The sequence below is a fragment of the Aphis gossypii genome, chromosome 3 (assembly GCF_020184175.1).
Source record: "Aphis gossypii isolate Hap1 chromosome 3, ASM2018417v2, whole genome shotgun sequence".
NCBI classification, from domain to species: domain Eukaryota; kingdom Metazoa; phylum Arthropoda; class Insecta; order Hemiptera; family Aphididae; genus Aphis; species Aphis gossypii.
This window is the reverse complement of record NC_065532.1, coordinates 35,231,070-35,289,359: the sequence shown is the minus strand read 5'-3', so window position 1 is coordinate 35,289,359 and position 58,290 is coordinate 35,231,070. Positions and strand designations below refer to the sequence as shown.

At 23.3% G+C, this 58,290-nt stretch overlaps 2 protein-coding genes across 2 annotated transcripts; both read right to left on the bottom strand.

The window, feature by feature from the left end:
- Nucleotides 1-4,947: 4,947 nt before the first annotated feature.
- On the bottom strand, nucleotides 4,948-11,210 carry LOC126548844 (elongation of very long chain fatty acids protein 4-like). The gene is made up of 8 exons (XM_050204540.1): nucleotides 11,018-11,210; nucleotides 10,650-10,794; nucleotides 10,135-10,325; nucleotides 8,588-8,680; nucleotides 6,581-6,637; nucleotides 6,393-6,498; nucleotides 5,549-5,685; nucleotides 4,948-5,460 (listed from the first exon to the last, which is right to left on the bottom strand). The coding sequence occupies exons 2-8, from the start codon at nucleotides 10,735-10,737 to the stop codon at nucleotides 5,221-5,223; spliced, it is 912 nt and encodes a 303-aa protein (XP_050060497.1). The 5' UTR covers nucleotides 10,738-10,794; nucleotides 11,018-11,210; the 3' UTR covers nucleotides 4,948-5,220.
- Nucleotides 11,211-14,603: 3,393 nt separating this feature from the next.
- LOC114124156 (elongation of very long chain fatty acids protein 4-like) lies at nucleotides 14,604-35,479 on the bottom strand. Its single transcript, XM_050204541.1, has 8 exons — nucleotides 35,174-35,479; nucleotides 19,531-19,638; nucleotides 19,128-19,318; nucleotides 18,659-18,748; nucleotides 17,844-17,900; nucleotides 16,881-16,986; nucleotides 15,018-15,154; nucleotides 14,604-14,930 (listed from the first exon to the last, which is right to left on the bottom strand). The coding sequence occupies exons 2-8, from the start codon at nucleotides 19,619-19,621 to the stop codon at nucleotides 14,754-14,756; spliced, it is 849 nt and encodes a 282-aa protein (XP_050060498.1). The 5' UTR covers nucleotides 19,622-19,638; nucleotides 35,174-35,479; the 3' UTR covers nucleotides 14,604-14,753.
- Nucleotides 35,480-58,290: the final 22,811 nt, after the last annotated feature.

Sequence of the window (58,290 nt, the reverse complement as noted above, 5' to 3'; positions counted from 1 at the left end):
CTCAAGATAATTATTAGAAGTATATATTTCCGACAATAATATGAGTATTTCAACTTCAGTTAAATGATTAGTTACCTAGTAAAAAGTAAGTAGTAAAAATAATGACAAATAAAACTTAATTATTTACATAATTTTTTAATTATTATGTTTTAAAAGCTATTTTAAAAAATAAAAATGTATGATTCAAAATATGATATGAAATGCGTTTATGTCTCTAAGTGTGATTTTAGTTTTTATTTATAGAAATGTTAAAAAATTAAGACTTAAGATTAAAATTTGTATATATTAATTAATAGGTACTTAAAAATGAATTTATTTGGATTAAAAATTATCTATTCTTTAAAAATATTAAGCTACTTTGAATCAATTGAATTATGCAATTCATCAAACATATATTAAATTGCTTATTCGTGACTGATCTTTTAAAACTACTCTGTCGTTTTATTAATGTGACTATTGGCGATGATGAGTATTACTATTTACTCATGAAGTAGTTAAAATTTTAGCACAGTAGTCGAATTTAATAATTATTAAATTATTAAACATTTGTAACAAAAATCAAACTATCACACTATGCGCAAATGCAATTAAATAATGGCGGCGGAAAAAACAATAATTATATAAAACGTATGCTTCAATAAAACCTAATTAACATTTACTAATTGATATTTATAATGGAAGTTTAATGAAAATGACACGAAATTATCGATTAAGCTTCTTGAAATAAACTATGTGTATACAACCATCTATACTGAGAAAAATCTACATTCTGATTCTAAAACTATTTGTTTTCGGTTTTGTAGTGTAGAACTTAAATGATTCTCATTTTTCACAAATCAAGGAAATTTCACAATCATCAACAATAATAACTTGGGAAAAGACACAATTAACTAATATATTATTGTGATGACAGAATGAAGTCATCTATTTCTGAACTTAATTGAAGGTAATCAGGGCCGGATTAAGGTTTTTGCCACCTACAGACTAAAATTAATTTACCACCTAATTTACATAAATAAAATTTGATATTTCGTTTCGACCATTCAAATTTGCCGCCTTAGGCTTTAGTGTATACAGCCTAAGCGATAACACGGTTCTGAAGGTAACATTATATATTGATTTGTAAACATTTAGAGTCCTCCATGTTTTATTCTTCTAAATTATTAGTATAGACTTGAGGAAATGTGTTAAAAAATAATTTTTTTTATGTTATCTTTTCTTTTTACTCATTATTAGAGCTTGGATTTTAAAGCATATGCTTCTTTTTTGTATATGAGATAGAAATTAAAAAAAATTGAATTAATAAGAAAAACCATGAATTCGTTATAACTTATAAGTATCGGATTATTATTGTTTTCGTTATAGGCTTGTTTATTAAATCGATATTGACCGTCTCAAAATTTAAGATTTAGTGTTTTAATTTAAAACCTCTTGTATGAAGTATGCACGACCGATCACTTCAGTGGATGTAGAGAGTTCGTTTTCTACGTATAAAAATATTCCGTCATATAATATAGTCAGTTTCACTACTAAAAATCTGGGGAAATATATGGTAAATAATTCTTTTTTAAATTTAAATTCCTTTTTTTAAAATTGTTTTATTCATTTTTATTACTAGTTCGTATTAATTTTTGATCAAGTTTTATTTTTACTTTTTTTTAAAAATAAATATGCTTTTTTTTTGCTTTTTTAAAATAATCGTATGCTTTTTAAGTTGCTTATTATGTTTTAAAATCCAAACCTTATTCATTAGTTTCTACTTATTTACAAGTAGTGTTCGCGCCGCATATTCTCCAATAAGTGTGATTATTATGTTTCTTTATAAATATAGTTATATTCTCTAATTCAAAATATATGTGTATCATTCTTACGGGGCCGTCGGCCAATAATACGTTGCACAACGGCATGAGATTCGGAATACAGTCGGTCGGCACTCTGTCTGGTCGATCGTCGCGAATAAAACGCTGCAACGGGCACGTTTGACGTCGGGAGGCGTACAGGTGAGCTACTAACCTCCCGCCGACTGTAAAGGGCCGAATCTATGTACTGTGTCATAAATGTTTATTACACCAGTAATGGCATAAGGGCTCATGGGCGAGCAAGGACAAAGCGTTCGGCGACCCGCGCGCTCTGCGCCGGAGGAGCCCGGGTCTGCACGCTGGCTACGGTGCCACACGTTACAAAACGGCCGGTCCCGCGTTCTATGATAAACCGGGGACGCGCCCACGCGCTTTAGCCAATCACAGGCCAGAGTACGCGTATCTCGCGCGCTTTAGCCAATCACAGGCCAGAGTACGCGTATCTCACGCGCTTTAGCCAATCACAGGCCAGGGATTGCGTATCTTCAGACGTCAACGAATCACAGGCCACGGAGGGCGTAGTTACGACCACAATCGAAGACAAGCTCGGGTGGCTTCGGCAGCTTCGGCGATTACACCGCGCCGCCGTCTATAAATACCAGTGCGGAGCACAAAATCATTCAGTATTCAGACTACCTCAACCGTAGCAAGACCTACCCAGGCAGACTTGCGCGGTTGTTGGGAACTCTGAACGCACACGGCACCTGGGCTGTAGCAAGACCCACCCGGGCAGACTTGCGCAGCTAGGGGACCATTGCCTACGTGACGACTGCAGTAAGACCCACCAAGGGCAGACTTGCGCAGTCGGACCGTAGGCAATAACACAGCCAAGATACAAAGGCGAACCCCCGGCAACTACTAAGTGATACAGTCCACTCAACCTAGGCGCGGTACACAACAAGTAATGTAAATAGATAGATGTTGATTCACTGGCTACAGTACTTCTCGAAATTATAAATGCGATTAAATATCTAATTAAATAATTCTATAGAACAATACTAAATTATTGTATTTTTAGTTATAACTTATGATTATAACAAATTATAAAACTATTATTACAAGTTAAATTTAATTTATCTACTTATTTATCTGTTGATATAGGTATCTAAAACAGTTTTATTTATTTTGACACGCAGCATGACCACTTTTAATTGAGTCGCATCAACATTTTTTTTCTAATTAATATTTAATAATACTAGGTATTAGATATTATTATTAATTAGATTTTATAGTATATTTTTGTTTCTGTAAGAAATAATATTTTACTAATTAATATACAATATATATCTTTATAGCAATGCTATTGTAACAATTTATAAGTTTTGACAAACAGAGTTAAACTTAAATCAAACCAACGATAGGTATTGTATACAGTATACACTATACAGTAGTTACATGACATGGTTACGTAGCTAGGTAAAAATGACACAATTTTACCATAGGGAAAAAAGAAAATGTTTTTTTTAAGCCTTGAATACTATTAAAATTAAGTACCTACAAATATCATTTTTAATTTAGGAAATAGTTTTTAGATATTTTCTTGAAGTATATTTCTTAAAAAAATGATAAAAATCGTATATTTCACGTAGCTTTATAAGACCAATTGGAATTGTAAAAAAAATATACTTCAAATTGTTCGAACTTTATTGTTTATAAAAGTTTAAGAATTTGTTATTTTTAAATGGGTAAATATTGGTTTTAAATTAATTTTTTTTTGTAATAAGTTAACTGATATCTATTGTAGATCCTAGGTACCCATCTAACATTCAAGAATTAAAAATTACAAACTATTATAGGATATTTTGTTTTCGTTATTGAAATTTTTAATAGAGGCTAAAATCGAAGTACCATTGCATATTTAGTGAGTAGGTACAATAAGAAACTGTAGAATGCTAAGTAAGAATGCTTTTTAAATTTATTAGGAATAATAAAATTGTCTTGCAAATAATTTATTAGCATTCTTATACTTCGATACTAGTAAAAACCTGAATGCAATATAGTAATATAGAACATAGGGTTTTTCACATTCTAAAATCATACTGATTACTGATTATTATTATTATAATTTTTTTAAATTTCTGCTAGTATAAAACTATAATATAGCTAAAAAATAAAATATATAAACACAATATATATATATTTATAAAATAGAATAGGTTCATACATGATATTAAATAAAATAAAAATTATTAAGATACGAATATATAATTATGAATCTCTGGTATTTATCTTGCATATTAAAATTAAATTATAACAATATTATGAAGAAGACGTATAATAAGGGTATAAATAATTATAAACTTCTTTTACTTAATAAAAATATTTGAGGAGAAAGGAAACAAAATAAATAAATAATGTTTCGATGTTTAAAGAAAAATAGGTATGGTTTTGGTTAGAATAAGTAACTTGAAAATATTATGATGGTTTATCAGAATTGGAATTTAAAATAAATTTAGGAAAGTTATATTAGATTTTGAGAGAAAGATTGACACGGTTCAAGTCAAGTTTGACTGTTAGAAAGCTTAAGTTTTTTATAAGCCGGGCAAGCTTTAAAATTGACTGTGATTGCTATGACATATTTCACACATTATTTTCAACTAAATCATTTTATTTAAGTCATGGCACATTATAGTATATTATAGTAAAAATATTATATATATTTAAAAATTAAATGATGCGAATATCTCATCATAATTATTAAATATATGATATCACATTAAAGAATAAGATATAAAATACTATATTGTTTTTTATATAAATACTAAGTAAAGTTAACTTTGTTAATATCTATACTATAATTTAAAAATTCAATAAATTCAATAAAATATTTTTAAGTTTATCAGTATTTTTAAGGGAACACTAAACCAACATCAATGGTCAACTCTGATAGTCTGATATTGTGATATATAGGTAATAGTAAAATAATTGTGAAGTATTAAATATTGTCAAATTATTTGTATTTAATTGTGAAAACATTTATTTAAAATTATTATATTTATATAAGTATTGATGAGGTCAATGATGATATATAGATATTAAATATTTTAAAATATAGTAAATTATTAAAATAAAACAAAAATCCATAATATCATAGAGGATATTCTCTTTAATTTGTATTATAGTTGGCAAGTATTATGAGAGAAAAAGTTAATACATAATGACGAGATGGCTTATAAATAGAATTACATTTTTTTTGTCACGTGGCTGTATTTGACTTATTATTGGTATACATATTTTAAGGATCAAACTTACTTTAGGTAAGTTGTACAATTTTGACCTAGTATAAATATAATTAATTACAAATAAGTATATGTAAAATGTATATAAAATAACGATTTATATAATATGACAGAATCCACGCTTATGATGATTTAATTTTGTCTACAGTATCTATTTCATCTATTTGATCTTCTTTGTTGTTTTTGTTGTCTATGCTTACTATGTTTATTTTATTTTCCTTATAAGCAGACTTGTAAAAATCCATGAACAAATAAATAAATGCAAAGATATCGATAATCACGGTGAATGCTAAAGCTTTTGGCATGGTGCAGTCATATTTATATAGATATACTATATAACCTACAGCGATGAATAGTTGAGCCTAGACAAAACAATTTAAAATTAAATGACTTGTTGTGATTTTTTTAGTGTTTGATATTAATAAGATAGTTATATTTTTGAGTACTCACAATTTGTAATCGAGTCACATAAACTTTCCACCACAGATATTTTTGCATATATGGTCCAAGAGCAGCAAGAAAATAATATCCATACATAGCGATATGAACACTTGAGTTAAGCCACGCACCATAAGCCGCTTGTTCGCCTGCAGACATAATTATTTATTTTATTATTATATACATCCTATGTATCTTGCTCATACGGTGTAGAAATGCGAGGTATGTTAACAATTATTTCAAATATTAAATCAATAATAACAATTAAGTAAAATTAAATTTGATATTTTGTTAGTATTATATTTTACACTGCAAATTATAATTATAGTTACCTCTTACCTACTATTCCTAACATTTTAATGATGTTTAAATTAGTGCTCTAATTTTCAGTTTCTAATATGATCACATACATGTACATAGGTACCATTTTATTATACAGTGCGTATCTATAATTGCAGTGTAGAATTGTTAAATTCTTCGTATACATTATATATGTATATAAATATACAAATGTTTCTTTTAAACACCTTTTTTTTTTCTTAAAAAAAAGTATAAATGTTTTAGAAATTATATATTTTTTTAAAATTTTAAATCATTAGAAAAAAATTTTTTCTAATAAAAGTTAAATATTTTACTATTTTTTTTAAATATTTGAACTATTAAAATATATATATATATATCTTATAATATATTATGATGTTTGTGGGAAAAAAATAAATTGTATATTATTTTTGTCAAATTAATATTATGATTAGTTATTGATTGGTATAGGTAGATACGTTAAAACTGAATAAAGAAAATCCGATATAGATATAAAAGCCATTAGAAATAAAATAATTATTACAAATCTATTTACTTTTAAAAAATCGTAGATGCACCCAACACGAGATTACCATTTTAGTATGATGGTAAACATGCAAAAAAGATACATGGGATTGTTTTTTTCTCAAAACGAAAAACACCTGTAATCAATATTGTATAATAACAAACAGTAATATAATATTGTGTTATTATTTTAAGTATTAATATACTCAGACAACTTACTGTATCTAATAAATCAATGATCTTGGATATGAAGTAAAACCACGAAACGGTGTGTAGCTGTAGAAATGAAAAATTATTATAAATTAATTATTTTATATAATTTGAACATTCAGTAGTGGCGACACAATTTTTAACGTATTACGGCAAACTGGAGCAAATAATATTTTTCTATCGAGCTAGTCTAAAGGTTCTAGAGCAGGGGTGTTCAAACTTTTTTAGTTATGATCTATTAAAATATACTTCACCTCTGTGGATCGACTTCTATAGAAAATTTTTTTTATTATTGAATAATTATAATCATTAAGAAACATATAGGGCGCGTGGCCCCAAAAATAAATTTTAACATTATCGACGTTGAAAGACTTTGAAATTGCCGGCGATCGACTGTTTGCCCTCCAATGTTCTAGAGTAAGAAATTTTATACTACCTGACAGTAAACCCAATTCATTATAAAATAATTTTGTGTGTACCTATTTATTATTAATTGTGCAATTTTTATGGTAAAATAAAGCCAAACAAACACAATATGCGGTATATTAAATACGTTTAAGAATAAACTATGCTTCATAATGCATAGCTTATTCGCTCTGATAACTAATTTAATATATTACATTATACATTCAAAAATAATTTTTACACCAAGTATAATATTATAGTATTTTCGTGTACTTTTAAAGTGATTCAACTCATTATATTTACGCTATTATGCTTAATAAACAATATCGTTTATTGTATTTTTGATAATTATTGAAGTTCTATATATTAGTATATAATATATATAATACATTTTTTCGCTTGACACTGCAATTTGTGCCACTTCCACAAAACTATACTCATAAACCGGGACCGTTAATACAAATCGGATCTATGATAGATAGTGTTGGTGGATGTATAAACTATTACTATAATACTATATAAACTATTATAAAATAGACAATAGAAATATGTTATGAGTTACATTGTCCAGCGAGTTTTTCTTGTTATAACCAGAAACTCGTCGTATACGGTTAAAAAAATTTTCATTGTGAATGGCAAGCGGAAAAATATCCCCTTCCCACCCATACATAAAACAAAATAACAGTTTTTTGTCTAACCTAAATTCACTACGTGGCATGATTAGAATTTTTCATACTACTGACGCATAATATTAGTTATATAGGCCACTTTTCGCATTCATTAAGTTAAGTTTTTGTAATTTCATTAATTCTCCTTCAAATAAATATGTTTGAAAATTAATTTAACTTCGACCTAAAAAAACTAAAATGGATTTTATAAATAAAATGGGTATGTTATAATTTATTTTTTATTTTTTACAGTTATATTTAATTTGTCAGTAGTTTTTCCTACAACGTAATGATGAAATAAAGCTATAACTTGTTATAAATACTATAGTGGACTCGATTTAAATCTTATTAGGAAATATATTTATTGTACTCTACAAATAATAAATTACAATAAATTAGAACATCACCTAGGATGGGTAGTCTAAATCGTCATTGTAAATTTTGCTCTTTATACTACGATTTTAAGCCAAGTGATTGTCCAAAGAATCCGTGACCGAATATTTAATTTTTTTTTTAGTTTCTTGAAAATTTAAAAGCAATATTCTAGTAAAAAATATTTACTAAGCAATGCATCATTGTAATGCAAATACCTACATTTATCGTTCTTCTCGGAATCGAACAATCACTACTCTTATTGAGATATTCCTTATAAATAGGTAATATAGTAACTGATATACTTGCTGAGTTCGAGCCAGTAGTGTGAACATATTGTTTGTATACATAAAGGATTTCAATCACATAACTTATTATAGTGGGAAAATGGTATAAAAATAATACATTTTTTAAGTATTTAATAAATTAGTATTAACTACTTATGTAGTAGTGTTAGACTCTTCTGAAAATATTTTGTAAGACACTGAACATAGGTAAAGGTTTTTTTCTTATGCCGTTTTCCCCAGTATATATAATTGAAAAATTATAACTAATAAAATAATATACTCACACATTTTATTAAATATTTCTCGTGTTGAGTTTCATTAGTGATATGGCATAGGTGAGTAAATATATACTTTGGTATACCGGGAATCAAAAGAATCTAAAAAAAGAAAAATAATTATGTTTAAATATAAACTTAATTTTTTTACGATTTTGTCTTGACAGCTAGTGTTATTTATTTTAACATCCAAACTCCAAATATTGTCACTTTCATTTTTCAATTTTATTACTTATGAGCGAGAGAAGGGATACATTTTGTTAACATTTTGATAACTATACATACACATAATAACTTATTATAGAACATATCTCATAAAAACAGTCGTTATATAAACCTATAGATTAACCATTAACCTAATACATTTTCTTTAAAAATTGCTTCCGATATTTTAGGTTTGGTTAAACGATAGATACTAATAAATGTATAAAAAATAAAACTATATTTTAAAATGTTATTATCTATGAATTTTAGTATGAGGTGTTGTACCTGTTAATTAAAAACCTACTTATATATGAATAATACAATTTAATAATAAGTATTATTTTTTAATCTTAAAGTGAATTTATATTATAGTTATTACTTATTACTTTATGTTTTATAATAAAATAATAATTTAAGTTTATAAATAATATGTTTTAAGTTTTCATCAAGATATGCTCTATTATTATGAATATTTAGTAAATAACTTTCGCTCAGTTAATTTTCATAAAACAACATTTTTGATGTGGCATATTTTTTGTGAGTACAAACCATGTAGGTTGTAACTTAATATGTTTGTAGTTATAGACGACGCCCTATATTTTTTATCTCCTGATCTGCACGAAGTACTAGAAGGATGTTTAAAATAGCGTTCAGAATATTTAATTACTTAAAATATTTAATTACGTTGTGAGCATATTGTAACAATATAATGACTATGCACACACATGAAAAATGTATTAAAAAACTTTATTAATAATTGTATTACTATAATTTCTTTATTATGGAATTAATAAAAATAAGTTAAAAACCATAAGCCCACAATCGAGTAAATTAGGTTCCTATAGTAAAATTGTTCGTAATAGGTTTTTGTTAATTATTAATATAATTTAATGTTGATAAAATATATCCTTGGTGTTTTTAAAATTTTTAAGAAATAGGTAATTAATAGAAATTTTAAATTTAATTAAATTAATTTAAAATTTATTAGAAGTTGTTTTTAAGAATTTGTAGTTAATATAGTTGTAAATTTATGATATACTGTATCGTCAACGTCAGAAAAATGATTACAGTAATAATTGTATAATACTGTGTTCTCCAAATTTCATTTTCTAATAAAAAAGTTCATAAAAGAAAAGTTTTTAGAATTGTAGTACGATTTGTACAACAATATATTTCGACACTTATGTTCATCGAAAATATCATGGAGTAAGTATTTATTTGTCAAACTAAATAATTTTACATATAGTATTTTAGTATAACATGCATGCTTTTAACAAGTTTTAACAACCTTGAAAGGTTCTTAAAAACTGTAATTTTTTTTTAGTATTTTTAATATATAAATATCAACTCACCCATAAACAAAGCAGACCGTTGTAGGAAAATTGTACAAAGTTGAAAACCAAAATAACATTAATAATATTATATGGTTGTCGATTTTCCATAATTTTAGGACCAATTTTTGTCACGAACAATAAGTACACAATGATTATTCCAAGCACTGGCCATGGCTTGCTTACGAATAACCATGAATCGATTTCTTCATCTAGATAATAATACACTTTTTAATATTAAAATTTAATATTTTTAATATTTTTTTATTATTTTTTTAATTTATTTTATATTAAATAAATTATTTGTAAACATGTATATTTTATAAATTATACAACACATTTGAACACAGAGAACACATATAATATGATATATCATAATATAATATGTTTAAACTTGAATACTATTTATTATGTTTTAATGTTGATTTATTTAAGTATAATAAATAATAATATGGAGCAAATCGTTTATCTAATTAATCACCTGTATTGTAAATTTTTATAAGTTTAAAAAATAGACTAGACAAATTATTGCTTACCATATTTAACTTCACTTTGTATAAACTCTTGGAGAGAATCTTTTGTTTGAATTATGTAATTTATTATGGATGTGTACATATTCGTCATTTTTGTTTTATTTTTGCTTTAAAAGAAATAGTTTTTCATCAACGTGAAATGTAAGTTCTTGGAAAAAAATACATAGATTAATGTTTTAAAATATAATGGTATCTAAATATTATAAATAATTTAAAATTTGTCATAACGAGTAATTCCAAATTTTATAGAAAATATCTCGATAAAAAAATAAACGTTTAAGTTACAAGATAAAATGACTGACTTTTTTTTATAAACGTTTACATTAATTATAAAAAACAATGCAAAAATATATTTAATTTAAAATAGTTACCTTATTTCTAGTTAAAACAAGATGAATATTTTTTCAGGTTCTTAATAAAGGATAAAATAATTAGTGAATCCAATTTTGTGTTTATTGTACTATTATATAAATTGATTTTGAACAAATATGTTTCTGTTAACAAAAAACGACCGAGTTGTTTACTTCATGGTTATGTGTACACATCGTTAAAATTAAGACAAAACACTGTTTTCGTTATTAGAACTTCATATTCTTCTCGTGAACTATTGTATATTTATAATTAAATTAATGTACAGTCACGAGCACGTATTGATTTAATTTGTACAACGAATTTTACGAACTATATAATACCAGTTTTCAATTGGTTATTCACTTTTGGTTTTAAATGGGTAAACCTTAGAACTAAACAAACGCTTAAATATAGTTATTTGTAAGTTTTAATGTCAAGAAATGTATGGAAAACAAGGAAGTTCGGCTTTTACTAGATGCCCAATAGGTATTCGATATTTAATTGTGAGTTCCGCTCTCTACGTCGAAAAAAATACAGCACTGTTCGTACAAAAGATTTAAACGTCGTAACATGCTATACACGTTATAAAATAACTTACTTACCATAATTAAATTCAAAATAAACTAATAGAATTTTACCAAAAATCAAAAACATACATCAAATGGTATATTATATACATATAATATAGCTTAACTTGACAATTTAATTTTGCTGTTGTTTTGGCATTAAAAAACATAAGCGATTCCTAACCAATAATTCGGTTCAACTTCTATGTATCATGCGTATACAGCTGATCAAAATTTGAAAAAAAATGGTAAGGACATTTTAAGAATTTAATATTATAAAAATATTATTTCGTTTAAATCTGGAATTATTATTTTTCGAATTATAATTTTTTTGAATTACTGCTGACAAATTGAATTCGAATAAGACAAATTATTGTAAAATCTAAAGCCTCCTCAAAATACCATTCTATTCGATGTATAAAATATTTAAATATACTATTGTTATAATGTTTTTTTTTTAAATCATTATTGTAATACTATTTATTTTTACTATTAATAACATCTTGACGATTACAATAATTAAATAATATTATTAACAAATATTGTGTTTAAAATAATTGAAATAAAAAATTCTACACATGGGAATAAGCATATTTTGTTAATTAGTCACTAACTAGTTTACCAGTAAAATATATAATAACATTAATAACATATTATGTCGCATCAATTGTGATAAATCATTTTTAAATCGACAAATTTTATCATTGGTATTTTCGTTATACAATAATAATTAATTTAATTGATTTATGTTTAGTAACAAAGAAAAGACCTGAATCAAAAATTTAAAAACGTATAGTTTAATTTCACTTTTAAATAAGTTGCCATAGTTTGTAAAATAAAAGATTACTTCTTACGGAATGAATATAATGGGTCGTTAATATTTCATTCGAGCATTATAAAAGTACTTTTGACATTTTTTGATATTACTAATTATTCTCGAAATGATTTATTTAATTGGTCATAACATCTAAGTTGTATTTTAGAAAGTCAATGCTATTTTTTTTTTTTTTAAATTATAATTCAATACTTTTACGATACATTGTCTCACTGATTCATATTATATTTATATTATTTGATTTCATATTATCGAAAATCGATGGTAACAATTTAAACATTGTAAAAATATTATGTAAATTAAATTACACTATTGTATCAATATGTTATAACTTCAAACCAATATTCAATGGCATAAACATGAATTATTATAATGGAAATTGATCTACCGATATTTTATAATATATATTCTTTATTAAAAATATGTTTCATTACATTAAGAGATGATTATAAGTTGAATAAGTCATTATTTACTTCTATAATCTACTTTTTCAAAATTTTATATATAAATACATCTTAATACACTTCATATTGGATTTACACAATTTTTATAATTATCAAAAATAATACAGTTAAAATATTCTAATCTTTAATAAAGAACATAAAATAAAATGATAAATTCTTTATAACTTTCCGGTATGTATACGGCTTTTTACTAATTTAGATTTATTTATTTTTTTTTTTTTGAACAACTTAAAAAAATAATTTGATTAGATTTACAATAGGTTTTTATACTTAATATTCATTAGTAAAACAAAATGATCTATTGAAAATCAGAAGCGTTAATTGTCACACAATCTGTATAGTGTGTATGTACCCATTGTACCCACAATAAATACATTTGTATCTAATTGAAAAAAAAAAAAAATAATGCTGGATTAGTATTTAAGTATAAGTAATTATTTATTTTTGAAATTTTTATTTTACAAAAATATATTATTATAAATATATAAATAGTCTCACAATAATAAAATATTCTAAAACTAATACTGAATATCGAATAAAATAAGTAAGCTAATTAATAATATTACAGATTATACCATTAATACTAATTTAATAAATAAACGATTTAATTATGTACTTAATCATACGTAACGATATCAATGTAAATAAGTATAAAGTTTATTATATAAATAATATTTGAGATGTACTTTAAAAAATATGTACTTTCTTGAGTTATTGAAATATTTATATTTCAATAATTTATAATTGTACAATATTTCATTATAATATTGTAATCAGTATAAAACGTTTTTAATACGTTTTGGCGAGAAATAGCAGTCTTATATTGAAATAGCTATCATCAATTTTTTTTAAATATATTGGTAATTTATTCAATGATAAAAATATAAAATACTAGTAAAATATTTTATAAATATAATCATGACTTACACAATGTTCCGTGGGGCTTGAACTTTTAAATAATAAGTATTATGGAAATTACATTAGATTAAAGCTAACATATTTAGCACATTATAAAATACTCAATTTTTCTATGTAGCTGTGTCATAATTTATGACGTTTTTAAATAGCAAATTAATATAATTTTAAGAATTTTATTAATTATCACAATTTGGTTCATAATATGTTTTATAAGAATAGAGATTTTATTGATGTTATTTTTAATACGCAATTACCTATAATTTTACTATCGAATAATGATGTCATATTAATAATAAATAACATACTTAAAATTGTTTGGATAATTAAGTTAACAAGTAAAACTTATTAAATATATTGTGCTTATAAAAAACACTACGTTTATAATAAATACATTTTTTCAAATATAAAATAAGTTATAACATTGGTAGTCATTACTTAAGTATATAGGAAAACAGAATATTGTAATACATAACTGATAACATGTTAAAATTACATTATATATACATGTGGTATTGACAATGCTCTATCCTCAGTTGTTATTAAAATATGTTTTACCATAGTCGTAAGCACAAAATATCCTTAAAATTCTAATTACATAAAATGTGTCTGTAGATGTTACATAATTAATATAGAAATATTAATATAATATTATACATTAATAATTAAGAAGATATTGCCTTTATGAGTAAAAAAAAGTTTCATTTAAACGGAAATCAAACTTAATCAATATTGTTTCGTTATCGTTATTAAATATTAACATAACAAATACCTACACTTCGCGATGTAATTCTTTGGACTAAAAGTGAATTTATAAAAACATATATAATGTATAAAACACTTTTTTTATTATACTTATTCTAAGAAAAACAAAACAATTGTAATGATATTAATAGTATAAAAAAAAAATATAGAAAATTATTACATTAACGCGAACAATGAAAATCATGAAAAGGTAGGCATTTTTCTTGTTTGTTTAATTTGAGTGTAATTTTGCTTTGCGGTTTTGTTCGTACGTTCTTTTATAGAACATTAAGAACAAATACAAAAATAGCGAGACATCAGCTATCACGTATAGCATAAACAATCTCGGAAAATTGCAGTTAAATGTGTACAGGCCAGCATTATATGCCATTATTGATAGGAATTGAATCTAAAATAAAGTCATAATAGTTATCGATTAAAATCATTGAATTTTTGAGAACACAAAAATATTTTAAAATCAAATAATTGAACTTACGATTTGCATACGAGTCAAGTATTTTTTCCACCACAAGTATTTTTGCATATGTGGACCCAAAGCTGACAAAAAGTAGTAGCTGTACATAACTGTATGAATAAATGAGTTTATGATTCCACCAAATATCAGTTGTTCTCCTAAAAATATGATTTACTTATTAATTTCCTTATCATTAAATCTGTGTTTTGATTTAATGACGAATGTATTGATTTATGCTGTTTAATACAAGCTGAAACTTGATTTAATTAAATATGAAATGTATTAATATGATACATGACTATTTGTAACAATATATATATATATATTAAGACATAAAATAAAAGCTTTTAAAATTTTTTTTTTGTATTTATAATTGAAACTTTATGGAAAAATTATATTTTTTATTTTTTTCTCAATTTTTTCCAGTTGTACTAACATATATTGTACATATTTGATATCTTTTAGTGGAATATATTTCAAAGTATTTCAATAAACAAGAATTACATTTTAATCGCCAAGTTAATAATTATACGTATTTATCACTTTGATAAACGTAGTAACTAGTAGAGTAGTTAGGGATAGGCCAGTAAAATATTAGTCCACTATTCTATTTATGTAAATTTAAAATATTTATAACAATTAATTAATTAATTAATTAATTTTGATGTTTGATTTTTATATAACAAAATTTTCAAAAAATATTCCATGTTGGAATATGAAGCCATTAAATACTGAAATCCAAAAATAGTAAGAAATTTAAAAAAAAATTATAATAGAAAGTAAGAAAAATAACTTTTTAAAAAATATGTAAAAAAAAAATATTTTAATAATGTTTATTTTTTTTACCTCTATTTTATGCTATAACAATCAATTTATTAAAATTTTGATTTTGAAAATTTTAAATACACATAAATTATAAATAACATATTTAAAAATATTGAAATTGTCTATACCATATTAGAAGTATATATTTTGTAGAAATTTTTTTTTAAAAAAATTACCATTACTATTGCTTACTTTATTTTGTTGATAATTATTAATCAGATAAGTTTTTTAAAAATATTAAAAAATCAAAATCAAAATTTTAGTTTTAGGTAATCCGGATTTTACACAAAATGAATTTAATATTTATTTTATTAGGAACTTAATATTATTATCAGATACTTTTAAAAAATTATTAATAAGTGATTTTAACTTGTATGATGCATACATTAACATTTAATAAACACTAATTATACAGTATACACCATATAGTAGACAGGCAAATATAAGTCAAGAAAAATATTCATGAGAGTTGAACAGAAAATTCCATATACGTATAGTGATTAATAAAGTAGTTAAGTAAGAATTATTTTTTAAACTTATATTTTGCCTTCCTTCAAATTCCAGCGATCTCAGATAAAATTAACATTTGGGCTACAAATAAACAAATTTTTATCACATCATATTAATTCAAAATATATTAAAATATATTTACTGAAAAAGTAATTATATTTTATTAAAACTTGGCTTATTTTATTTAATATGACGTGACGTATATTTTTTATAAAAAAAAAAAAAAAATAATAAAGCTTACAATTATTTTATAAAACAAATTATTGAGGAATATGTTTATATATATATATATGTATTAAGATAAATGTGGTAGACTTTTTTATGTATTTTTTTTATTGATTATCAACGTTTCAACAGAGAAAAAGTAAGCATAATTATTAGTGTTTATTATTAAAGTTTATTTTTGTTATACAAAATATGGAATAATTAACGATTGTTGAGGTAGGTGATGTTATTGACTGATTAAATTCTGATTTCAAGTTAATTTTTTGTGTTAAATATTTTATTTCTATAGTAAAAAAACAAATAATTCATTAAAAAAATGTTTACCTTTTATGAATCGTAGATAAGCCCAACATGTGATTACCATATTTACATGATGATAAACATGTAAGAAAGATACTTGCGATTGTTTTTTCCTCAAGACGAAAAACACCTATAATGAAATAAACAACCATATAAATTATTCCATATTAGTAATAATAATTGTTATGGAAAATGTATAGAATTTCTGTAGATAAATAAGGATGGTTTCACAATTGTATTGTACTTATACTTTTACAAGGTAAGACGTTTTATAATTTATGCTAAAATTATTAATAAATGATTGAATTTAATATTATAATAATGTATTAAGTCTTATGATGCATTTTACTATAATTCATAATTCTTGCACATTTTTAGTTTCTCATTTATTTCACAATCTGTTACAAAAATGTAAACAAGTGTAAAGTAAATGCGATACATTAATTATTTACAGTATTGTACACCTATAGATACTCCAGATATTGAATGAACTTCCAAATGATTATTGAAATTTAGTTTTTGAATATTGTACGATATCAATAATCGTTATAAATGTTTTGCTTGATTGTTGTTCTTACATAGAAATGTGAATTGTTTGATATTATTATTAAATCAATGAAATATGACGCTGCATTCATTCAGGCGGAAATTAGTTTCAAGAATGGTGCGTTAATAACTAAATTAGTTTGATCATATCAATCATGTACGAGTTAATTTCCGTTTTATTTTAGATTCTGTAACTAAGGGATAAAAATATGTCAAATTTGATGAATGAAATGCTATATGAATGATTTGATACATATTACATAATATAATTGAAGTTCAGTTAAGGAATCATTAGTTTTGGAATTGAGTCGTTCAATATTCTATTGTATTCAACAACATGGTAATTAATACGTTGCTTAACCATATTTAGAGAAGTAATATATTATTTTTGGTTTATTAATTGTTTAATTTTTTTTTAAGAAAAAAAAAACAAATACTTACTGTATCTAATAAATCAATTACTTTGGATAGGAAAAAGTACCACGAACCTTTGTTTAACTGAAACAAATTCAAAATTAAACGTTTATGTATTAAACTATAAAACCATGTAAAGGGGGTCTATAAAACACTTATTAAATAGAATAACATTCTGTATAATATAGATATTTTATGTACTTCTTATGAATAATGAGCTTACATAATTAAATTTATTATTATTACTCTTATTGGATTAAGTATGAGTTAATTAAATATATAGATAATATTTTGAAGTAATTAGCTATTAATTGTATTGAATTGTTATAAAAATAATTAATAAAAGCATTTTATTGTTGAATCAACTTCTGAAATTGTGTATCTTAAATATGTAAAATATGAAAAGTAAAATGTTAAAAACTTTTAAATTTTATCTAGAAAAAATTTAACTTTAAATTTTAAATCATTTTCCTAAAAAATAATGTTCTTTGAGTTGTGTCATTTTTATATATAAATGATACATAGTAATATTAAGTATCATGGGCGTCCCCAGACATTTTTTTAGGGGGGCGGGGCAAAATTTTGTTTTATCTGAATACATAGGTAGATCTATTTTTAGAAGCTTATTTTTCATTGGGAATTTTACCAATTCTTGTGGAAATAACATTATTCCAGGGGGCGGGACAAGTGCCCCGTCTTGGCCCCCCTTTGGGGACGCCCATGTTAAGTATTTAAATTTAAAATTTTATTTTTAAATATTAAGAAAAACAATTGTTCATTTATTTAAAAACAAATGTATAGAATGTATAAATATTTAACTTAATTAGTTTAATTCTGCTTACCTCGTGTATAAGAAACTGATTGAGATTTCGAGGGAGTGGATGGCATAAATGATTCATATGGTAGTCAACTGCTCCAGGCGTGATAAAAAACTAAAATAAAAAAAAAAATATATACCTAATTATATTTTATTTTAATATAGAAGATTAGTTTATAATATATTTTAAATCGTAATTCATCTTCATAAAAACTACAATAAAAGAGTTACAGATTTTCTAATAAATTTATATATTTGTATAAACGTATATTACGATATTTTAAATTTCTGTGAAAAATGAAATATTCTCATAACTGGTTTTGGTTTTGATAATCTTTATCGATGTTTTTCATGACATATATTACGGAATATATGTGAACTTTTTAATGGGGACTTTAAAAATATATTTATAATCATTAAAATTGATTGTATGTGTAATATAATGAATACCAACATAGTTAATAATATAGCAAATTAAATAAAAATTAACTCACCCAGGCTACAAGCCAACCATTATAAAGCGTTTGTATAGCATTATACAAAAGCATTATATATTTTATGTTAAACGGTTTCCGATTTTCCATCATATTTGGACCGAATTTTAATACAAACAATAAGTACACCGATAATATCGAGAGTACTGGCCATGGTGTACTCATAAACGGCCACGAGTCGACCACTTCGTCTGTAATAATATTATATCAATATTAATCATACAATTTTAGTTGTGTGCAGTTATATTTATTAATAATTGTGCTGCTCATAAATGATAAACTTACTGAACACATCAGTATCTTCGTAACATAGTTTATACCCAAGGGTATGACAAAATACGACAATATTGATGGTTGGAAATTATACTTATAGTTTAATATTAATTAATGTTAAAATACTTGCCAAAAACTAATTCTTTTTCAAATAATTTTAATAATTGATCTTGTGTTTCAGACATGAAATGATTCAATTTTGCTTGTGTCAAGTTCGCCATGGTACCTGATTCGTTTTCTTAAAATTATAGGAAAAAAATATCTATTTAAATAGTTCAAATAATAATAATAATAATTATTAGATTTTAATACAATATGAAAATAATCATTAGATTTAGTAGGTAAATGTGCAGTATAATAATATATTAATCTATACCATTTATATTCTATCTAAAATCTTTATACATTTTGGACGATTTTATATACAAATGTACTATAGTTTTGAAATTTCAAATGACTTACCATTTTGTTTGATTTAAACTTATACTATCTTAAACTGAAATGTAATTGGTTGTATAATCTATTGGTATTCTAAATATATATAGTTAAATTTTATGCTGTTAAAATATGTAATGAAATATTTTCGTTATTTAGATCTAATTATCAACTTTTCAGGTTTTATATTTTTAAATGGGAATTAAAAATGAAATATAAATTGTAAATATATTAGTAGTTTTCTATTTGCCATATTTTTCATTAAAAACTGTTCTATTTTTTATAATCATCAAAAATAGGAAAATAATGGTATTATAATAATTTTGTTATTGTCCGTAAATATTTTTGTTTTTAAATGCCAGGTTATACCAACTTGTGTTATTTAATTTTACAGAAACGTCGTTAGGTAACATATTTGGTTTTCTAATTGATGTTTCATATTTTGTAAAAATTGAAATATCAAACACTTATATAACAACAATTACACATTGTGATAATTTTAATGTGATATAAAAAATTTTTTCAAATTTAAAGAGACTTTGGGTTGAATTTTGATAATTTTGATCGAGAAAAACATTTTTAATCCACATATTTAAAAAATTAAAGAAAATCCAAATTTTTAGATGTCTATAATAAACTTAAAATTAGTCTAAATATTTTCAGTACTTTATTCTTTATAGAAAATGATAATTTAAGCAATAATGAAATGTGTTAAATTTTTATGGTTAATATTTTTGAAGTAGAATCAAAAAATAAAAATTTTTTGTGATAAAATTGTTTTTTTTTTTTACATTTGACAATAATTTGATAACATTTTTAATTTAAAAGCTCTTAAGAAATTTAAAATCCTGATTTTTTTTTTAAATTTAAGCACGAAAATTTTATGAAGAATCTTATATTTAATTTTTAATCCTTATAGGTATTAAATAGATATGCATTAAATTAATAAAAAATAATATATTAATTATTTTAAAGTAGTACAAACAAATATATGTTATGTAACACGTGTTTTTGATAAAATTTATATTATAAATTTCATATTTAACATATTCATCAATGTCTTAATCAATATACTTATTTTTACTACATTTAATTTATTTTGAACATCTTTATTTAGTTAAGCTCTTAATAGGTACTCGTATATCTCATAGAATAAAATAAAAAAAAAATATTAACATAAACTATAAATTGATTTAAGCTATTATTACTTTCAATTTTTTAAAATAGATATTAAAATAAACTCAGCTCTGTTTAGTGTTTAGAATCTACGAGTATTTTTAGTGTTTTCAATATAAAACAACGTACCTATCATAATTCATAACAACGCACTAAAATTACTTTGTTCCAAGGTTTTTTTTATATTGTTGTATATATTGTAATATTTAAGATTATAAATTTGGCATGTGATTTAAATACTTTTATTTTGTTATTCTTCATTTCCGTGTGGGAGTTTATTATTTATTGAATAATATAATTAATTTCTCGATTTATTTATAGATGAGTTTAAAATGTAAATAAGTGAACATTAATAATTATTTTCAATCATATTAAGCCGCGCATTATGATTTATTGCTGTTGAACATGTATCTTTTTCTATACCTAATCCTAAATGACAATACACTTATATTATACGGTATTAGTTTCTATAATAACTACGTTCGTTAGTAAACGTATCGAATAGTAGTGATCAAATTACTAGTTATTTAAATTCGCAAATATAAAAGTTGTAATTTTCTGACTTTTAAACTGTGTCACATGACTAATATTGTTATGCTACCTACCAGCTGAGACCAGACGATTTGTAAAAATTATATAATAGGTGACTCAACGACCAGATAAAAAGCAACAGCATCACACATAGTCATACACACATAAAATAATGTAACACAAAAAAATCAGGTTCAGTTTGCGGAGTTGTAATTTTCACAATTGAATATCGTACATTATTGTGTGGTCGCGGAGATATATATATATATATATATATATATATACTCTGTTTACTACCACTATTAACTTTTTAAATTCGTGTCAAGGCGATTTCGTACATAATATTCATTATGTATTTTATTATATAGATATCGAGAATATTCTTACTAAATAATTTCCGTCCGTCCTCTGTAGATGATCGTTCTGAATTACGGCGATTTTCGGAATACTATCGTACGAGTTTCGCGGGCGGACTCGAGTACAACATGAACCGAATGTGCTGCACTCGCAACGACGATCGTATTATGGAATTCTCCAGCCGACAACCGTTCATGTTATAACTATTAAAGACGATGTCTTCAGTAATTATTGGCTGACAGATAGTGTTTACGAAACGCGCCGGTAATTATGCTAATTGCATGAAATATGAAGTTTGACCGATAAACAAATAACGAATTTTGTGTGATTTCCGATCGAGAAAGTTTTACGTCAGTCGGACGGCAGGCGCGTATAATGGTATATCTCTATTGATGACCTCTCTATTAGGTGACGACGTTGCAGTGTCACACAAATGTTTTTCCCCAACTAAAGTAAATTAATTTTATGACTCGAAGTGTCTAAATAATTAATAACAATATTTCTGATCAGGTCGAAAAATATTGTTCATATAAAATATCATTTTAAATTCAAGGTAACGTATATTAATAATGGAAATTTCAGGTAAATGCGTGAAAAGTGAAAATAATCGTACGAATCGTACGATATTTAACGGTTTTTGTCATTTTTTATAATTCAAATGCATTTATATCATATCAAACGTGGTTTATAAATTTTCGATAAGTTTATTATCACCGAAAAAATTATTTTGAATAAGCAGTATGTGACGTAATTTAAAAAATGGTCTTACAGATTAAAGTAATTTATTGAGTAAGATCTTACAACTTCACTTATTAGTATTTATACATTTTTTACTAAAATCCAATAACGATAAATCGTTATTATATAAATTATTTAATTTTTTATTTTTTATTAGTTATTATAAATCGATAAATAGTTTATAGACAACAAATATTATAGTGATTATTTTATAAGTTATTTTTACAATCAAATTGTAAGATATACATATGAGTACATACATTATAATAAATGAATTATTAATGTACATTCTTAATTTTTTTTTAATTCTCATACGTACCATAAAAATTATATAGTTCCAGTATTACTGAAAATAACTGGAAATGTATTAATCGATGCACATAATGTACATTTTGAAGTAATACCTGAGTAAGATTTTTAAAATAAAAAAAAAAAAGTCAAATACTTTATAATTGATCTTGACTTCGTTCAAATATAAATACATTACTGGATAATTGTACATATAATTATATCTATACTTATTAAATACAGTTGCGTGATTCATTGAGTATGCTTATTGCTCATCTCCATTTTTCCTTTAATAATGAATTAATTCTAAATTTTGTTTTTGAAAGTTTTAAATGTTTTTTTTTTTTTTTTTAATTATTAATGTTTTATACTACTTTAGAAATATTATCTGGTGATTCTGGTGATATAAACTTTTGTTTTTCAAATGAAATATTCCCTTTATTACTGTACATTATTTTGTGGATAATTTTTTTAAAAGTTTATTTACCTACCCAAAATTTGAGTGAGTAGTATTTCAATTCATATAATGTTTATATTAAAGATAATAGTCCTTAAAAATGGGTTTTTGTAAAAATATAAAATGCATGTATTATTAATTAATTTTTATTATATTTGGATTAATTTTATAATTAATAAATTATTACAATTTCAAAATTATCATGGCAGTAACTTTATTTTCCAAACTCATTACTATGAATCTATTATTTTTAAGACATAAAATTAAATAACTTAAAAATTTACTCTTTGGAATCTTGATGAATTTTTAGAAACATTATCAAATAGGTTAATTGTATAAATAGAGATTATAATTTAAAAAATAGAAATTTGTATACTCGCAGAAAATGTCTTAAATAATATAAACAAACTTAATAAATTTGAATGTAGTCTTTGAGTTATTTAAAAATCCAGTAACCAGATTTTGAATAACTGTGTTGTTGAAGGAGAAATATTTATTGAGTATACTTGTGAATTATTCTGTATATAATCGGAGAAGGAAACATTTTACCAATATAATTAGTAATTACTTAATGCATATTTATCAGACTTCTAAATATCATGCGCATTACTATAATCATATATTTTGATCAATAATTGTCCGTAGATAACCCTATAAAATATTCTTATTAAGCTGTATTGAGCTATATTGAATAGGTATCTACCTGTTATATTGGTAATGGTCTATAGACTACCTATTACATAAACCCTGTAATGTTTTAAATATGATAATATAATGTCTAAAAATATTTAATTCAACTATTAATAGTTAATTTTTAAAAGTACATTTCAAATCTTAATATCAAACTGTAGAGTAATAAGGAAATTGCGTGTTTTATTGAACAACGTGTATAATTATTAAATTATTTTAGCACGTTTAAAAGTTGCTAAAAACATCGTGATATTTACAAGAGTGTTGACGTGTACTTATATGAATTTTGTTGACCATGATTATTTTTTGTCACAATACTAAATTTTTAATTTAATTATATTAAATTTATTTCTTCTAATTCACATATACCTGATAAATTATTTTTACATTTTTTTATGAACAAATTCTATTCTGATAAGTTAATAAAATCCGTATAAAAACAAGTATAATTATAATGATTTTACATTTTGTTTTTATGATTTAATGTTTTTGGAAAAATTTAAAAATACAAAATTTAAATTGTATTTTTATTGTTTTGATCTTAAAATTAGACAAAAAAAAAAAATTAAACAAAAATTGAAGTCTAAAAATATTTTTCTGTCTTTAGTTTTCATATTTTATAATGTATTACTATTATACTCAAAACTCAAATACTCAAAACATATTCATCATACAACGTTTATTATGTACCTTCACAATGCAATTCAATAAAACAATATGTCAGGCTGTATTTTTGTTATAAAACCTCTTCCCGCTATTTCTCACTGTTTGTATTTGTTTACAAATATCAAAATTACAGTAATCGATATTGCATATAAACTCGTTTGTTTATTATCTGATGGGATTTTATTATTTTTTACTCGTATAAGATATTATGTAAAATAGTAAAACGTTTACATGTATAGGTATTATATATTATTAAAAGTAGGTTTTGTGTGTTTTCTAATATATATATTTTTTTCGTATTAAATTGAAAATTAGACACAATGAATGGCATTGACTTTCTATCAGTGTCTAGTATTGGTGTTATTTCAAAAATGCACACCCATCAAGCCTTAGGCCTATCTCACTCATGTAAAACGAGTTTGTGGACATTTCCGAAGGTCATTCTGCAATAAAATACGTCTCATTTACACCTCACTTTTCCTAATGATTTTAGTATTCAATTTTCACATTAAAATGCAATTATAATTAGCTTATTATTAAACGATAAGCGAACTCATCATATTCTAATAGTATTATAAAAAGAGATGGGTTATGATTTTAAGCATTAGATGTCCACAATCACTCGCCGACGTGTCGGTGCTTCAAGACCTATTAATAATATTATGAATATAAAAAACACGTATAGAAGGCTTTTAAAGACTGCTTTGCCTATTTTAATGGGATAGAAAACTATACTATATTGATGATCACATTCTGGCCATTAGTCATAAATGTTAAACAATTTTCCATTGGCACACTAACTGTAATTGTATTATAATATACACATTTAGATATTGATAATAATTGTTAGCACTTTAGTATATTTCACTTACCTATAGCCATATAGTGCAAATATTCCTACAATCGATTGAGCCTTATCATGTAATATGGTTATAATTTATAATTTATTATTTGGGCAGATCTTGAAGTTCTCAGAAATCAGATTTTAAAATGATGTTTTATTTTTATTATTGATATAATGTAAGTATACAAAATGTAATATAATTGTTCTCATATTATTATACAGGTAGGATCTAGCATATTTTTTTACATGGGATAAAGTACAAAATTCACAACTCAGCCCCTCTCTTTTATGCCATTTTTATACTTATGTAACACTATACCAATTATTCTCTCTCTAAAAAAGAACGTAGGTACTTGATTAAGGAAATTGTGTATTAAATACAAACTTAAAAATAATAACTGTTGCATGACTGTACCTTTTACAATACATTTTTTTTTTAACAAAACCCAAAATAATTTTACGAAATTCTAAAAAAAAAAAAAGAAATTTAAATGTTTTTTTTTTTTTACATTACTTAATGGTATTTTGAGCAACATGCCAACATCACAATATTTTCCATTTAAAAATTAAAATGTGGATACAAACTACATTAATAACTAGTTAGTTGTTAAATTTGAAAAAGAATTCATTTTAATACATATCAGTATTGTTAATCGGTTTTTAGCATCATGTATCGTCTAGTTATCGTAATTTATATAGATTGTAGGTATGCTATAAGCAATACTATGTATTCCAATAAATAGGAACAGAATTTTTTTTTATTACTGATACATACAAATAATTCATATAGAAAAAAAGATATATATAGCTAAAATCAAATTAAAACTGTAATTTGTTTTATAGTATTTATTTTTTTAAGAACTGTTAATATATACTCTTATAATTAAGAAATTTGTTGTCCCCAGAGCCTGACTTCCGGGACATCCCGGTTCGTCCTCTAGATTCGGCTGTAATATTATACATTTCTTAGTGAAACTGTAATTTAAAAAAATCTGGTAAAAATATATTGAAATGTTTTATAACTTATACAAGTGAATAGATTTACGTTTCAAGGAATTAACAATAACTAAATGTAGTAAAAATTATTAGCCACAACACATAGGTAAGTCACTCTTAAATATATCATTTTATTTATAAATTTGTTTTAAATGTGAAATATTTTGGTAGGTAAAATGAAAAATATTTTGATTATAATTAAAAATGTAAAATTATTAACTTAATATAGTTACGTTTTCTATTTTATATAATTATATATAATATTTATTGATAATAAATATATATATATATATATATTATATATATATTCCTTAATTTAATATTCTGAAATGCTTTTGTTTTTATTACAGTCGGTGTAAATGTTTTAAAAGTTCATAAATATTTTCAAGTTTGTTCATTTGATCATTTAAAGAAAAAATAACTTATTGGATTAAATATATTATGTATTTAGTTACTAGTTTAACAATTTTACAAAATACAATGCTTTATAAATTATAAATTTAACATATTGTAGTTTTATCTTATTGACAGAATTGTATAGTGGTAATTATTAGTTTTATTTATAGCAATTTATTTTACTAATATTCGTACTATGTATTTTAATTTTTATCTTAAAATTATATTTATGCAATTCATGTTTATATTAAATATTTCTATCAATGTGACAACGTCTAATATATTGTTTGTGGAAAAACTAGTATGTAGTTATCACTAATATACATACTATTGAATATTGAACATACATAATAAAAGAGAAACATTTATTAAGATAGAAATTCAAATTTATAATGGGATGCTTTCTAATTGGTCATTAATATTAATTATTATATTGTAGGTAGTAGGTGCATAGTATAGTTAAAATGATTAGGTATTATTATATAATATGAGTTCTTACACAGATTCGCATTTACTCATATTATAAAACAAATAATAGATACTGTGATTTGTAATTAATTGTATCTTTCAATTATAGTAATGGCAAACATGTATTGATTAAATCAATTTAAATAACGCAAAAACAAAACAAAATACCTATATTTTTTTTTTTTTTTTTAATTTTTTTTTGTTTCCATAATTTAAATACAATCTTATTTTATTGTTTAGTATTTAACAGTATTAAAATACTAATTAATCACAATAATATGTAGTGTTAAATTTTGTTACTAAACACTGAAATTACATTTATGTAGAAATAAGAAATTATAATTATATCTTATATTACGAAAAGGTTAGCAGGTCATACTAAGTCAAGGCTCTCTACAATAGGTAATTTTACAAGTATAGCAATCCGGTTCATTCCGTATGCATTTTTATACAATATATATTTTACGCAATTTATGCTTTATCTTATAATTTCTGATTAAGATTCTAAGAAAATTTAAAATTAATTTTTGAATTTATTTAAACATTTTTTTTTCTAAGTTATATAATGAAACAAACAATTGAATCTTCTAAACTCTAAATTAATTAAAACTACTAAAATTTAAAAATAGCCGGTCGATTTTAGTGATAGGTGTGTAAAGTTATACACACTTGTCTTTATAAAAATTATCGTATTCTTAAAAAAATAAAAAATATTTTCATTACTTTTTGTAAACAGTTTTAGAAGCTTAAACATTGTTTGAAGTGTAGCATTTTCATGAATTAAAAAAAAATCTTCTTAGATTTTATTATGGTTTCTTTATTTATTAAGGAAATTATTAGTACCTTTCAATAATCATTTAAAAATTTATGGTTTGGGGTTTTTACAGAGCTCCTTTTATAGTCATTTGTTTATTACAGTTTATTACAATGATTTACTTAATGACCCACGTAAGGATATTGAGAGCATAATATCTAGTTATGAAAATATCTATCCACCCACCCAATTTTCATTATCGTATTTTTAACTTTATTTACATAATATTTCTTTTAATAATTTTAAATTTCTGATTAGTTTTTTATTGGTATATATAGTTGATATGGTAGTGATTAAACCTAATCCCTATGATACGACGTGGCAGTGAAATTTAACTTAATTTAAATATATTTAAATTATTCTAAATCGCGAGCTGTTATAATAACTTTAATAGTTGTACGAATTACATTCAAAATAAGAATTTCGATTAAAAAAAAAAAGAAATAATTGTAAATTGTAATTATTGTAATCATTCCTAATTGTAATCAAAAATTACATCTTTCGTGTTATAGCAATTACATTTTTAAATAAATCAGGAAATCACTATAGTCAACAGGTATTAGTCATTATAATTTAAATAAACTTCTACGTGATACTTATATTTATATTCATCTCTTATTGAGAGAACATGCTTGATAATATATTTGTATGCCATTATATAAAAAAACTACATACTATACTGTATTAAGTATTAACCTAACTCGATATTCAGCTGCAGTACAATTGTTGGATTTGTTTTAGTTTATTTTTGATATGGAACATTTTTATTGATGTACACGTTCATTATAATAACAAAAGAAGGAAATACCAATATTTTAAGTTATATATAATAACTACTTTCTGACCTCGAGTCGATAGTTTTTCAACTAATTGTTAACAAACAAAATAATTTAGAAAACCCAAAGTTGTTATTTTGTTTTTGTCGGGAAAGAAGAAGTATAAATGTGTTTTAAATTTTTAATGAGTAGGTACTGATATGCCCATGGCAATAACATATTATCAGGAAATCCATTTTAATTTTGTTATATGTTATAGTTTATAACATATATTTGTATTATTTACACGGAAACTTGTAATAAGAAATTACAGTTTATAAGTGAAAAAAATTGTTTAATATTATAATTATATATATAATATTTAATTAATAAAAAAAAATTAACACATAATATTTTTAAAAATCATGTAATTGGATGTAGTGTTCTCTTGCGCAGTCACACTTAGTATTTAGTAAAGAAATTTAATTTTTATACTTATTGTATAATTATGAATACAAATTGAAAATTTTATATCATTTTTTATTAATAATAATAATAATAATAATAAAAAAGAAAAACTAAAATATAGATTTACTTAATTAACTGAGTCAAATAACTAAACTGATTCTTCCTCGGATTTTTGTCAAAATTATTCAATTTATTCTAAATATTTTTGATTTTGTTTATTTGTTTATTGAAATATTTAAAATGTTATAACTTGATATAATAATTTAGAATTTTTTTTTTTAATTGAACGTATATGATATTACTGTAATTTTACGTTTTAACACTGATTATCTTATAAATATTTATTTTGTACGGTATTATTTCTTTTCTCAAAATGTAATAATATTAAAGATATTAATCTCTAAGCTTAAAAAAAGGTTTTCAATAAAATGTTTTACCTAAAAAATCCAATTTCATTATACTTACAACTTGAAACAGAATTAAAATTATGTATTTTTTCTTATTCTACAATTATATTACTGAAATCAAAATAAGTTGCAAGTATCTTATAGATATATGATTAAATCTATATTGAACTAACAACTTCAAAATATTGTGTTTATTTTAAAAATAATAACTTAATAGTTTTCTGATAAAGTATAATATTTTATAAAACTATATTACCTAAGTTTTACGAATTGTTTTTCTAACGTATATTTTTAATACAGTCGACCAGCTTGGTAACTCAAAATGCAAGTTATCTCAAAAAAAATAAAATTTACTTTATTATGAATAATATTTATACGTTATTAGCTAAATATTAATTCTATATAATTTGAAAATATTTTATTTTCCTTAAATTTAAAATTAATTACTAGGAAAGGATATATTAATTCATACTTATAAACTTTTCTCCTTAATTTATCAGAACTAAGTTAATGTAATTTTATTAAGCATATTTTTTCATATATTTTATTTTCTATTTCGTAATATAGATGTTTTACTGTTCTAATAAAAATGATTAATACACATTCTACATTATTATTATAATGGTATGTATTAGAAATAATGTGACTTATTAAGTGGCTACAATGAACTGATGAAGTGACTTATGTCAGATTGCTTAACTATTGTAAAAAATACACGTTTTATGAATACCGATAATAATCATAATTATATGCATTATGCATACAGTGTTACACTGTTATTTAATAATATATTAATTACTTAAAACTGCCAGAAGGATTGGTATCTTCTTTTTTATATACTTAAATAAATTATCATACAAAATATATATGTATAGGTTGTATAATATTAATATAATAGTTCTAAATAAAAAATAAATAATTTCTTTGAAATGAAAAATTTCTGTCGCTATAATAATATATTGGCTGTTGTGTTAAATGAAAATTACCAACAAGTTATTTATGTAGAATCTAATATAATTTCTAAAATCTGTTAAGTAATATTAGTATTGCGTTCTTCATTTTATAATATAGTACTTTTAAAAATAGTTTTATCAAAACACAATAATTGTATTAGTCTCTAATGAATTGTAGGTTGTCAGATAATAATTATACATACATATGTATAAATTATGAAATTATTTGAAGAATACGTTATACAATAAAATTACTTAAAAATAAAAATATTTGTAACTTCTTACTACATAATATAATAATTAATAGTACGAAAATCAGAATTTTGTCACATGATCAGGTGGAGGGGGGGCTTAGTATAAAAATATTTTATTCTAATAAAAAATTTAAATTCCTGATTTAATTTTGTTGAATGATTATAAAATAATTTAAAATGACTCATCAATCCTTTTAACTTCTTTTTTTCATCTTTCAAAATAAAATTTTGAAAAAAAAAAAATTCAATTTAAAATATCTTAACAAAGTAAAATGTAAATTTGGAAATTCAGAGAAAATCAACAAAACGTTTGAAAATAGTTGTATAATTCATTAATAAATAAGATAGATAGAATAGATACATTTTGAGGTAGAAATACGTATTATTAAAATACACATGCTACTATTGTTATTAATAACTAAACAAAAAAAAATATATTTTACGTTTATTGAACTGTATTGTATACATAGGTTAAGGTGTTTGAGTATATTACACGGTCATTACTCATTACCATATTATGCATACATCGAGTAAGACTTCAAAAAAACATTTTAGCGTGGACATTATTACAGGTTGCGATATTTTATTTTAAACGTTAGATAGTAATTATATTTTAGCCGTAACGATAAATATGTATTAGTCGTTATTCGTATACGAACATCGTTACCCAGGAAATAAACATAATATGAAGTACGAATATGATAACGTATAATCATCTGACGTATCAACGATATAATCGTAATACATAGTTAAATTTATTCAGAAGTTCAAGTATGAAAAATATTGAACAAATATTGGTAAATCATAAACATCTATGAAAATAATGAATTTTACATATCTACTTTATACTTTTGACTTTTTTTTTACTCATGCAATTGTTTATTAGGTACGTTTAACATATTTGTATTATTTAAATTAGTTTAGGTTCAGGTAATTATTTATCATGATTAGTCAGTATACTTAATATAATAATTAAAAAAAAAACATTAATACATATTTAATAGTTTATAAATCGATCTATCTATAATTAATGTTAAAATAATGATATTTGAATAATTTTGAATGTATTTACGAGTTCTTATTTAATAAAACTTGAAGTATAGGTATCTATAAATTAATTTAATTTCCGGTGTTTATGCAATGATCCATACCAAAACAACGCTATTATTATTGTATGTGCAGTATAGGAATATGTTTGAGTATGAATTAAAAACTTGTTTCACTAATGTTTATATTTTTAAAATTTATTTTATGAAAAATCTTTTTATAGGTTACCTATACACTTGTTTTTTTCTTTATAAAATACAGAAATTGACACGTTCGTGTTACCAACGTTTGCATCGGCTAATTGAAAACGTTTAACATTAGTTACGATAAACTTTAATTTAAATGGACATAATTATATGTCATCATCAGAAATATTGTCGGGCACGACGATCATTGATTACAATTTAATACTTTCGAATTATAGTTGGATACATGCATGCTATTTTAATTATATCTACAATTTTATGCACGAATTATTTAAATATATATATTTTTTTATTTTTATTCAGAATGACAAAATATTCCTGTAGATTATACAATTTATGATCAGTTCACATGCATTTCGTTATAGTTATAAAACACTATTCACATTTTAATAATATTATGTACAAACAAAATTATATAACAAAATATACAAATATAATATTATACTGGTTGTTTTTTTTAACAGTCAACGCTTTTTATTCTGAAAAGAATTAAAATTTTTGAAAGAGAACTATATTATCTATCAATATGCTTTTTTAAGTTCTTTACACTTTTTAATATTCAATAATTTTTATTTCATAGTAGAATATTTGCTTTAGATTTTAGATGTATAAAAATAAATTTTAAACGAATATTTTTTTAACTATAAGTATTTATATAAACTTTAAATAAATTTAACAAAAAAACCATCTAAGTTCTAGTTACAGAAATTCGATTTTAAAATACTTTTTAAATTCCTCTAAAAAAATATTCTATTTTGTGGTATGAAATTAAAATGTATTTATTATTCATAAAAGTAATGATCTTGGAAATATATAGTGAAATAAATTAGTAATTTTTATATTTTAAATTCTAAGTGAATTGAATAATGTATTGATTTTACAATGGCGCATGTTTTTTATTATTTATTTTTATGTCTGAATATAATTTTTTTCGTAGAAAAAATGTCCAGATTAAAAAATTCATAGTAGGTTTCTGGTTGTAAATTGAATCTAGTTTTTGGGATTTTGGAGAAAAAAGTTGAAAATTTTTATTTTTTTCTACAATAATCAAAATAACAAAAAAAAAAAAAAGATATTTGAGCTACTACATTTATTAAAATATAATAAAACAATGGCATTTTAATTTATGTATTTTGATCGAGTTAGGATCAATTTATGCTCAAAAATATAAAGATAAGGGTAGGATTTCATGTTCGTTGTTAATATATAGTACCTTCTATTCATATTTACACTTTTATGTTTATAAAAATGTGTAAATTTCATTACGCTTATCATGTTACTTTATCGATATTTTCAGGAAAATATTATTTGTTATAGTTTAAAACTAAAACCATATAAGTACTATCATTTGAAATTTAAAATTTGATACTATTTTGAATTTTAAACATTTAAAATCGTATAATATAAATACTAAATAGTGTTATTATGGTGAGCTGGATAGTATATTATATTATAAAAATTGAGTCTAGTTAGTGTAGATCACGTTTCGGTAAGCTTAGGATGGTGCAGTATAGAATTTAAAAGCAATGATAAATCATACAACGTTTAAATAGCAATTCTGTCCTAACCTAACCTGGAGACTTCATGAAAACTGCAATTTCTGAAATTTATTTCATAAATCTGTTAATGTATGTATTTATTTAAAAAACTGCAGTGTGCTATATTTATTTCTTTCGTTTAGTGAAATTACGTATAATGAGAATTGAAAGATGAGCACTTCTAAGTATCATCATACTCAATTTCTGATCTTTAATAAGAGTAAGGGAAAGTTTTTGAGCTTTTTACCCGTAAATGTGTTCGTGGAAAATCATATATTTACGTCTTAAATTCTGTGAAAAGCGAAGATAGTAATTGTTTCATGGTTTTTTAATGGTTTTTTAACCTGAAGTTTTTTTTTTAAAGAATTGAGTTTTGTTATAGCTGTACTCCAAAGAGTTTTTTTTAATAGTTTTTCTGAGTGTAAAAAAAAAATCATCAGTAATTTATCAATTTTAAAGAAATATATCAGCAATCAAGGTTAATTATTGTGCTTTGCTAAGAATTGTTATCGTATTTTTTTTGTACGATAATTTATATGAGTCGTCATTTTTAAAAGTAATATAACAGTATATGGGACTTATCGTATGAGTATTGTGATTTATTGATACAGACAAGTCACAAGTGTCTAATACCTACTCAAGTCTCTATCGTTTTCTACTTTTAAATTCTGAGTGAAACAATAATTTTACAATGATGTTCGATACTGTCATGTTATTTATTATTAAATAAATACTCAGATATTCATATTCAGATATTTTATCTGAGAACACTATTTTTAGCAGAAAAGATACTTCAATTTTCAATATTGACGATGGTTTGAGTTACAAACTGGTTTAAGTTTTTATTTTAAGAGTGTTTTCAGTATTTTTCAAAATAAATTAATACAATAAAAATAAATTACGAAAAACTGGAATATTTACTCTTCACAGTTTTTGACGAAATTGATTCCTTTATTTTATTATAATTCTAAAAATTAATAATAATATTAAAATTCAAAAAAAAACTTATATAATATCTCACATTTGTCGATTTTATATTTTGTTTTAGGCTATTTACTTCTCAAAAAATGTAATTTAGTACATTATTTTGTTGAATTTTATTAAATTTGTTATTAAAGAATTGATGATCATTATTAGTATTTTGAATATTATTATAGTCCTTACATTTGAATTTCATTTAAGAACTATAATAATTTTGTTTAGGTTGATAAAATTTTAATTTTTTGTTATAAAAGTATGAAATGTTATTGTAAATGAGTTATTGTTAAATACTAATATTTTACACTTACCTTGTGTTGTTTAAAGATGAAAATTTTACACCACTCAGATAAAGTGGTTATTGTCAGTTATTTTTTAAATTCTGACAATTTTTCAGATTTGTTTCGCAACAAAACATCCCATCGTCCGGCACGCATTCAATTTTATCTATCACTATTTTAAGCACATTCGTGTTGTACAAATTCAAATTGTTTTATTATAAGTATACAATATAGATCAATCAATACAACATAAGGTTGTATCGTTCTGCAAAAATTATTTGCGAACTGTACACTACCCGATAATACGTATTAGTGATAGTTGTGTTTGAGTGAATAGCGTTCTTAACCGATGATCGCTGAGTTCGAGGTGAGCAACTTAAATGTATAATTGGACTCCAATTTCTTTACACAATATTATTCAAAACATTAAATATCTTCTTTTATTATTTAATTTTTCTTGAACTTGGTAGGAGATTTTATATACAAAATATTCAAATATTCATATTTAGTTTTTTATCTATTTATTCTATTTATAACAACGTATAATATCTATACAATTTTCAATATAAACTTGTATGATAAATAAATAATACTTTAAATAAATAAATTAAATTATTACTAATGAAAAATTATATTAAGTAAAATAATTGGCTTATAATATATCTTATAAGTTATAATGTCTTGAATATTTTAGGTTTTAATTTTATATTATTATATTAGATAAATAAATCAAAATTTAATTGTGGTTAAAATTGTACATAAATATTATGCAAATCCTAGGTATTTTAAACATTTTAAGATATATATATATATATTATACAAAATATTTAATATATTTATATCAAAATACCAGTTGACAGAATATTTTTATCACCGAAACGTCCTCGATCTCCTTTACTTGAATGTTATTGTCGATTGAAGATTAATTTTTAAGTTATGTAGTAAAACTATCTGTATCTGAATTAGTAGAATGGTCACTGTTAATAATTATTATAAAAATTGATAAAATTAAATTAAATTTATTTTTTATAAAAAATTATAAAATACAAAAACAATTCGTAGAAATTAATTTTAATTTTAATTTTATATCTATCACAGTTGATAGTTTTTTGTATCAAAAACGATCATTTGAAAAATGCATTTGAATCACAGTTATATTAATCCATTTGTTATGCTATTTACCTAAATGTACCTATGCGTTAACCCTATTTTTTAAAATGTTTCAATTCATAATCTGTACTAAACATCAACATATATTTTATACTCTACTATACATTAAAATTACTATGAAAGGATCAATAAAAACTAATAATAATGAAACAATGATATTCATATTATTATAATTCACATGTTTAATATTAAAATTATTTAAAACCCTAATTAAAGTAAATATAATAAAATCTCTCTATAACGAAATCGCTTTGGACCAACAACACATTTTTCTATTAAAAAGAGTTTTCCGTTATAGGGAGGTAGAATTATTTTATTTTATTTGAACCGGGACTATTGACATTTTCCGTTATAAGGAGAGGGTCAGTTATATAGAGGTTTTACTGTATGTATGTGTTGTATTATAATGTAATGATATTTATAAGATTTTAAATGAACATTAAATGTATTTTTAATTAGCATTCAAATCTACATTTTTTATAAGATTTTTGTAACTTTTCCTTCTGTAACAAAAATAGTTTTAGATCTAAAAATAGGTATAAGGGATAATTTTTGAAACTTCGTAAGATAACATAAAAATGTGATAATATTTACTGAAAACATTACTAATGACAGCTGAGGTACCTCAATAAAATGCACTGGAAAAGTGAAATAAATAATCCAATTTTTAGTTAACTTTCTATTTACTTACAGGAAATTAAAATACTTAGTCTGTATATGTACTTTCTGTACAGTCACTTTAAGATTCAAGTTCTGATTGCTGTCAAAAAATAATAATTTAATATAAAGTAGTCCAAATTGCAATGTTGTATTGATAACATTTTCAACTGCTATTTTTTCAACTAGATAGTATAAATATTACAATTTATTAAACTATTCAACAATATTACAAAATAATAAAAATCAATTTAATTTTCTACTGTTTATCTAGATACTTAAGCACATTAAATATTTTATTTATATTTCAATATTTAGAGTAATATTTTGAAGTTTAGGAAATTTAAATTGAATGAAAAGTAGAAGCTATTACTATTAAAATATAAGTGCATTGTATTATTTCATTAATATTTTTGAGTTCGTAAATACAGAGTGATCAATATTTTTTTTTTTTTTGAATGAATATACATGCATATATACATGGTCAACATTTTTAATGTTTTATTTTATAAAATTTATATTTGTCATTAAATTAATTGTTTAGACTATATAAATGTTTGTTGTTATTAAACATTTGTAAACTATCATTATAACATGTTATTATATATACAAATAGTATACATATAAGTATATCTATCATTAGTAACAATCTAAATAAATAGATAAATTAGGTGAAAGTACTACATTACATATTTTTATAAATAACAAGAAGAAATTAATTGTGCAAAAACTTTTCCAGTATTTAGGCTTTGTTGTAAAATTGTATTATTATTATAGAAGATAATAGATGATTGCTTTTCTTTCTTAAGTAGGTATAAAAAAAAAAATCTTAACTTTTTAAAATCAAAATGTAGTTACTATACAATTTATTAATTAACTAAAAAGGAACAAGAACATTCTGTGTAATGAATTATATAGAGTTTAATAAGGTGTATAGATTTATTAATGAACGATATGTTTATGTTAGCTTGAAATTTGTATTAAAAATCATTGAGTTCAATCATGAAGTCGAAAATGTTAGCTTCTCGAACAAACGATTTTCATTTACTAAACTCAGATGGAAATTAAACAAAAGGATAAGAGAACAATTTTTTATGAAGTCTACATTACAGAATAACAATTGGTGTTACAATATATTAAGATACATACAAGCGTATCACGTATTCAAAAACTTGTGTACCGTGATGTATGTGACTCGGTGACATTTGAAACTTGGGGTAAACAAAATACTTTGGGACGTTTCTAGATATACGTTTTACTTTGTTCATGTTTATCTACCATTGACTCAAAGTGTAAAATATTTAATAAATTCCAAAAATAGTCTGCTACTTTAATATATTAAGTTCAGACAGGAGCCATTTTATTTGTTATATTATATTAATAATGTAGGAAGTAGAACTGTAGAAGTAGGGATCAGGAAAATGAGAAAATATCAGATCTGTAAACTAACAGTAATCCTAAGTAAATATTATATATTTTTACGATTATATTATTATAACGGATTAATAAAACAATTTTATATTAATAGTATAATTAATTCAGTTAAAGTAAAATTCTATTTAATGCTACTCATACAGTCATACACCCGATATTTAATTTTGTAAATTTTTATACAAAAATAAATAACTGCATTATTTTGTGATATGGGAAAATTTTTTTTAGTTTGTAGTTTGTACATATTTTTTTATTATAACTTAGTATAAAAATATTCTCATAAAGTCATAAAAGTAAATTATAAATACTCTCCAGCTATTACTACTATTATGATAAAATAACACAATTTTAAGATTTTAATAAAGTAATTGATTACATTTCCGATATTATTTTGTTTATTTATACACCAACTATTCTTTAACAATATTATTATTTATCTGTATTTGTTTTATTCAATATTAAAATATTCACTGACTTTCATATCATTTAGAAAATTAATAGTTGCAAAAATACTGTCTGCAAAATAATAGGCTTATGAATGCTAAATCAGTATTATAAATATTGATGCAAGTTTAAATAACTAATTTATTAAAAATATATATCTACAGAATATGATAAATATTTTGTATGGTTATAAAAAACAGTATGGTTCTTTAATAAGATCAATTCATGTTGTGAACCATGTTTTTAAAATTAATTTAGATATTATATGTTTAAAATTTAAAACAAAAAATATGTATCTGTACCATAAATGTATTTGCATAGTCAAGTACTATTAGGAGTAATTAATTAAAATTAAATATGCGCCTTCATAATATTATTATATGTATAATTAATATATAATACACGGTAGATATTTGTAATTGGTATAGTGGAAATTGCTCGTATTATTATTATTATTATAGTAAAGGTATATGACACTTTTTGAAACTAAATACCAGTTGATCCAGTCTTTCTTCATACTTCTGACCTTGAAGTTACCGTATGGTGTAAATATGGGAATAGTTCACTTTCATTCTAGACATTTTATTTCATTCAATACTATTTATTCGTTGTGATTAGTTCTACGCGAATCCTTCAATTTTGTTATGTATTTATTAACGAATCACGATGGGCATTTAATTCAGCTTTCGATGAGTAATAAAAACAAGAATGAATTGACAAATAAGTAATTTTAAATCCTTTTAAAGTTGGTGATTCAAGGATATTTAATTCAATTAATATATATATTTTTTATTTTACATATTAAGCAACTTGAACAAATGTCGAAAGTTATACAATGTTCAGTAAATATATATTTTTCATCTATGAACATTTATATCATAAAATACATAAAATGATAACTATTTCAATATTGAATCTGATTTATTATTTTTAAGTATACCTGTTTAAATAAATAATTATGATGAATAAATATTTACCTAAATACATTTATTTATTAATGTTTAGTTTGACTCTTTAGACTGTAATTATAATTGCATATCATATTTCTATAATTTACCATTAATATAATTATTTAAAATAAAACGTTTATAAAAAATAATACACTATACATATGCATTTTGAAATTCAAGGACTTTAAAAAGAATATTAAAGTTAGTATTATGTACAATGTGCATGTATTTAATATATAATGTATAATGTATAATGTATACCTAATATAAAAAATAATAAATACATAATCATATTATAATTTTGTCTAATATATCTGTATAAACAATGTAAAACAAACTTGATTAATTAATTACTTATTACACATATTCTTGAATAATTTTTAAATTTTTTAATATGATATTGTTTTCAATAATTGAATTAACGGCTTAGTTGATTTAAATGATCTATACAATAATGACATATGCTTTATTGAAGTCTATAACAGTACCTGTCCCTTACTGATCCAATGCCATCCCACGTTATCATCTCAGATATAATATAGCTTGGGTAAAAATAAACTTAATTTTCAGGTTACCATCCTTTAGTTACACGTCATACACATTACATAACCGAGTATACAACTGTATTTATCTATTATGTTGTGAATTATTATGTAAGATAGGCCAACGCCTGTGTATACTGTCTTCTTCGATTGTTTGTGTTTGTCCACTGTAAACGTAAGGTACATAAATATTTTTTTTTTATGATAATTAAACAACGACTAAATTAGCTAAGCGTGTTTTATTATATTTTATAATTAATAATTTTACTTAAATAATCTGATATTTAAATTGTTTAACATTTTTCGTAAGCACATATTATTTGTGCTATATATACGTGTTTTAAATATTTTTTATTGTGTATTATAGCTCTAATAAATCATTTTTATTATTATATAATTTATCGCGTTTGACATTAATTGTCACCAAATGCATATTATGTTTTAATAGATGTTTGTTTTAATATTGCTCACAGAATTAAAGAGCTATTTATATTTAATTTATATTTTATTTGTGTTAATTTATTTTCTTTGGTGAGTATGTGTATAAATATTACAGAGATCGCAAGTATAAGCGAAGGTAGAAAATGCTCTAATTATTATTTACTCTAGGCTCATATATGTTTAAAATAATAGGCATTCAAATATTATATAATTATTATTTGCATCTGTATTAGCACTTAATAGTTATATATATAGGTACTTATTAAGAATTATTTAGTCACTGTCATTTCAAATTTTGTTCTAGAAATAAAAATTTCAATAATTTGAATTTAAAGTTGATTTTATACTTCCTACTATACACTAAAACAAGCATATCTAGTTATAAATTATTTATTTGAATCCTATTAATTATTATATTAAGTATACACAGAGTATAATAATATATGAATATACGATGTTGGCTGTATTCGTATTTAAGTGATTTTTTTTCTTATAGAATATGCATTTTTAGAATAGATTTAAGGTTTTTTGTGTGTTAGAAAGCTATGAAAAATTCTAGTGAAATTATTAAATGTAATGTCTCTCAAATTCGTGTAACAAATCAGTTTTTAGGCGAACGTGTTTACATCCACTGCTATCAGTCATAAACTATTGGGAAATATATCAAAAAGTTCTTGACGATAAATAAATGATTTATTATATATAAATATAACATATATAAGAAAGAAAACCACTTTTCGCGGAATTCTTATAGATTTTATTCCCATTAAGTATCTTATCTATTCATAAAATATTACAGTATATACCTGATTTTCTTGAAAATTACTAGATTTTTCATTTTTATAGCACATGTTTTGCTCTTAAATTATTTCACAATAATGTTCATAACTGATGATAATGAACTATTACATACGTAAACTGTATACGAAAGACAAAAATAATTGAACATGGTATGGTAGGTATCATGTTAACAAATTTGTTAGTTTTTGATTTAATCTTAGAATAGCCCTGAAAATATTTTTAAGACACAATACTTAAAATACTATATATTGTATAACAGTGAGATTTTTACTCGTAAGTGTTTTTCCTCGGGTGTTATTATATTCTTTTGAGCGAGATCGTAAATTATTTAAAACGTATCGATCTATTATTAATTGATCAGGTCTTATAAATTACACTAAATTGCTTAATTTGAATAAAAAATAAGGTAACTAATCACCAGAATTTTAGATTTATTTCATTAATTAGAGAAAAATTATCAAGGCTGGAGCCAGCAAAATATTTTTGAAGGGGTTTTTAGTATAAATATGTTATATTATGTAATAAAATATGATAATAGCATATTAATAAAACATTATAATTTCGAGCAGGGGTGGGGGTGAACCCTAAACCCCCCCTTGGCTACGGCCTTGACAATTATGTAATGTTATTATTATATGCGAATAGGAATTGTATATACTTGTTGTGTACACATTTACCGTGTAAACGATTTTGTTACCTATCATTTACATCACATATTTTTAAAAACTCGTAAGAAAATAATTTATGTTACGTAATTGCGAAGCTATGAATGTAGTATTGTTATAATATTATTACTAATTGGGTTTACATTTTTGGAAATAATAATTTTCGGTTTCAAAGAACAATAATTGTATTAATAATAAAAAACATAATAAATTACCAATATGATTATTAGTATATTTTGCGTACGATTCAAATGTAGTTAAATACATTCATCTCGGTAAAAACTAAAATACAATTTTATTTTATTATTATATTTTAATGCAATATTATATCCTTACTTAAGCAGTATTTAAAGTGTTAAAATTAATTTTAAAACTGACTGTATTTAAATGAAAAAATTAAAAATACATGCGGGTTTTAAAAATTAGGCATAAGCAGTAAAAGATTCATTAATCATCCGATTTGCATCCGTCATGCAATTTAAACTTTTGTTTTAAAAGTAAGCTTTTTAACTCATTTCACTTTTATTAACAAAAAATAATTGTATAATAAAATTACATATTTTGAAGTTTCAGTGAAACAATAAAAGAGATTTTTCATGGACAATATAATACTTGTACCTACCTATACCTGTACATAACAACTAATTAAACGTATGTACCTAATGTTACATATTATTTAATAAATATTATAATTATTGTTATATTATCGTGTCTATAATGTCCAGCACGTAATTTTGAAAAAATTATACATTTCCTTATATTTTCTGAATATGTACAATTACAAGGTTTTTTAGTGGTTTAAATGTCATGGATTTTGGTTTTTTCTTTAATTTTATAGAATTGGTCGGATCTGTTAACAAATGCAAAATAAAAAACATTTAAATTTAATTAATTAAAAAGAATTTATTAAAATTAGTTTTATTAAAATATTTTTTTATGAAAAATAATTAATTGTGATGCAGTATTTTACAAAATTAAATTTAAATACCCTCGAGTAAAAATTAAAAATCAGCTATTATTGGTTCCGTTAAGATTGTTTAAAAGAAAAAAAATAAAAAATTAAAATTTAGTAATAACTCAATTATTTCATAAGGCCAGCATGTATTTTTTTTTAAAAATATATTCACGTTTAATGTATAGATCAATTATTTAATAGATGTTATACATATTTAAAACTTGTTTGAATTTAATAAACATGAATATTTATTATGCATCTATATAATTCATATAGGTATATCTTAATGACAACTGCATAAATGCTTGCATTTTGTGTTCTGTATTCTGAGCCATTGGCTTATTAGTATTTGAAATTTATCAGAAATCCCGACTACTTCATCACTAACTGAATTGAGATATAACACCATTACAATTATTATTGTACACACACACAAATAAAGGTACTTACGGACAATGGACGATTTGAGAGATAGTTGGTGTTTGGTCACGAGTCACAATATCATTACTTCCGTAGCACTATCGATGTTTTTATTTCCGTAATCATTTAATACCACGCGCATTTCTCAAAAAAACCACCACCAGTGGAAAAGGACAAAACCTCGTTTGCTAGGACATTAATTTTTATTCACTCTATTTAAATATTCAAAGTTAACAGATTTTATACAGTGATTTAATTGCCAAAGTCCTTGTACAATGAATTGTATTTTTTTTAAATAATATAACACCTACGTTTTTTTTACAACTGTTTCAGGTATTATTTTCTGAATGCTAATGTTGTATTGCTATCATCCGGTCGCGTTTACGAAGAATAATATATTGTTATATCATATACTTATAATCACGATTAAAGCAATAATAAATTAAAGATAAAAAATCATTTCCTTAATAATTGTGCTTATAGTTATTCATGCTTCTTGGTAGAAATCAAGATGGGTAGGAATTTAGAGGGGATCATTTCCTTAAAAGCTATTCAATTTTATACACCCAAACTGTAAAATTATTTTCCTATAATACAGCAAATTATCGCTGATACTTTAATCAATTAAGTTAACGATTGCTATTACCATACTTAATATGTCGTTGTATAAGTATACCGTATACATCCTATCTACGTATGACAATAATGTTAGTGAGCACTGTACAGTCTCAAATAACACATCGTCATTTATACTCGTACCTATGTAAGTTTGTTTTCGCTTATAGATCAATCGTATTTTTACTTATATTTTTTAATTTTATTTGTTCGTTATTATGGAATTTATCTTTAGTGAAAACGGAACCAAATTGATGATTATTATTTTTAACCAAGTCTACCTATTTTAAAGTTAAAAGTCCTTAGCCTATACGACTGACAAAGAAAATGTGCGTAATTAAACGGGAACCAATACGGCTTATTCCTTATAATAAATTTCCCCGAGCGGGGTTCGGAAACCAATTCGGTACCAGCCAAATACCTATTTAACAAGAAAAAAACTTAACAATTTGGTAACATTATTTATAATGATATTTTAATAACAATAGTTCAAGTTAATTGGTGCATTTTTTTTAAATTTAATTTTATGTATTTTGTTCTTAGTAATATTACACGAGTTCCATTAATATCCATTGTCCATGGTAAAAAGCTCAATAACAAGTTATAGTAATAAAAAATATTGGTACAATTCCGGGTATGCTTTTGCGGTAATCCTATAATTTAACACACCAAGAACATGTCAAGAAAAAAAAAATATCATAATATAGCGGTTGTTACGATAGTCAACACACCTTATTAGTTTTATCATAATACTTTATTAATATTTCCATTATAAAATAAATAAAGAATGAATATTTAAATAATAGTCAGTAACATAAGGTTACCAAAGTATTTATAATTGCTTAATAGTCTTACGTCATATTTTATAATGATTGTTGTATTATTTCTATGTGCACATTTACTTTATTTTTTCGCATATAAATCTGGGTTCTTTGTTATTAATTTCTTGACAAAAGACTTCAATAGGGTGTTGATCATTTACTCTTAGTGGCTGTTTTCGACATTAAAAAAAAAATGTTTCAGTTGCCCTCAAATTAAATATATATCAATTGCTCTCAAATAAATGTATCAATTGTGCTTATATAATATTACATATTATATAATACGATTACAATTATACTTACCAGTAAATATGTAAATAAGTGAAAAAAATAATGCAATGAAAATAATAAAAAAATAAATTGTATGGATAATAATTATATTTTAAAATAATGACTAACAGGTTTTTAAATCCAATTTGCTAAAAATTTTACTTTTATAAAATGTTCAATTTGGTGTTTTTTTTTAGATATGCGCCATTAGTGATTTTCGTGTATATTAATTATAGCGATATATTAAACAATTTCAGAACATTTATAAAAATAAAAATTACTTGTCATTACTCATTATTTATCTTACACAGACACGTCTGTTATTACACATTTTGATAAAATATCTTTCTTTATAAGATACTAGGTGAGGTATTTAATACTATTTTCTCAAAATGTGTATTGTATGTTGCTTATTGTTTTAAATACTATACTTGTTATTTTTTTAGATGAATTATTATTTTTTTTATTTATTTAAATATTTAGTATTTACGTCCTTTATTTGACGGATTGGTATTGTAATCGTATATATTATGTTTAATATGCGAGGATAAATTGTAAATTTTGTTTAGGATAATTTATACACTTTTTGTTCTAAGTAGCTTAGAGAGGAGGGAATTGTTATAAAAAAGGTACTTTTGAGAACAAATGATATTCGCCCCTCAATACCTCTAAAGTATCATAGTAATATCTCTTTATAATTTATATGAATACATTAAATATAGTTGGTGATCACAACAATATAATATTATATTTTACATTTTAAAATCTCATAACAAATTTTAACATAATAATTAATGAAATAAACTAGGTAGGTTCTAGAATAAGTTTAATACTAGTAACAACTGTTAAATAAATTCATATAATTTATAATAAATATTGGCCAATCTTATAAAAAAAAACACATACATTTAATTTGTATGCAATAAAAACGTAAATCGATATTTTAATATGTTTAACCAGATAACAACAGAGAAAATCAGAGACGACTTCTTGGGTTTCCATCGTCTATTTACAGTTGGTAATTTATTTTCATATTTATGATAATAATTAGTTTTTAGATTTTGCGTGTTCACGTACAAATGTACAATTGTATATTATCTTATTTAAAAAAAAAATTAACGTTATACGTATGTACCATTATCTAAAATGTCACTATACGAAGTACATACTAACTACCTAACTCGTGTTATGAAAAAGTTTTCAACTTCTAGCTTATTTTTTTTTAACTTTTTCAATAATAATTATATATATATTTTTTTTTTTTTATCAAAACAAAAGTATTATAAAAGTTGAATTTAAAAAATAAATAAATATATTCAAAATAATTTTCTAAAACGATGGTTTACAAAAGGCATCACCTTTTTAAAAAATGTTAGAAATATTCTCGAAAAGTATATTAGAGAAAGCCGTATAACAACAAACTTAAAGTAAAATCAATAAAACTAATACATCAATATGCAGATAATCAATCTTTTCGCCATTGTATGTCATAAGTTAATTCATACTACACCTTTTTTCATCTCTTATAATTTGTCATACTAAATGTTAATTATTATTAGGGCTCAGATTTTAAAGCATATTACGCTTATTTTTTTACCTATATAAAATCTAATTTTTAAATATAAATTCGTTTCACGTCATTCTGATTCCAAATAAACCAATTTATTTTTGTTTTTTTTCGGTTTTTTTTTTTATTCAAATGCTTTTTTGCTTTTTTCATTTATTTCAGTTGTAGAATTTTTATACGTTTATTATGCTACTACCTAACGTATTAATAAAAAATTGAATTAATGAGAAACCGTAAAAACCCAGAATGCGTTATAGGTATTGGATTATTATTGTTTTCATTATCGGTTTGTTTATTAAATGTATTAAATGTATAAATTATCAATGTACATATAATTATAACAATCAGTACCTATACGGTCAATATACCTATAACATCGATATCGACCATTTCAAAATTTAAGTTTTAGTGTTATAATTTGAAAGTTTGAAACCTCTTGTGTGCACCGACCAATTTAGTGGATGTATAAAGTTGTTTTCTACTTATAAAAATATTCCGTCGGACAATATAGTCAGTTTCACTACTGCAAATCTATAGAAATACATATGATAATTAATTATTTTTTAAATTAAAATTAATTTTTCAAACATTTTTGTAACTAATTTATGTTAATTTTAGTCATGGTTTTGTTTGCTTTTTTTTTTTAAAGAACAATTATACTTCTTTTTTGCTTTTTAAAAAGAATCGTGTGCTTTTTTAGTTGCTTATTATGCTTTAAAATCTAAGCCTTAATTATTATTAATTTATATTGTACTAATAACTTGCATAAATTATTACTTTATGTGATTTTTTGAACACAGAAAAGTTTGTTTTTAAAACCGTTTTAATTTACATCATGGACGGCTTTAAATACGATTGAAGCGTGCAACGGTACAGAGCACCAAAATCACGGTGAGACGTTTAAAATTTTGAGTTTTATCGAAAAGAGGTGTGCCAAAATAATTCTTATGGTGAGTGCTGAGTTAAATCCATCCCTGGTGTGTATAAAATAAATAAATAAATTGTATACTTGTAGTCTACATTCTAGACTAATAATATACCATATCGCGGAAAGTACAAATATTTTTAACTGCTCTGAGACGTGTATTGAGTGAGAAAAAATAATCACAAACCACTATAAAAGAACTAATAATTTAACCGTTGTGCCCAACATTAAATATTATAGTGTTCGACCGTACAATGTGATGTATATTATTCAGAGTTGTTTATGTATCAAGCGGTTCCAGTGAATTGATCGCCAGGAAAATTGACCACCAGTAAATTTATCTCTTTAATTAAAAAAAAAAAAAAAATAGTTTTAGTGTAAAATATAGTTTTATATTAGTTACTTATATGCTATAACTAAGTTTTTAGTGAAGTTTTTTAAACGTGTCAATGACCATATTTAATTATGTATCATTTATTACGGGTTGTTTATGTTGTTTATACACACATAAATACATAATCATATCAAGCATACAACTCATATTATTAAGAATCTGAATAAATCAATAAAAAAAAAAACAAAAGTCTGTCTGGAGGATAAATTTTTATTTATTTTTGACATGTACATGTCTTATGGATGGGGTAATTCTGTTAATTTTTGTGACACCGAGAATGTCACCAGTCGAGACGGTGATTGCTTATAGCAACTGGTTGTTATAGCAACCGGTTGCTATGTAAAAATCGCGTCGCGCCTTTGTGACAGTAGAAAATTTCATGTCGGTCGGATACTTGCCATTTCACACCTCTGGTTTACATTTTAGTACTGTAAACAATGTTAATAAAAATAAATATAAAGATTTATCAAAATAATTATAATATTTTTTGTTTGAGTAGAAAATATATTTTAAATATATTAAAAGGCGATGAATGATCAGTATAAAATATAAAAACGTATATTCTAAAAATTGAATATTTCAATATTTTATATTTTAATACGTGGTTCATAGTTTATTAATTAAACTGCAAGTTAAGAAGCGTCTTGTAGGCTGTTGCTTTGTGTATAGTGTAACCCTTCTCAACTTTCGCCTTTTTAACAAGCTATTCTCTTGCTTTTAAAATTATTAAAACAAATTACATAGGTAGATATTAAAAACACCTACATATAAACAAAATTAATGTAATGTAAATGGAAAAATTTCTTGTGTATTATATTAATAATAATTGCAAACAACAATAATAATAATGAAAATAAAACTTTTATTTTCAACTTTTAAATTTATATAATAAATAGATCCAGAAACATTGTACCTATATTTATTTTTGTACTTCAAATTATTTTCTTTTTTTAAAATAAATGTTGTTATTATTTTTTTAATCAATAATTAGATAAAAATTATTTATAAATCAACTATCAATTTTCATTTCAATAGATTTTCTCCGTGATTCGTATATACTATAGATATATCTAGTCGTATTTATGTGGCGATCTGAGCAAGTACAAAACAATATACAAGATTATTAGTATTTTTTTTTTTTTTTTTTTGAAAATGTCACAGTTATCAATTTTTAATTAAAACCATTTCTGGCATAATAATTATAATCCATATTATTGAGTACTTTGAAAACGCCTTTTTTATCAATTCCAATCACATAATCATACTTGTGTGATTGTTATATAGTAAAGTACTTAATAAAGCTTCACGTTCCAATATTCACGGTATATATAGAAATATATCGCGTGTGCATATATCTCTGTACAAACATATTTTTGTTAATACCTATCAAAAATGTTAAACTATGGATTAAACACATACAAAGACGTTTTGCATATTAATATAAACATGGCATCTAGGTGGATATATATATCCACCTTGCGTGGCATCAGCATTCGTATTTTTTTTATATTATATAATGAACCTTTATAATTAAAAATAAATTTTAAGTATTTTGTTTTAAATAATTTTATTTTTATATACAAAAATCAAAATACATAGATATTACAATTAATTATATGGTAATTTATTGTCCGTTGTATATGAAATTAAAATATATACTTTGGGCGGATAGTTGTTAGTATAAAAATAAAGAAACATCTATGTTCTATACTGTTTTAATTATCAATAATTGCGTATTTGATTGAATACATTTCAAGATTGTTTACTTAAACGCTATATTAAGTTATTTTTTAGTTTCCACATAAAGGTGTTTAAAACATATTTTTTTATTATTTATCTTCTGTTAAGATAATGTTTGTTTATTTTTATATTCAAATTTTAAATTTAAAATACTCTACGATTTATTTTTAGGAATTTAATTTCATACGTTTACTGAATAAACTCAGTCAGAGTTAATTATAAATTTTATCAGTTGTCCAATATATTGTATTATCAATTTTTAGTTTCTTTATACATTGTGCATATTAATCAATTACTGCCAAAACGGGTTTTATAATTATTTTTTAAACAGCAATTTAAAAATTCTAATGGTTGTATGGATATTCGAAATACGCCTTAAATTCAAGGTTAAACATATTATGTGTATTTTGTTGTTTGGCAGATATTTATTATTTATCAGTGATAAATTATCACGATGAGTAACTGTGTTGTTTACTTTCTCGTCGAGGGTATCTAACATGATATGAATTTATATACCATGTACCTATATTAAAATAATAATTTATCAATACAGAGATAACATATTGTTAAAATATATTTTTTTTTTATAAATAATATAATATGTGATAAGAAGAGAAGGCCAAAAAATATTGGCCCCCTTATAGAGAAATGTTTGGCTACGTGCCTGATTCAAGTGAACAACTACATATCAGTGAACATTAGTTAAAGAGTGATTAGTAAGATGATTTAACATAACGTCTCTTCATGAATTGAATATATAACTTTTTTATAATTAATGTTTAAAAATGTATTGATAAAATTTGTTTCCTTTATTAAAAATTTATTTAATAATAATTTTGTTGTATATTTGGAATTCTAAATGGTGTTAGATTAAGGGTATCTTGTGATGAATTTGAGAATTCATATAATTCTACAAGGTTTGGAGCAAAGCTGTTTATTTCCATGTAATAAGTAAATTGACGATGATCCTATAGTTATTCAAAAGTATAAAATTCTATAATTTAATAATTATTTAAATTGTACATTTTTTATTAAGGCCCATAAAAGTAGTAATATATATTATAAAAATTATACAAAAAACATTTTCAATACCAATATGACCAATATGAATACTATTCAAGTCGTAATAAGTAAAGTCTATTTAAAAAAAAATATATATATTTCAGTATGAATAGATTAACGTTTGTTTGTTTTACTGGGCTTAAAAGTTGGATACTTGTTATTGAGTAGTACAATGTTGTATAGATGCTTATTATAAGTGCTGTAACTTTAAGTAGGTACCTATAGCTAATAATACATTGTGCCTTGAGTTGTGAGGAAAATAAGCTTAAGAATGAATAACAATTGTTATCAATGATGAATCGTATTACATGAAGTATTATACTTGATGTGTATACTGCTTATAGATTATTTTTTTTTAGTTAGAACGAAAGTATGAACATCATTTTATTTATAAAATAACTAATAACATTTTATTTGGGTATATTTATAATACAAAATTAATATTTACAAAATAAAAGTACATTTTATGTGCCTAAGTGTAGATGTAAAATCATTATTATTTTAACTTAATTTTGTTTAACTGTAAGTTATTGTTAACATAAAATTAGCAAACTTTTTTTCAAAAATATACTAAATGCTATAATCATTATTTCGTTGGGTAGGTAAACCTATAGGGTAAGATTAGTATTGAAACGATATGCAGTCAATTCAGTATACACATTTGAAATACACTGCAGAATTACTCTCTATTCACTTATATATGGTTATAAAGAATAGAGTACCTATATTATTGTTATGACTAGAGCCATGGGAAATCTTGGTAATGGATATGTTTGCTATATATATGCCATACAACTTTGAGTTCGTTTTTACTCGTAATATAACGACGTTTGGTGTTTCAAATGTGTTATGAAATCTATTGAAAAACATAACAATATATAATATCATATACGTATAAAGTATATGAAATACTGATAATAAAAATAGTCTGAATCTGGTTTTTAAATTTTCACAGCTTTTGAAAAAAAAAATTTATTGAATTTATATTTGATATTCATTTTTACTATTTATGCATTATTTTTTTTTTTTTTACATATTTTTTTCAAAATTTTATAGTTAATTTTTAAAAACTTCTAAATAAAATGAAGATGGCCTTTTTTTAAAACAGTGTTTGAATATTATACTTATTTTTGAGTACCTAATATGGATTTGATATGCACATATCTTTGTTCTGAGGTCCATCTTTTGTTCTGCACCAGGCTCGTACTACCATTAAAAAACTATCTGATTGGTTAGTACTGGTAACGATAGAGTACAGTTGATTGATTACTTATGATTATTTTTAAACATCAAACTGTTTATCATTACCCAATGAATTAATGCGCTTTCGTCCATGCGTTACAATGTGCTCTTTGTTTGAGAACGACTATGTTGTTAAAAATAAACATAAGTAAGATCTAACATGTTTCTGTTTAAAGAGTAGAAAACACCCAAGAAATAATTATACATGATACTTGGATTTCTTGGACTCACATTTTTAAAACCTATTTGTAAAATCAGCATAAATAAATACATAATTATTATTACGGATAATAATATATTATATATAGATTATATTTGATAGCACGTATTTACCAACCTTTATTTGTTTGTATAATTTATAATTTATAATAAAACGTAGTATGTATTACATACGGCGAGAACTTATTAATTACTAAATTATTTCGGTTGAGTTAATAATAAATACTTATAAGAATAGAAATAACAGAAATTATTATAAAATAACTACTCGTTTTTGATCAAAATCAATTTTAACCATCTTATATATATGATAAAAACCGAGAGTTCAACTTCACAAAAACAAGAAAAATATAATTGGAGCGTAGCATTATAATATAATACTTTTATAAAATAATTTACTGTAGCAGGTTTGAATAAACCTTCATCTCAATACCCATTTATTAAAATAAGTAATGAATAAAAAAGAAAACCATGTACTGCAGTTAATCCGATTAAGACATCAATAATCTATAATATGCAGATGGATTTCGTGTAAAATCATTATTTTCGAGAATTAGTTATTCATACGGGTTTACTAAACATATGGATTTAATATGAAATCGGCAAGCTAGAGAGCTAACTCCAATAATATAGACTATTATAATATGGTGTATGCGTAATTGATAAAATTGTATCTAAACAATGTTTATCAATATGTTCTGCATTATTTAAACACTGTTTTAATAAAATAAATTTGAAGGTTATTATTACTTATACACTATTTACTGTTCACCAAAGAATTGTACCAATTTATTTATAAACTGTCGTGTAAAATATTCTATGCGAGTAATTTGTATAAACGTTGGTGGAACCAGATATTTATTACATAATTTGTTATAAGACTTCCTCCATATTATACTATACCTATTGTACTATTCGTAAATATCGGTTAAATCCATATGGTTCCCACGCACCAACTGAACTATAAATTAAGTTTAATTTTTAAACTAAATAACTACGTACAACGATAATAATATAATGAAACATAACAAAGGGGTGTTATTCAAGTAAGGTAATTAGAGAAAAAAAAGTATATTATATTTTTAGTTAAACAATTCAATACAAGATATACAAAACTATAACAAGGTTTTTAATTTTAAAAGAAAAATAGAACCTTCTATATTATATTCTTTATAATATTACTCTGTTATTCCATCACTACTCACAGCATTACCTTAAAGAAGTTCATAGTTTTATACTAGTAAGACTTTTCTATTTTATTATAAATACATTTTAAAATTGAGAAAATTTATTGATATTTTAACAAATTTGTTTATGACGATGATACATATTAAAATAGGCAATGTTTCAAAGTGTTTTTAACTGTAGACCAATTTCAAAATTGTCTGTTATACCTAGAATTGTTGATGTTATAATAAAAAAAAAAGGTATTTTTAATTATTTTTTTGTATATTTATCAAAATTATTATAAACTTAGGACTAAAATGTAATTTTTAAGAAATATTTTACTTAAAAAATTTAAAATAGGTAATATCAGTATCAGCTTTAATTAATCGAGCACAATTGGATTTAGTTTACAGAAATTCAAAAAAAGCATTTGATCAAGTAAAATAAAAATTATTTTTTAAATAATATTAGATTTATTTGGTTTTAAAAAAAATTTAATTGAATAAAATCTTACCCATTTAAGGAGTCACATGCATGCAGTAAAATGGTCATACTATATCTTATTTGATTTTAGATTCATTTCAAGTGTAACGAAATGATCACACGTGCGAGTATGTCCCCTATCATTATTATATTTTTTAATGATTTATCTAATACTATTGATAGCATAATTTATTTAATTATTCTTGATTGCTGAAAATCTTAAAATATTTTCAATTATGAAACTTTTTTAGGCTAAATACAATTATTATAATCAAATATAGATAAATTAGTTAGATGGAGTTATGAAAATTACGTAATTTATAACTTTTAATCACTTAAATAATCCTATCATATATAGTTAAAAGATTAGTAATTCAATACTATCAAGGGTTATCAATAGTTATTTTTAGTCAAGATTTAGTTGTTTAGCTTTTTTATTCGAGCATAATATTATGTCTTTTATTATTTATATTTTATACACAATAATTAAATTGTCTATAAATAAGTCTTCAAAATGTAACAGGTTATAAAAAGAAATTTAATAAACTAAAAAAAAAAACTAAAGCTTTTAAAATACTTAGTTCTTGTTAAATCTAACCTTGAGTTTAGATTAAAAATTAAACTATTTATATTTAAATATTTGAAATGTACAAAATAAATTTCTCAAAATGCTTTGTTTTAAGTTGAATTTTCCAATTTCTTAAGATTCATACAACTTTATTAACACTTACTAAGTGAATAGAAAAGTTTTCAATGTCATGTTTTTCTACAATTTATTAAATAGTATTATTGACTCCCTCGAATATTTTCAACGATTGGTGTAAATAAAGTTAATTGTTATGGAAAAGTAATTTGTTTCCCGTTTGTTAATAATAATTATAGTTTCTTATCTTTTTTTTGACGTATATCGTTTAAGTTTTGTTATTGTTTATTTAAAATGTTTTTGTCGTACAGCTGCGTATTATTTGATTTTTGAGTTTAGCGTAATTTGCGCATCAACATATTTAACAAAATAACTATAAGAGATTAGAATTACCCAAAAGCTTAGGTTATTTGCTAACTTTCAACTCAAAAAGTTTAAAATTTTGTCTTCGTTATTGTTTTAGTATTCAATTTTAAAATATTTAATATCTATGTATAAAAACGTAGATAAAGAAAATGTTAAATAACTGAAGTGTAAGTATGATTTATAACCCAAACCAACCAATAGATTTTGTTAGCAATATATTTCATAATTATGATTACTATTTAAAATGTGATTGAATAAGACAATTTGTTTTTATACTAATTATATTATGACGTGAATAATGCCAATTGTTGAATTTTTAATTATCAAAATTTATTTTAATATATTAATGTACAACTTAATATTATGAAGTTTTCAATATTTTTTATACTTTTGTATAATTGTGGATGGCATTGGATGGGTGAACGATGTACGATATTTTAAGTAAGGTAAACAGACAGAACGCAAACGATAATCAGTACGGGCCATACATGTTTCCGCCAAAAGTTTACCTTTCCCTTTTTCTTTGATACTCGTTTCAACCATAACATGAATATTAAGCAAGTTTTCACTAAAAAGATGTCTATACTATTAAACATTTTAATACAGTAACTAAGTTCATTTAAAAGACTAGCTATATAGTATTTTAAAATAGTATATTTCAATCAAACAATTTTACATAATTACATCGTATATATAATTAATTAGGTAATAATAATGACTTTGTATTGGCACTGAAATTATGAGTTAGCCGATTGCTTTAAAAAAAAAAAAAATATTTACATATAACAATAATAATTATACCTAGAACATTAATTTGTATTATATATCTAAATATATTGGTATGTGGGTATTTAATAAACCCATGGCTTTGGTATATTGTTAGTTGTTACACAGTAAGTTATTATTGCTATAAGAACTATTTTACTAAAATTTATTTTAATTTTTATTTAACGGTGTATCAATATTTTATAGTATTTTAAATAAACATTCTATTACTGATTTTAATGACTTAGAAATTATTTTAGTAAAAACCTGGTCAATATCTCATTTGGTGGAAACGAGTATTGGTGAAATAGGGAAAGGTATATTTATGATGAAAATGGGTATTGGTTGAAAAAAAGATATATTTTTAGTGGAAACATGTTACACACTCGGTCGCTGATGCGTAAACGATGAATGATATTTTGGCACAGGTAAACAGATGATGCGCAAACGATGACCGGCGATTTTTTCCCTATGGTTATTTTATTAGCGAATCAAATTTATGTTTATATTGATTTTTTCTTTATGTTACGTTATGTTTTTAAGCAAAATTTATTTTTGGCTTTAAGTTCTATTCGACTTATTGTATTTCTCACTTTATTGATATTTTATATATGTAATTTTTACATTATGTTTTAGTTGTTACACATTTATTAATGTTACATTATTTACCCATTAATAATAATACATTAATAAATAAAATGTTTTATTTTACTGAATATTTGAACTATTACTTATCGATGACGTTACATAGTACCGTATCAACATAAAAATTTATTTTATTATAAAATAATATTATTATAATCTACATATTATTATAATACTATATAAAATACATGACTGTTGTTCTAAGGAAGGGAAATAATATATAACAAATCAGCGATTCCCAACCTTTTTAGTTGTGTAGACCACCAATTTTGTAAAAAAATCTTTGAGACCCACTATAATTGCATACCTATATACGTATTATAATTATAAAATATATATTATATGAGATAACACTACATTCAAACCTCAAACATTCGATACCGTACACTTATTGTACACTGTAGTTAATATTTATCAAATATTATTATTACCAGAAATATTATAAGTCTGAAACAAAAATGTATAATAATATAATATTGTTCACAGCCCAGTACCATGCTGATCGCGGCCCACAAGTGGACTGCGACCCATGGGCTGGGAACCGTTGTAATAAAATAATGGATGGGGTATGGCATTATCAGTACTATGTAACGAAGATTCGTGGTATTTTCTAGTAATAAGATGTAGAAATTAATACTGTTTTAAATATAGCTATATTATTGTATATTATGATATATTGTACGCAAATCCTCTTTAAGATTATGTAAGTACAACAAATTAAGTAAATGTAGATCCTCGTCAAATAATCGCGATTATGAATTCATTTCCGTGTAAAGAATACTGCAGCAGGCAGTTACTGACATTGTAGGAACGTTGTAAAATTCATTAGACTTTCTAAAGAAAACATTTGTTCAATAAAAAAGTGCATAATATTATACTTGAACGTGTATCATTCCTATACAATTATTATCATTATAAATAAGATAAAAAATAATATTTTATTTATTTAAAAAAAAATTAAAACAGTTTGTTGGGAATCGTGTAACAAAAAATGTAACAAAAAAACAACTATGATCAATCCAATAGACGGTTTATTATGACGAATACAGTTTGATAGGTATGTGCTAAAAAGAATGTGATGAATATTAATTGAATTTAATATTATAAAAGAGCTATGATTTTATAAATCAAAATTTAGAATAACAATAACAATTAATAATTAAGCCATAATTATTGATTCTTTAGTGATTTTGGTTAGACTCTTTAAAATGTAACAAAATAAAATCTAATTATAATATCTGTCAAAATATAATACAATATAATAATTTCAATATGTATTATAAATTATATTTTGAATATAATACATCATAAAAACGTTTTACTTTCCTTTGTGGTTGAGAGTTATAGGTTAAAATGCATGCACCCAAAATACCATATATTACCATACATTTTTATCTATAAAAACAAATAAAAATTTAAATAATATATGAAAATGGAATTTGTTATTACTTGGTATTCTACGGCTTAAAAATATGAAAGATTTTACATTCAATAATATTGTGTTGAGTCCAAGGGCACTCACGGCGGGAGAAAACTGGACAAGGTGTGAGCACGTCCTCCCTGGAATCAAGTTATTAACTAGGTCGTGGGTGAGGCAACTCAAGACTGCTTTTCATATATAGGCTGTCTAATAATAAAATAAGATTGATATAATGTACCTAGTTATGTTTATGCGCCAAAGGGTTTCTGAAGAGTTTGAGTATTAATAAAAATGCATGACTGCTATTTAATATATTAAGGCAAA

Bases quoted from the DNA above. Each gene is read 5' to 3' on its own strand.
- LOC126548844 (XM_050204540.1), bottom strand. From the start codon at position 10,737: ATGACGAATATGTACACATCCATAATAAATTACATAATTCAAACAAAA. The intron at 8,681-10,134 runs GTGAGTTGATAT...TTCTTTTTTTAG, and splicing joins ACGGTCTGCTTTGTTTATGG to ATTCTTTTGATTCCCGGTAT. The intron at 6,638-8,587 runs GTGAGTATATTA...TCATTTCTACAG, and splicing joins AGAAATATTTAATAAAATGT to CTACACACCGTTTCGTGGTT.
- LOC114124156 (XM_050204541.1), bottom strand. From the start codon at position 19,621: ATGGCGAACTTGACACAAGCAAAATTGAATCATTTCATGTCTGAAACA. The intron at 16,987-17,843 runs GTAAGTATTTGT...ATTTCATTATAG, and splicing joins TAATTGATTTATTAGATACA to GTGTTTTTCGTCTTGAGGAA. The intron at 14,931-15,017 runs GTAAGTTCAATT...ACTTTATTTTAG, and splicing joins ACTTGACTCGTATGCAAATC to ATTCAATTCCTATCAATAAT.